Genomic DNA, 72,089 nt, shown 5'->3' with positions numbered 1-72,089 from the left:
ACTGTCAGAACATAAGTACTGATCCAACACTGTACCACATATTAAAAGCCTATTGCAGAGTTTTACTCAGACTAATTCAGAGCCCTGTTAGTTTTTAACTTAACATATTTCTAATTTTGTGTGTACAATATATTTTCAGCACTTGGTTTAACAATTTAAATAGCACCAATAATATTTTAATATTGCTATACATTTCTCCACACAATACAATATTCTTTGAATCATTCATCTTTGTTTTAGCCCATTTGATTATTCGCAACATTTCTCCTCAAATGTTCAAAGCCGACATTTTTAAATCCTCCATTCTATACATCATTTCTTCTATTCCTCTTTCTGCATGTTCTCACTGCACATAAAATCATTTTGCTTATTTAAACAACTCTGCCTATTACATTGGTTTGGCAGTGTCTTCTTTAAGATCCCTACACTTCCTGCTTTGACTTTAGTCAAATTCTGCTCTTGTCCTGAAAAGTTTACTGAATAAAAATAAGAGGTAATATGCAGGACTAATATGCTATTTGAACTGATTGTTTTGCTGATCTATTTCATCTTATAGCCCTGTTAGCTTCGGGAATGCCCTTAAGATTTACTTTCTCTTTTTACATGTTTCCAAATCCTTTAAATTCTTAGGCTGCTTTTTAACTGTTGCTTTTCACTCACTTTAATTAATTTCACAATTTCCCAGTATTTTTGATACATAAAGGCCCATTAATCTGATGATCTAGGCCAGCACTCTAATAGATACAAGTCTAACTCCAGTAAACCTTGATCAAGGCAAACATTAACACTAGAATCCCTGAAGCCAACGAAAAAAGCCGTAATCCCAGGCTACCTTATATTCTTTCGCACCTCCTGTTTAGCATCTTTTGTTTGGCAAATGTGTTGATCAACACAAGCAGCAATCAGCCTGCTATCCCATCCCCACCCACCCCTCATGCCGCTGCCAGCTCAAGTCGGATAAAAAGTTCTCCAAGCTGAAGTTTTGTTTATCTGGGTGTGAGGTGCCTACAGTTGTGTAGGATAAATAATATATCGTTATTTGGAACACATGCATTTCATGTGTATTCCACGTCTACAAAGACCTGGGAAAATGTAGGATGACAGGAAATGTAAGGCAAGAAATGTTGAACACATAGCTAAAACAGAAAGTTTTTTCTTGAGCTGGGAGAATTTTGCGACTGACTTCAGCCCCGTCGGTGGGGGATGGAATAGCAGGCTTCTTGCTGCTTGTGCTAATTGACACATTTGAAAAACAGAAGCCGCTGATGAAGAGGTGCGAAGGAATTTAAGATGGCCCGGGATTCTGACTTTTTTCTTAAGCTTTAGGGATTCTAGTGTTAAGGACTACTGGTAAAGATGTCTGTGGGACTGATATATATAGTACCACAGCATCTGCATATAATGATATTTTATGTTCAAGTCATTCTCTGATAATCTCTGTTACCTCTAATGCATTTCCAAAGTGAATGCTGAATGGCCAGTGGTTCAGTGGTGATGGATGAAACCCTTATTGAGTACCACATTCTAGTTTGAAGTAGTTTGAGATTGTGTTGTTAATACAGACAGAGGCTTCTGGACTAGTATGAAGTCATTTTATCCTTGCACATATGTTTGGGCCAAACCCAAATTTGTGCAATGCAGTGAATAGGTTGTCCCACTGAACTCTGTCAAAGGCTTTTTCTGTGTCCACATATAATAAAACCTCTGGTGTGTTAGATTTTATGGGTAAGTATATTACATTAAACAGACGCTGAAGGTTTGAAACTAAGTGTCTGCCTTTAATAAATCCAGTTTCATCTTGTGATATTACAGAAGAAAGCACTTTCTCAATCCTTCTAGCTAAAACCTTGTAGAATATATTGTCTTTAGCGTCTATAAATGTTGTTAATAAAAATGGAGCTTACTTAGTTGAAATTTGGTTTTATAAAATGTCATTGTGTAGCCTTCAGGACCTGAAGCATTGCCACTCTGGAATGATTTTACAGCAGCCAGTAGTTTATCCAGTGCCTCCGCACTAAGAGTGTTTTTTTTGTTTTTTTGTTTTTTTTGTATTGCATCAAAAAACTCCTTAGATTGTGTCTTGTCTTCTTTAAACTGAGTATAATATAAGGACTTGTAGTACTTACTAAGTGTGTGTGCTATATTTTTATGGTTAATGATTTTATCTCCTTCTGTGTTCGTATTTCTGTTATTTTGTTGTGAACTTCTCGTTTTTGGATATTTTGAGCTGAGATCTTATTAGCCTTCTACCTGTGCTCATAATAATGATGTCGCAATTTAGAATGAGATGTTCCATTTTTTTGATAAATATTTATGCATTGTGAGGGACAGCCCACATTCTTACCAGCCAAGATGCCCCTGAGGTGGAAGGACAAGGGGAGGCAGCTTACACAGGGTTTCGTCTTCCCCAGGACGCTAGATGGCAGTGAGTCCAGGCTCGTATCCCCGTATTTGTTGTATATGATTGTTTAATGATGCTTTTGTCCATTGCTTTATGTTTGGGTTTTGATTGCTATGGTCTGCGTCTTTTGAGACGTATGACGGCTGGAGGGAGGGGTGTGGTTTAGAGGCACGCTATATGGAGAGTTGGTTAAACAAGGTTAACAATAAACAGCATTCGAAACGTTATTCTGAGTGTGTCGCTACTTCAATCTAGAAAACACTACATTTGGCGAACGAGGATGGCTGAAAATGTTCCGTTTGTTTCACTGCCACCCCCTGAGCCTTTCTTGCCTCAGCCGGGCAAAGCGCCTGTTCCGTGGGACAGATGGAAGTCTTCATTTCAAACGTACCTGCTTGCAGTGGGTTTGGACGCAGTTGCTGGTGCTAGAAAAAGAGCCATTCTCCTGCATTGCCTCGGCTCAGAAGGACTCCGCGTCTTCCAGACTCTCGGCGACGCTGACACATACAAAGCTGCTATTGGGCTCCTTGACGGCCACTTTACAAAAAAGCAGAGCGTCCTTTTGAAACGGCTACAGTTCCGTCAGCGAACACAACTTTCTGGTGAGTCTATTTCGCAGTACGTGGCTGACTTAAAGGGTTTAGCCAAGTCTTGTAAATTTGACCTTCTTCGTGATGAAATGATTAGAGACCAACTGATTGAAAAAACTACTCTTCCTCTGGTGCGTGAGGATGATGACTTGACGCTCAGTAAAGCGTTGACTATTGCGTGCCAAATAGAATCAGCTTCTCAATGTGCACATAAAATAAGTGAAATACAGATGCCTTCTGCGAATCCCTTAACTGCTGTTCAGACAGTGAATGAGCCACAGGGCGCGGAGTGTAACTGTGCATCAGACTGTCAGTCACAAGCATCAGTACAGCAGATGAGAGTTCATACAGCTCAGTCTCGCCAGCGCTGTGGAAATTGTGGTTCTATTAGACATGTGTCTCATGCCATGGATTGCCCTGCACGAGGACAAATATGTAGGCGTTGTCGAAAACCCAATCATTTCACAAAATGGTGTAGGTCAGCACCAGACCCTGGAAATAGAAACTGTATACAGCAAAAACAATGCTCTGCTGAGTCTTCCCCTGCAGTTATTCATACAGTCTGTTCTTCTCTACCCGGGTTTCGTTCCTGTGCAGTGTACCTGGATGATGTTTGCATTCCTCTTCTGCTTGACACAGGAGCTAAAGTGTCACTTCTAAACACACATGCAATGGAGTACATGTGTTAGTGGAGGTATTGAACGGTGAAAATGGACAGAGAACATTCCGAAACTGAAGCTGTAGCAGACGATAAAGTTGAACAGGATGACACATAAGAACTTTTGCCGAAAAAAGGAGCCGTGTCTGTTGTCTGGAGATTTTGGTTTTAAAAGGTCGGATGTGGACCAAACAACTATTTACTGCAAATGCTGTGGAGCTAAAGATATCGCCAGAGGCGGCAACACGACCAATTTTTCTGCACCACCGTAGCCGCAAACATGCTGTGGAAATGTATGGAACTAAGACTGGCACCCTCCACATCCTCAAGTAAAACTAAAACAGCTAGAGGACACTCCAGTCAGACATTACTTGTAGACACATTTGCTAGAGGACTGCCTATGACAAAAAAAGCAAGCGGTGGATCGAGATAACCAATGGCATTACAATCCATATAACTAACGTGTCAGTGGACAGAGATTGATAACATTAACAGAAAGTGTAGTTGGTTTACAAAAAATATTTACTGTTTATTCCTTTTCTAAGACATGTTCAGTGCAATACAACTTTTGACAAGTACCTATGGATATTTTACTAAGTCTAAATGCCTCTTTGGATGGTTAAAAAGTATGTTGTCAAAATTATAGTTTAAGTTGTTTGCAAAATTTGTTCAATAAAAAGGTTCTACATTTTGACTGCAGCTGTCATGCAACGTGATTCCTTCTCTTCATTAGTGCCACCCCCTTGAAAACTATTACTTTATGGGGCCATGCAAACCTGTATTAATACTTGTGTGCACATTAAATTTTTTTTAAAATTTTTTTTATACAATGTACAATTCTCATGACAGTATAATAGGTTATTCTTATTCTTAAAATGTGGTTAACATCCACTCATGCATGGGGAAAAAAATACTGTTGAATACCGTGAAACTGGTATAATTTTGAAAAATACCGTGATATAGAATTTTGGTCATACCGCCCAGCCCTATGGCCACCTATACAACATTCTTATCGCACTTACCACTTCAGCCACCTAACTTTTCCCTCTACGGATATGGCAGTTCCAGAATTGATGTGGTGGGTATTGTGCGCTGCACTGTAACGTATGGCAAAAACACTGTGTCTGATTTTCCTTTCCATATCACAAGACAAGGTAGCAATATTTTGGACCTGGACTTGTTCACCAGTCTAGGGTTCACACTACTGGACAATGATGGATTAACTATTCTGAATGTGACATCAATGTGGCATCAGAAATGGCCTACCCTTAGGACATCTTAACATCATTTATGCACAAGCCCCTGCTTAATACAAGTGTCACTCCTGTTATTCAACCACTGCGCTGCACTGTGCCCCTAGCCCTGCGGGATGCTGTCACAACAGAACTACAACACCTCCTGACAGATGGCATTATAGAGCCAATCCATGCCTCCCCCTAGATATCGAATTTGGTCATAGCAAAAAAAAAGTCAGGAGGGCTGCGGTTATGTGTGGATTTAAGGGCAGTAAATCAGGCTATCATCCCTGATCGTTACCCCTTACCAACCATCGAAGAGCTCACCACTCACTTCCATGGCTCAAAGGTTTTTTCAAAGCTCGATCTTCGTCAAGGTTATCTTCAAGTTCCTCTGCATGAGGACAGCAGGGATATGACTGCATTCACCACCCACGTTGGAATTTTTCATTATACCAGAATGCCATTTGGCCTGTGCTCCACTCCCAGTTGTTTCCAAAAAATAATGTCCACTATCCTGGCAGGAATTCCAGGGGTGGTTGTTTACTTGGATGACGTTGTAGTCCATGGGCCAGATAATACTGTCTATGATGAACATCTGCAAGCAACCTTTGCAGCTCTTAGCCACCACAACCTTACCTTAAATGCAGATAAGTGCCTGTTTGCTGCACATGAAGTGTACTTTATTGGGTTCCGCTTGTCAACTCAAGGTTTATCACCCCTTCAGTCGAATGTGGAGGCCATTCAGTGTGTTCCAGCACCTACTTCAGCTTCACAGTTGGCCTCATTTCTGGGGATGACAGGGTACTACATGAGATTCATGCCACAATACGCTGCACTCACTACGCCCTTTCGGCAGCTGCTTAAAAAAGAGGCATCCTGGAGTTGGTCGGCGGACTGTGCAGAAGCCTTTTGCAAACTTAATGAGTTGCTTACTACTTCACCAGTCTTGGCACGTTTTAATGTGGACAGTCCAACTATTGTAACTTGTGATGCATCTGTTTAAGCAGTAGGTGCAGTTCTTTCATAGATACAAGATGAAGTGGAGACGCCTGTGGCTTTTGCTTCCCGTGCATTGAGCCCTGCTGAACAGAAATACTCAGTAGGGGAGAGGGAGGCACTCGCATGTGTATGGGCCTGTGAAAAGTGGCATACCTACCTGTACGGGCGTCCATTTACTTTAAGAACTGACCACCAGGCCCTAACATCTTTGATGTCCTCTGCTGGTTCAGGTCACAGGCTGCTGCGCATGCACCGCTGGGGTGAGCGTTTCCAGAGGTACAATTTTAAGTTACAGTTTACCCCAGGACGAGACAATGTAGGGGCTGGTTTGTTGTCACGTTCTGTTTTTCATCCCCCTACCACTATGCAAATTGATTATGAGGAGGATCTGATTCACTTGCTGCACTCTCCACTCCAAGATATGGTATCACTCCAGGAACTTACAAAAGAATCTGCATTGGATCCAGTTTTCACAGTCCTACGACAGTATGTTGCTAATGGCTGGCCATTGGAAGTGCCCCCTAACCTCCAGTCACATCTGATTTAAAGATGAGCTTTCGTGTTAGAATGAGACTTGTCTTGCTCGTGGACATCGCACGGTTGTGCCCAGCAGCCTCAGGGGTCGGGTCCTGGCCATGGCTCATCAGGGCCACTTCGGAATTGTGAAACTAAAGCAACGCTGAAGGGACCTAGTCTGGTGGCCTGGCATTGACCGTGACTGAGAGGAGCTGGTGCGCAACTGTGCACCATGCTTAATAAGTGGTAAGACTGGGCCCCCACCAATGCCTCCTCTCCAATTCTTAGCCTGGCCTGATCAGCCTTGGCAACACATTCAAGTTGATATCTGTGGTGAATTAAAAGGTGTGCCACATCACCAGTGCTTCTTGGCAGTAGCATACGACCTCCATGCAAAGTGGCCAGAGGTCACTCCCATGGGCTCAGTCACAGCGGAGTCCCTCATTGGTTTCCTGGACTCACTGTTTGCTCGCTGGGGTTTACCAAAATGCATTACAACGGATAATGGTCCGCAGTTCACATCTGCTGTGTTCCCTGATTTTGTCCAAAACTGGAGTATACGCCATATTAAAACATCCTTTTATCACCCCCAGGCTAATGGAGGGGTTGAACGCTTTAATCAAAGCCTAAAAAATGGCCTCAGGGCTCACCTGTCGCAGGGTTTCTCTTTTAATGAAGCACTGTCACAGACCCTGCTGCATTATAGAGCTGCTCAGCATGTTACGACTGGGGTTTCCCCAGCCAAACTTATGCTAGGCCGTGAGCTGGAACTACCCTTGCATAGACTTCGTCCCCCTACAACTTTTTCACTCACCAAGTCAGCTGAGTCAAACGTGCAAAAACGACAAGCAAAGTCGCAGCATGATTTCAACAGGAAGAGGAGAATACGGATTCCCAATTTCAAGGTGATGGACTGGGTTAGGGTCTGCCACCCATGTCGCTCTAGCAAGCTTCGCTCCTTCTGGTCATCACCCCTTCAGATTAAGAGCCAGCTTGGGCCTGCAATCTTTCAGTTAGTGGATGGGTCTCGGTGGCATGCCAACAGGCTGCGCAAGGTGCCAGCCCCTTCAGGATCTGATAACTTCATCAAGGGCAACCCTACATCAGATGACACAACTTGGATGTCCCAAGCCCCCCTTCTTCTTCCCCTGAATACGGATCCTCAACCCACTGCTAGCAGTGGAACTCCAATATCTCGAGCAGCAAGACTGCGTTCAAGGCCTGCCCGCTTCCAAGACTTTCTAACCTCTTTTCACACCTAATTCAATTGGAGGGAGAGGGGGGAAAATGTTGTATACAGTATGATTGTTTAATGAAGCTTTTGTCCATTGCTTTATGTTTGGGTGTTGATTGCTATGGTCTGCGTCTTTTGAGATGTATGACGGCCGGAGGGAGGGGTGTGGTTTCGAGGCACGCTGTATGGAGAGTTGGTTAAACAAGGTTAACAATAAACAGCATTCGAAACATTATTCTGAGTGTCATTACTTCAATCTAGAAAACACTACAGTATTGGGTGCCCACAAGGCATGCTGGGTATTATAGTCCCAGGGGACAGCCTTGTTGGGTCCCTTGGGTGCTCGTCAGGGGGTGCGTCAGATTTTGGGAATCCCTACTCCATAGGGCTCCAACCTGGAAATGTATCAGAGCTATAGTGTCATGTCAGTGGAAGCACTCTCAGGGATTGCATAAAAGGAGCTGCTTGCCTCACATGGACGACTTTGAGTCAGGCGGAAGATGAATGAAACTTGTTAGGAGGAGTGGAAGAGACAGTGGAAGAGTGATCAAGAGAGAGAAAGGAAGACAAAGAGCTGCTTTATTGTTCTTATTGCATATACTTGTGGCTGTGGTGATTCGAAAAATTTCCCACAATAAAAGGCTCTTTGTGCTTTTATCATTAATGTCTGTGCCTTTTTGTGTTGAGTGTTTGGAGAGCTGGAATGCCCCCTGGTGTAAACAGCAGTTAATGTGCATGATAGAGATGTTATCCAAAATGTATTTGCATCAATTCCCAATATGAGCACTCATATCAGACTGCTGTCACTGTCCTGCTCCACTGACAGACTGAGGAGATCGTTCCTCCCCCACACTATGCAACTCTTCAATTCCACGGGTGGGTAAATGTTAACACAATACAAGGTTATTGACTGTTATACCTGCCTTGCACTCTCCACCTTGCATTTTTTTACTTGCACTGCATTTTTATCACTCTTTAATTAATACTGTCTTTATCAGTATGCTGCTGCTGGAGTATGTGAATTTCCCCTTGGGGATTAATAAAGTATCTGTCTGTCTATCTGTCTATCTATCAATCTATCTACAGTATCTATCTATCATAAAACTTTAATGGCTAGAGACTTTGTGTTTTAAATGCAGGCGTGGATAGATCATCAACTATAGTCAGGATACCTCAAACATAACCACACCGTTTGTAATGGATCATAACTTATCAGACCCATTGACATTCTTAAATCCAAATTCAAGAGAATATTCTTTCATTTCTCCAGTACATCATAATTACTCAAGCATTAATTATTCCTGATCGATAATAATTTAATGCCCACTATCAAATCTTGTAAGTATGACGCTATTGTTATCTCTGATCATGCACCGCTAACCTTGGAGTTTAAATCACTATGCCCTACACACTCATTTCATAGCTGGCATCTACACACCCTGTTCTTAGCAGATGTGAACTTTACAGAATTCACCTCCAAACAAATTGATTATTTTTTAGAGGCAAATGCATCCTCAGAGGGTTCTACAGGAATATTCTGACAAACTCCAAAGGCATTTATTTCATATTTTTCCCATAAAAATAAATTGGGGACCAAGAAGGCATCAGAGTTAGTCAGCGAAATTTCCAGAATACATCAAGAATATGCCTGGTCCCAAAATGAGACACTTTACAGGAAAAGACAGGCACTATAATCAGAATTTAACCTCCTGACAACAAAGGTCACTGAAATTATAATCAAATCAATCGTCTACATTGAAAACATGTATACTATTCAAAATTTTTTAAAATATGGCAAGATCTAATACATGCAATTTTGGAATAAGTGTTTATGTTGAGGGAAAAGGACATTCTCCCTTCTTTGTTGGTTTCAATGTTTGTCCTTACTGTTAGTTGTCCTTTCTTTCTCTTGGGTGGAAGTTGCATTCTGTTTTGTTAAGTTTGACTTGATTGTATGCAGTGTTATTTTCTTTTTTGCATTTAAAAATAAATTTTAAAAAAATGAAAAAGTGCCCTGATTGTTTGATTCCTTAACTTTTGTTTCGTTTTTTTTGTAGAGAATGTAGAGATTTTTTATTATGTTGGGCTTCATGATGTCATGAAGTATAAATGTATTAATCAAGAAAAATATAACTTCAATAATACATACTATAATGCTGTACTGTGCTGTTGGAATCCAAAAACAGTAGCAAGTAAGAGATGTCTGTTTTTTCTTTTTATCTGCAGAAGGAGTCCATGATTTGGAGTGTTTCAAAATATTTTCCAAACATAAACGCATCTGTGAATGGAAACCTGGCATACATGTCTCCAACAGTACAAAATATACTTTAACAATTGAACAGTAAGTCTTCTTAAAAATCTAGATTTCTTCTAAAGGCACCATTATAGGAGGCATGGATATGTTTTTCACCAAAAAATGTTTTGATTACTGTTCTTTTAGTATTATTTTTCTGAATGTAATACATTTTTCTTACTGACTTACTATGTTTTTCTTAATTTTTGAATCACAAGGATTCCAAATATATTATCATTTTCTTAGTAAACCACTGTTTTAGCATAATTGTAATTATTTCTCATTTAAGTATTTACTGTGACACCATTTTGGTTTTAATTGGTGCCACCATTCCATGAGACTTTTGATTTGATGTAACGACGGATTGCTAAGGGGTATGTTGTGGACGTCATGCTGATGGTGTAACGATGTTTAAGTATGTGGATACTTTCTAAAAATATTGCGAGATTTTTTATACTGTTTTTCTGACAAATGATCTTATGCTATCTTTTTATTTGTGATTGGTGGTGATGGAATAAAAATGAAAAAATAACTATATAATTGAGAGTCTGATTTTTATATTGTAAAATCCTATTTCTTTTGATAGAGGTGTCTCCATTTTTTTCCACAAATTCTAGGAACCACCAAGAACCAGAAGCCTTTACCATTTTTTTATTTATAGACAAGTACTGTAATTACTGCAGTGCCAACTGTTCTTTTTAATGCTCAATTATTGCACTGCACTGTTTAGGTTGTCCTTGGCTCAAATTTTTGTCTCTTTCTTTTATATTCAGCTATATACTTTGTTGTTACAGTTTGCAGATTCTGAGTTAAATGTAGCACAATCTTCAACTCAAACCTTACTAAAGTTTGTGAATATATTAAAATCTATTATGAACAAAGAAATTGGTAATAAAAAATTACCAAAACCATTTAATCCAATTTAATGTTTTAAGTTAGCTTTAAGATAATTTTAAGTTAGGTTTTTTTTTTTTTATATATATATATATTTTGTCTCCCATCCACACCTGCTCAAAGTGGCCTATTCAGCAAATCACCTGGGATACTGAAGGAAACAAGAAGGACTTGAAAACTTTTATTGACGACAAAAGCCCAGTGGAGGATGTGCGACCAGCTGGCCTAGGTCATTCTGAATTTAATTATGCAGAAACTGATTACCATCAGAACTACTATTTAATTTGCTCATTTCGGTCTTCCAACTGTGGCCTACCAAAGGTTTATTTTTCTCCTATGAGCATCGTAGGAGTTGTTTGGTTTCCTCTCCTCCGTGTCAGCTGGTCAAACATTCACATTCAGGAATCAAGAACTTCATCTATATCCTAAATCAGCTGAAACTGCTATGGACTATTGTATTTGCTTTTGAATCTTTTCATTAACTTTAATAACATCATACTGTTTCTACTAAATGAGTTGCCTAGGTAAAATGTAGATACATATTATATATATTTATTTTTATATATATTAATTAGGTCTGGTTGTTCTTTTGTCAACCTTATTGTATAAATGTATAAATATTTTAATTAGAAAGCCTTTTTCAGATAAGAATGAAAGTTTGTTTTGCACTTTAGTGGTTAAAGTTTGCTTAACAATACCTTGTTGATTTTGTTTTTAGTATACTTACATTTATTAGGAATTAACATAGTATTAATTAATGATAATAATCCAAGTAAATGTGGTATATCTTTTTTTTGTTCATTAATCTGTTAAAAGCACCTTGAGTTGCATGTAAATATATGAGTGTATGATAAAGTGCTATATAAATAAAGTTATTATTATTATTATTTTCAATGTGAAATTCAAATTTGTCTGGCCTAGAACCATACAAGAAAAATGCTTTACTCTCATTTTAGAGTTCTAGATTCTGGGTATTGGAGAAATATTTTTCTCAGCAGGCTTCAAGAGGATAAAATGTAGCATGGGGGACACATTATAAATATATTTCTGAATACAGTATACACTATATGTTGTTCATGTGAATATAATTATTTTATTCTCTGTTTTAATTTAGGAAGGAGAGAAACTATTGTAAAAAATGGACAGACATTACAGGAACAACTTATAACCCTGAGATTTATTCAAAAAACAATTTTACTGCATGGGTGGTTGAAGTAAATGAACAGCCCAGTGTCTGCTCCAGAGATGTTTTTTTAAGAGGCCTTCTAGGTGAGAACAAAACAGTAATAATATACTGATATACCATCAAAATATAAAGTAACTTTTTAAATTTGATTTAATTGTTAACAAACACTGTAGGTGTTCAAGACAATTTTTTGATCTGCAGGTTCTTAAGATGTAATGCTCCAAGCCTCGTGAAGCATTTGGTCACTATTGTTCCAAAGAGTGCTCAGCAGAAGCAGCCCCTCTGCATTCCTCTTGAGCTCATGGCCAAAAATTCCTCACACATGGCTTACTTTCCTGTCCGCCAATTTCCCCTCTCATATCGTACCGGCCTCCAAACCATTGCTGCCTTTCTCTCCATTCCTTTAACCTCTACTCCTTATTGTTCTTTTCTTTTGCTTTTTCTGTTGTGCAGACTCCTTTTATAACCCTGAACGGGTGCAGGTGCTGTCCTCCACCTATTCTATGGTGTGAATGAGGCATCTGACTGACCTGTTCGCATTTGCACATGAATGAACGATCAGCCAAGAACCCCAGTTAACCCTGGAGTTGCATGTGCACACATACACGTACACCTACTCCTGTTCGGAGCCTGCATGCTCTGGTACTCTGTAATTCTATTTAAATGTTGCGCTCTGCCATAGACCTCTTATCACAGTGATACATCTCTGAAGGGTTCTCTGAAAAATAGGTAGGAAATTATTCAAAAGCCAACACTATAAACCCTGCAACAAGAGAGGTTACTTTGTACACATTATTCAATAATTAAGGATGGTACTTTAAATATTCAACACTCATTCATTATATAGTGACTGTTAAGCCATGTGGTGCCTCAATCATTTTGTTATCATTAATGACCAACCAGCTTCAGCATCCTGATAGCATATCCCTAACTACTCTACCCCAAAAGCCACAGACAGCCTAATACAGCTTGAAAGAACATAAAAATACAGCATTTCTTGATAAACAGCATATATTGTTTGCATATATTCTCACTTTAAATGCTAGCATAAGTTTTCAATAAAAAAAAAAGTTCCTGGGATGCGCTGATGAAAACTGTTTCAGTATTTGTTAGTGAAAAGCAGAGCAAAAGATTTCAATCAGCTGACCACATAAAATAATAAATGAATTAAAATCAAATATTTTTCTATATAATTAAATTATAAAAGCTACAGTCATACTTACAATTTTCATGAACTATGCAGACATTGGTTCTCCAGGTAGCTAAAAAACTTATCTAAACTCAATTGCATTGCAAAGTTTATGCACACTTGGAATATAAAGTACACCACAGACAGCAATTTGACACAGGGAATGAAGAACTCAAGAGATGGCACATTTTGGAGGGCGTCATCCGGGAGTTACGCGGCTTGGATTCAGTGCATCCATAGACACAAGTGGCATGTGTCTATGGATGAAGTATGCAAATACGAGAATAAACAGAGGACTTTATTTGGGCAAATGGAAGGACCGATGCAATATGGTGCTTGGCCATGAATGAGGTGCAGTTTTAAAAACAAAACAAAAAATTGATTTGAGATCCACTCTGCTCAAATGCTGTGTGGAAGATCAGCCCTGGCACAGACAGGCAGACACCAATAAGTCAAACACACATGTTTATTTACACACTATTTACAAATAAAGTCCCGCACACAACCCAGTGTTCCTTCACCAATCACCCCAGTCTGGGCCTCTCCAATGTCCAGCCTTTCTTCACCGCCTCCACTCCTCTCCTCCGAGCTTCGTCCACTTCCACCCGATTCCAGTTGACGACTGGAGGGAGGCGGTCCCTTTTATTCCCACCCAGACGTGCTAACATTGCACAGGAAAACATTGCAGTGCAATTTTGGGTAAGTTTATATATATGTATTTTTTAGACAACTGAAATAACTGGAATCAGACAACCAAACTAGGGTGGCATGCCCTTCACAGGGCACACTAATGCTTTTTATTTAAAATATTTACCATGTTGACTAAACAAAACCCATTTAACAGTTTTTGTCCCAATTTAAACAAATACTGTATCTAACACCATCATTTTGTCTGTTTTAATGTGCAATGTGTTTTTCAACAAATTAAGCAAAGATAACTATTTTGACGTATTGTTTTTGACAGTATCTGTGCTTTGATGTATACTTTCTCAAATATCAGTAATAATTGTATTGTTCTGCCATAGAATCATTTTAATTAGTGCCAAATTTTTGCACTTACAGTGGAACCTCGGTTCACGAATGTCTTGGTACATGTACAAATCGGTTTACGACCAAAAAGTTCTCCAAACTTTTGCCTGAGTTCACGACCACATACTCGGTATACGAACAAGCCAGTTTCCCTTTCGGTTTGTGCACGCCGATGATTTCCGCATGTGTTGCGTTGTTCTCGGTCAGACATGCGTGCACGCTTTCGCTGTGAACTCTTTGTGCTCTATTTCATTTCCCTTCCGGTTCATACGCGCTGATTACTGTATTTAAGCACGTGTTCAGCCTCTCCCTGTTCATTGTTCTCAGTCAGACGTGCGTGCTTTACCTGTGAACTCTTTGTGCTCTACAGTATTTCGTGTGCTATTGCAGTTAACCATGGCTTCTGAGCACTGTAACCTCCTCTCCACCCAGTTCCTCCTCACTTCATGCCAGAACTCGACTCATGCAAGGTTAGTTTTCTTGGTGGTTTATGGTTAGTTTTTGTATTACAGATTTTTCAAATGTTTATTTTTCGGTTCGTAGCGTGAATTGTTGCAATGTTACTTTTCTAGGTTGTTTATTAAGTTACGGATTTTTCAAATGTTCATTTTTTTTCCCTGCGATTGGGTTGTAAGGTTATAGCACGAACTGCTGCAATGTTACTTTCTTGGTTGCTTGTGGTAGGTTTTTAAATAAAGTTCGGATTTGTTCAAATGTTCCTTTTTTTTCCCCTGTGCTTAAAACTCATTAAAAAAAAGTGTTTATACAGCGATCGGGTCGTAAGGCTATAGCGTGAACTCTTGCAATGTTAGTTTTCTCTGTTGTTCAAGGTTTTCTCAGTGTTATTCAATGTTTTTACATTTAGTTTACTATTACGATGTGCATTCAGTGGTGTAATTAACTATATTTGTGCTTAAAAATCTTTAAAAAAATATATTTACATACAGTTTGTACCGTCCGGAACGGATTAATTGTATTTATATACAATCCTATGGGGGAAGTTGCTTCGGTTCACAACCAAATCGGTTTACAACCAGAGTTTTGGAACGAATTATGGTCATGAACCGATGTTCCACTGTATTATCAAATATTTACTCAACATATGATGAGATTGCAGCAGGTATGAACAGTATGACTTGCAGCTCTCTCTTTTGGTTGAACTTTTTTTTTTTTTGCTCAGTATGTTAATTTAGCATGTTTGCATACAGTTGTGGAAATTGCCGCTACAGCTGCCAAGATCTACTGGATATTGGTTTTTGGCTAAAACTCCCCATTACAGACGATTTTCATCGTACTCACAACATTCCCACTGACCTTGCAAGACCACTGGGATCGTCATGGATTGTTATTGGGTCCTGCAGACGGCATACAGAGAGGAAGGCTCAGGAAACAACCACATAAGCCTCCTATACTGAGTATGTGTCTCACCAACTCAAGATACTGTACATTTTTAAGAAAATGGATGAACAGGAAGCATTAATTGCTAGAAATCATTACAATCACGACTAGTATGTAATGATAACAACTGAAACCTGGCTTCACCCGACGATTAATCATAATCATAGACAGCCATTGTTCTCTTGACCTAGAGTTTATTTCAATTAAATGCCAACCATTCATTCTTCCAAGAGAGCTAGCAGTAGTGACTGAAGTCACTGCTGCCTAATTTCTTTCAACATGTGATGTGTCTGACAAGGGGAGAAAATACACATGATCATGTCTACTCCAATATTAAACACGCATATAGAGCCACACGCCTCCCCCAGTTGGGCCAGTCAGACCTCTCTCAGCTCCTCATTTCCGCATACACCCCTCTTAAGAGAGAAACAAAGCCACACATAAAGTCTGTTAAAACCTGGCCTGAAAAATCACTCTCTCGTTTATAGGACTGTTTTGCAAACACTGATTGGGACATATTTTGAACATCAAAACTTAACTGAACACACAGAGTCGGTTCTATCCTATATCAAGTACTGTGCTGATAATGTCACTGTAGAGAAGTGTATCTGTGTCTTCCCTAACCTGAAGCCCTGGATAACCAGCAAGGTTAGGTCCCTCCTCAAAGGCCATGACTCAGTGTTCAGGTCAGGTGACAGTGCTCTGTATAGTGCTGCTAGAACCAAGCTAAAGAGAGGAATAAAAAAAGTGAAGTGATCTATACAAGGAGGATAGAAGTCCACCTCTCACTTACAGGAGCATCAAGTGAGATGAATGCTCAAGTCAGTAAACCAGAGGAAGGCTGCTGGTCCTGATGGAGTACCTGGAAGGTGCTGAAAGAGTGTGCTGACCAGCTCTCACATGTTTTAACAAGCATCTTCAATCACTCCCCGAGACAAGAAGTCAGAAGTCAGCCACCATCATTCCTGTTCCCAAGAAATCAGCGACTGAGAGTCTCAATGACTATCGCTCAATAGAGGTTGTTTTCACACTACATCGAAGCCTGTGTCCTCCCACTTTTGGTCCACCGATGATGCCATAGCTTTCCACACTGTGCTGAGCCACTTGGAGGCCCAGGGGAGCTATGTGAGGATGCTTTTTATTGACTATAGCTCAGTGCTTAATAGTATTACAACAACATTTATTTATATAGCACATTTTATAGTGCTTATTCCAGATATTCTAGTTAGTAAACTGTCTAACCCAGATTTTACCCCCACTCTTCTGCACCTGGATAAACGACATTCTCAGCACTCGCCCAAAGACAGTAAAACTCAGCCCCCACTTTTCCTCAACGCATTCACTCAGCACAGGCTCCTCACAAGGCTGCGTGCTAGGTCTATTGCCGTTTGCTTTCTATACCCATGATTGCAGTCCAGCCCACCCAAATAATATCATCATCAAATTTGATGATGACACTACAGTGTTTGGACTCATCTTGGAGGGGACCGAATCTGCATACAGAGAGGAGATCCTGAAATCATCAGCTTGGAGCTCAACAAATAACCTGACATTGATCACCATGAAAACAAAGGAAATCATCTTTGACTTTAGGATAAACAGCACAGACCTCAAACCCCTCTACATCAACGGTGATTTGTGGAGAGAGTCCCAGCCTGGTTTTCATTTGTTTGACCTGTTGCCCTCTGGTAAGTGATAAAGATCAAACAAATCAAGGACAAACAGACTCAAGCCATATCTACTAAGTAATACTTTACTGTTACTTGTATAACTGTTTCATTGTTTTTTTTTTTCGTTGCATCTGAAAAGGAGTAGCTTCACTTAACTTCATGATACATGGTGTAACAACAATAAAGGCTTCTAAATCGAAATCTAAATACTGTGAAAGGCACCACAAAATGACACCACAAAAAGGATTGGGGCAGCCACCCCGTAAAATTGTCTGGAAAAGGCAAAAATGGCAAAACAGGTCTTTACAGGTTTAGTTCAAGACAGAATTGACTTGGTAGGCAAAACATGGTGGTTTTAAAGCCAGGCAGGGGAAGTGACGTCAATAGGACAGGAGCCAGAAGTGGTGTTATCAGGCCCGGAACCGGAAGTGGTGTCATCAGGCCCAGGTGGAATTTCCCACGTTTGGTCTGCAGGGAAACAGAGAAAGGATCAGTGCATTCTGCCATCCCCTGGTTCGGCATGGAATTACCCTCTTTTGAGATCTTTAGCTGCCTCCCATGCACGCCTGTGTGACAATATCTAGAAGAACATTTCAAGGAGCATTCCTGGAATGCAGTCTAAGTGTTATTCAGCTCTTTCCACACTATAAAATACATTGTTAAACTGATCATTAATGTGTAATTACAGTTTAATAACATAAATTAACAATTTCCACATCTATTACAAAGGTTCTTATGTTAGGTAAGTTGTCTGGAACAAGTAAGTACATTTTTGAATATATATTTCCATGGCTGAGATGTACTGTAAATAGACTTGCACCCTTCCTGAAGGAGTGAACCCCATAGATCACCTTTAAATTTCATGACATATGACACCCACTTATTTTTTCCTTACTTTACCAATATGTAAGTATTAAAATATTGTGGTAACATTTAAAAAATATGTTCATCATACAAATTAAAATGTAATCTCTAATGTTTCTGAGTTTTGAAAACTCTGAACCACCATTAAAAGATAAGCATTTTTAGAAAAAGGTGAAGTAAGACAACCCGTAAAAGAGGAACCATTCCACTGCAATAAAAAGATATACCCTTTTAAAGGAAAAAATTGCCTTGAGATTGACTTACTTATATTATATCTCAATATAATTCAATTTCATTATAGCACAAATAGAATGGAAAAAGATTAAATCAGTGGTGTTTCTGGCATGAAAATTCTTGTGGTGCTATATTAGAATTTTCCAATATGTGTTCAGACTTTTTAGACATTTACATGTAGGTACCCAACTAATAAAGTGTGTAATATTTTTGCTAATGACTTAAAAAACATGCAAGTTCACACACCTTTCATGTCACAAACAAATGATGCTGGTGCTTTGTCTGTCTTGATTTACATCAAATTATTGTGATACCCAATGAAGCTGTCATCTTTTGACAAAATACATCCACAAAGTGAGAGCCTTGCAACCACTTTTCAGCTGAGGATAATATATTGGGTGTGAACTGTCTAATGAAAAGACACCTCAAATTTAGAAAAAGTATTGAGGTGAACTACAATAAAGGAAAGGAAAGGATAAGCAGACTACACATACTGAACGACTCAAAGTGCATATTACACTTGGTAGTAGAGTGAACTACTGTTTAGCCAGAGGTTTGCTGGTCAGTGTGAGGCAAGCAAAATTAAAAAATAAAAAAATACCTGCCCTTTCCACACCAGAATTCTGTTCTTCTTTGAAACAGGCGCATCGTACTGCTGGCTTCTTTGGTGATTTTTCAGCTGTACTCCACTGGCCCTTAATGCAGAAATGGCACTTGACTTAATGCTTCAATATTAAAAACAGAGATTGATAACCTTAGTACATCAAAGTTTGTACATTTCTTATTCATCCTTACTAAATAATACTGTTATTAAATAAACCAATGGGATTTATTAGAAGGATACTTTTGGAATTTACAGTACCATTTAGGTAATTCAGCCTTACTTGTTAAGATAGGAAAAGTAAGAGCAGCTTTTTGCATCTGCAATATTGTCTAAAATTTGCATGAAAGATAAATGCAAGCTGTATATTGGAAATAAAAGCTTGTATTTCAATAATTCAGTGAATTTGGTTAATATCAAGAAGAGTGTGATGACCAGAGAACACTACAACCTGGAATAAAATTCAAAGTAGATTCATCTTCTATGAAAGAGTGTACTTTGGGCAAGTGTTTTTATATATTTTATTTCTTAATTAAAAAAAGTGTAGAGGAACAAAAACTCCTCATCAAAACAATGGACAAAATAAAACTTAGCTACTTCACTTGACTTTGTTATTATACATTCCAAATAACTGCTGCAAGTAGCACACTTTAAGCCCGCTTGAGATTTAACCAGAGGAACTTTAGGGTGATAGAGCTTTGCAAAATATAAACGATTAAATGAGTTGCAGTACAGTTGTAAGGTGAGTATATAAGTTGCCTTGGAGAACGGTTTCAGCCAAATAAAAAAAAAATAAAGTAAATGAATACATGGAAATTTAATACATAATATTTAAAATATACTTTATACTGGATATGTGTGCTTTTTAACAAAGCTACCTAACCCTCAACTCTTTTTCTCTCTGCCCCAAACCTCCCCTACCAAGTACTTCATTTTTTGCCGTCAGGTACTCAAGCAGTAAAATTGTCTGTAATTGCACAGGAGCAGCACAAACAATGACAGAGAGCGGATACGGTCACAGGTTATTCTGCCTGGGTTTTCTTTCAAGAATGCTTTCTCAAAATGAATACTGTGCTTGGATGGATTATTAGGAAAATATTTTTAATCATAAGTTGAATTGCTGACATTGAGGGTTTTACAACCAATGACTCCAGTTTAGTTCAAGCTGAATTATTTTCTGTTCGTAAATACTTTCTTTTAGATATATACTTTTAATGTTCACTTTTATTTATTTCCTAAGCTGGCTCAGTACAGTTCAATGGTAGAAGGATGCTTTCAAGTGTTTGGCATGAAGGTATTAAGTGTATTAGTGGATCTAAAAATGGAAATAAACTGACATCAGAGAAACAAATAAACTGTGATAAAAATAGTAAAACACAGTATTAAGTTCCAGAATCAACTGATACATTTTGTGTATATGTATTTTTAACTTTGCACTTTTTTTTACTAATCACTCAAATGTATTGTTCATATCATGTTTTGTATGTAGCTTTTTATGTCTGTTAAAGACCATTAATAAGGCATTGTTATCTTGTCACAGTTAAGATTAAAACTATTGTTTTTGTTTCCTTGAATGTTTTTAAGTTTCTTTTCTTTTTCAGTAAGATGTTCACCTGAACAAATAAAGTATGAACGACAAAAAGAAGATTTTACTGTATCTTGGAAAAACAGAAACATAACACACTATCAGTTGCAGTATAAGGAATTAAACAAGGAATCCTGGATATTAGTAAGGAAATATTTTAACCATTTATCCTTTTCTCCCTCTTAATCCCATTCTGAGTTAATGGAAATAAAACATTTACATTTTGGGTTAGAATAAATTTACTTTTTATAATTACAAGTGCCTGCGGTGGGTTGGCAACCTGCCCGGGATTGGTTCCAGCCTTGTGCCCTATGTTGGCCTGGATTGGCTCGGGCAGACCCCCGTGACCCTGTGTTCGGATTCAGCGGGTTGGAAAATGGATGGATGGATAATTACAAGGACACTACTTAAACAAACACAGTGTGTGTATGCGCATGAGAGATGATCTAGCACGTAAAGGGCAGCACTTACAAGACCCACTCTTCTGCTTAAATCCATTAGCCTGTGCATGTGGCTGTCAGTGAGCCTTGTGAATGTAGATGGCTTTGGTTCTGACCCAGTGTGAGTGGTGTGATAGTGAGGTTGCAGACATGAAAGAGAAAAGATCATTACAGCTACATGGACGAAAACAATCTCCAGTAGACCTTGTGTAAAGGAGCAAGGAAGAGACACAGTATTTCACAGTGTATTAGGCTACTAGCATCAGTCATGATAAAATGTCAGTTGAATAATGCCTTAAAAAAAATCTCACAAAATGAAGATGTAGTCATGCAGTACAACAATTGAAAGACAGTATTAAAAGACATCTCAACTGCAAAATACTGAATGCTAAAAGTAGAAACATAAGTAGATATTCATACGTTTCCAACTTTTTGTTCAGTGGGCAAAGTGCTAAATTATGTTATACATAAGTAATCAGTAAGATTCATCATAGTGATGATGACTTCTCTAAAAGAGGGAGATATGAAAATTTATTCATCTATTACACTGAGGCACATACCGAGAACACCTAACAAGTCCTCTCATTTTGGAGATGTTCTGACTCAGTAATTTAGCCTTCACAATTCATCCCTTGTCAGAGTCATTCAAATCTGTAAGCTTGTCCATGTTTCTTGCTTCACCTTGCGGTTTAATGTGTTGCACCTCTTGATTATTGTCAATTATATTTTAAAGAATTATTTCATTAAATTTCAATCCAGACTTCTGCTAGTCTAGCAAACCTAGCAGTTACCTGTATATAATCACACACTTTACCAAACTTTAATCACAAACTGCTGCTAGCACATGAAATGTAATAAAAATAAAATATACATCATTTTCTTGGTTTAGTTATCAAAGTGTTTTTTAAACAAATGAGATCTTTATAGCTGTACCCCAATCAAATTTAAAGCTAAACAGATTTAGAACTTATAGGAGCACTTTTTATCTAGGTTCAATATATACTTCAAGCACTGTGGTGCACCATGTAGTGCCGCACCTTGCAGCACTTGGACATTGGTTAATTTCTCTGCTGGTGTGCCTTCTTTGTAGGATGTTGATGCTTTGCATATGTTGATGAAAATATCTTTTTAGATTGATTAGTAAATGTAAATTGGCCTAGCATTAACCTGCCCTGTGTTTACTGGTACCCCAGTATTTTAGTTTGCTTTCTGGCCATTGACGCTGAGAGAGATTGTGGCTCTCCTTCTCAGCTATCATTAGGCAAAAGCTGAAAATTCATGTATGATTAATACAGTAGCGTACATCGTTCTGTACTGATGGTAAAAGTACAATGGATGCGTCACTACATTATTTGTATTTGTATTTACCTGCAGGTAAATTCAATAGAGGATAATAGCATTAAAGTTGCAGTGCCAAATGAAACAGTTTTCTATGAGGCTCAAATTAAATGCATTCCAAATAATGTATGCAGTGATTGTAAATGGAGTGAATTTCTTTTCATTCCTCCAGGTAAGCCCATTTAAAACCTGTCATCTACTGTTTTAATACTGTACTTGTCGGTTAATATTTTTGTTTCTTAATGTTGTGTAAAAACATGTTTTCCCACTTTACTCTATATGACCTCATTATTGAAAACGGAACTGTAGTAAATTGTTTTCTTTCTCTTTCCAAATGTGACATAAAAATATGTGTTACTTATAGAGTTTGCATTATTCTTGTAAATAATTAATGAAGACAAATAAAATGGACACTTCTTTTGCATTATTGTTTTCTTGTTTTGGGCACTTTTTAATTTATTTTTTATTGTTTTTAAAGTCATTTGCTTTCATTTTTTATTTTTAAAGTGTTCCTGCTTGATGAAATACTTTGAGCAACAAGAGTTTAAAACCACTGGCTGTATATCTTTCTAAAATCTTATTTTAAAAAATGACCAAAATTAACTTGTAAATACAATAAAAATGTGTAAGAAAATAAGGGATTGTTGCTTATTTTTATATTGTTGTCCGCATATTGATTTGGCAAAATTTTACACAGGATGCCCTTCCTGACGTAACCCTCCCCATTTATCCGGGCTTGGGACCAGCACAAAGAAACACACTGGTTTGTGCATCCCCTGTGGCTGGGTTAAGAGATTGTTGCTTATATGCTTTCTTATTTTGTTTATTATGTATACACTTTTAAAGCTAATTGCTTTGCTCTAACTAGGATTATTTATGTAATTGTTTAACAGAGCCAAAAATTGTGGAATTATTTACTGCTCCATTTAGTGAAGGAAACAGAATGTTACATATGAAATGGGAGGTAAGACTATATGCTAATGTGAAAAGTTCTACTGAAGAAATATACTTAGGTGGTGAGATTCATTCCTGAATTTAAAATTAATAATTCATTTGTACTACTATAGTTGAAATTTATGTCATACATACAGAATGTTTTAGAAAATATATTGCTACTCCTTTCTTTTCTATTTCCCCTGGCACTGTTAAAAAACACAAAGCCTGTCTTAGTTCTTTCTATATATAATACGAGCTGTATATACCCGGCGTTGCCAAGGGCAGAAGTAACCTAATCGGTCAAACACTTACATATATACCAAAGTAAACCTAATCGGTCAAACAGTTACATATATAAAAAAACCGAACCTAATCGGACAAACAGCTTCATATATACAGAAGCGAACCTAATCGGACAAACAGCTAATCTATATACATAAGCAAACCTAATTGGTCAAACAGTTACATAAATACAAAAGCAAACCTAATCGATCAAACAGCTTCATATATACAGAAGCGAACCTAATTGGTCAAACAGTTATGCATGTGCAGAATGATTTTACAAACATTATGCGTGTTAACAATCATTAAAAAGAAAAGATTGAGGAACTGTTCTTCTATATGTGATGAAGCCACTAATAAGACAGATTTTTTTCAGGACCCAGCTGTTTCATAACTAAACTACTGCCACCCCAAAGTAATGCCTAATAGTGGTTTTTGGGGTAGCTGTGGAATAAAAAGGGTGTTTTTTAGTCAGTAAGAATCTGACAGTACCCTTCAGTATGGGCTGAAGGGTGCCTATGTAAGGTTTTACATCCTTCCCGTATGGAAAAAAAAACATACTAAACTTTTTTTTCATCATTACAGATAATCTCAGTCAAATCGAAGTACGCATTCTCAATTTATTTTTATCTAATTTTTACTTTTTCACAAAGCCATCCCATGCCAATTTGTATGAATAAACTTTTGCTAGAGAGTTAGCAAAAGTTTATTCATGCACATATTTTAATACGGATAATCTATCTCTAATCAAGGTTCTCATTTTCATTGTAATTTAAAATAATAATAGATACTCATTTTTTTCTTCTGTTTTAGAAAAACCAATCTATGCCACCTACGTCTTCGTCAAGTCAGCTTCATCCAGCTTCATCACATATAGAAGAAGAGTTCCTCAATGTTTTCTTTTTAATGATTGTTAACACGCATAATCTTTGTAAAATTATTCTGCACATGCATAACTGTTTGACCAATTAGGTTCGCTTCTGTATATATGAAGCTGTTTGATCGATTAGGTTTGCTTTTGTATTTATGTAACTGTTTGACCAATTAGGTTTGCTTATGTATATAGATTAGCTGTTTGTCCGATTAGGTTCGCTTCTGTATATATGAAGCTGTTTAACCGATTAGGTTCGCTTTTTTTATATATGTAAGTGTTTGACCGATTAGGTTACTTCTGCCCCGGGCAACGGCGGGTATATACAGCTCGTATATATATATATATATATATATATATATATATATATAGCAAAATACCCGCGCTTCGCAGCGGAGAAGTAGTGTGTTAAAGAGGTTATGAAAAAAAAAAGGAAACATTTTAAAAATAACGTAACATGATTGTCAATGTAATTGTGTTGTCATTGTTATAACTGTTGCTGTCTTATATATATATATATATATATATATATATATATATATATATATATATATATATATATATAATATACACACACACATAAACATTTATATACATATACATATATATACATATCTACATATACACATGTACATATATATACACACACATACATAAACACACACATAAGACTTACTGAGTGAAACGGGCTTTAATTGACAATCATGTTACGTTATTTTTAAAATGTTTCCTTTTTTTTTCATAACCTCTTTAACACACTACTTCTCCGCTGCGAAGCGCGGGTATTTTGCTAGTATATATATATATATATATATACAGTGGTGTGAAAAACTATTTGCCCCCTTCCTGATTTCTTATTCTTTTGCATGTTTGTCACACAAAATGTTTCTGATCATCAAACACATTTAACCATTAGTCAAATATAACACAAGTAAACACAAAATGCAGTTTGTAAATGGTGGTTTTTATTATTTAGGGAGAAAAAAAAATCCAAACCTACATGGCCCTGTGTGAAAAAGTAATTGCCCCCTGAACCTAATAACTGGTTGGGCCACCCTTAGCAGCAATAACTACAATCAAGCATTTGCGATAACTTGCAATGAGTCTTTTACAGCGCTCTAGAGGAATTTTGGCCCACTCATCTTTGCAAAATTGTTGTAATTCAGCTTTATTTGAGGGTTTTCTAGCATGAACCGCCTTTTCAAGGTCATGCCATAGCATCTCAATTGGATTCAGGTCAGGACTTTGACTAGGCCACTCCAAAGTCTTCATTTTGTTTTTCTTCAGCCATTCAGAGGTGGATTTGCTGGTGTGTTTTGGGTCATTGTCCTGTTGCAGCACCCAAGATCGCTTCAGCTTGAGTTGACGAACAGATGGCCGGACATTCTCCTTCAGGATTTTTTGGTAGACAGTAGAATTCATGGTTCCATCTATCACAGCAAGCCTTCCAGGTCCTGAAGCAGCAAAACAACCCCAGACCATCACACTACCACCACCATATTTTACTGTTGGTATGATGTTCTTTTTCTGAAATGCTGTGTTCCTTTTACGCCAGATGTAACAGGACATTTGCCTTCCAAAAAGTTCAACTTTTGTCTCATCAGTCCACAAGGTATTTTCCCAAAAGTCTTGGCAATCATTGAGATGTTTCTTAGCAAAATTGAGACGAGCCCTAATGTTCTTTTTGCTTAACAGTGGTTTGCGTCTTGGAAATCTGCCATGCAGGTCGTTTTTGCCCAGTCTCTGTCTTATGGTGGAGTCGTGAACACTGACCTTAATTGAGGCAAGTGAGGCCTGCAGTTCTTTAGACGTTGTCCTGGGGTCTTTTGTGACCTCTCGGATGAATCGTCTCTGCGCTCTTGGGGTAATTTTGGTCGGCCGGCCACTCCTGGGAAGGTTCACCACTGTTCCATGTTTTTGCCATTTGTGGATAATGGCTCTCACTGTAGTTTACTGGAGTCCCAAAGCTTTAGAAATGGCTTTATAACCTTTACCAGACTGATAGATCTCAATTACTTCTGTTCTCATTTGTTCCTGAATTTCTTTGGATATTGGCATGATGTCTAGCTTTTGAGATGCTTTTGGTCTACTTCTCTGTGTCAGGCAGCTCCTATTTAAGTGATTTCTTGATTGAAACAGGTGTGGCAGTAATCAGGCCTGGGGGTGGCTACGGAAATTGAACTCAGGTGTGATACACCACAGTTAGGTTATTTTTTAACAAGGGGGCAATTACTTTTTCACACAGGGCCATGTAGGTTTGGATTTTTTTTCTCCCTAAATAATAAAAACCATCATTTAAAAACTGCATTTTGTGTTTACTTGTGTTATATTTGACTAATGGTTAAATGTGTTTGATGATCAGAAACATTTTGTGTGACAAACATGCAAAAGAATAAGAAATCAGGAAGGGGGCAAATAGTTTTTCACACCACTGTATATATATATATATACATATACACACATACATGCAGTTTTAATAACACAGAAATCAATATAAACATTAACATCATTATCATATGAGAATATGAAGTAATATATAAGAAGCACATTTCATATAAATATAAATTATTAAACAGTAAAATCTTCTTCTGTAATTTGCTACCGTGGCAATTTGTGTGTCTGTCCAGGATTTTAAATGACCTGTAGCTCGCAAACCGTTGCACCTATACACTTGAAATGTGGTACACATATAGTACGTCACGTCTACTATCCGCTTTATGGGTGATGATTGTTTTAGTCTTTTTATCTTTATTTTATTTTATTGTACAATCAAGTCCTATCTGCGCACACCAGGACGGCCGTGGGCAGATGCGTATGGTGTATTCACTCGATGTTATCGTGCATTGCGCTGTCAGTGGTATTTTGATAAAAGAATTTGAACAACATATAAGAAGCGTATAAATTATTAAACAGTAAAACATTAACATTTAAGAAGTAAAGTTACATTAAGTACTACTGCTGTGCCTTCGGGTATACCTCATTTTTTGTTTGCCCATTACATGCTTAAATGTATACATTTTTTGGTGCACCTACCCGAGAACACGCGACATATAACCGAGCGTGGGAGAAGCATGGATTTTAAACACGCGTTGAGTTGATGTGCTGGTCTCCCTCGTGAAATAACTGGTAATGTTTGACTAAAATCTACAGCGAGTAAAACGACATTAGCTCCTATTTTTTTTTTTACGATCTCTGAGATGTTGCTTTTTTCGGTTCAAGGCTTCATAAGCTCTTTTATGTTGTATGGTGTACTTATCCCAAACCATCATCTTTGAATGTTGCAAGACTTTCGCCTTGTATGTAGATCGGGGTAATTACATTCATTGCATTCCTAGTCTGAATCACAATGTGATTGTATGGGTGGTTACCTGGCACTGTAGGGTTGCCACCCGTCCTTTAAAATACGGAATCGTGCCGCGTTTGAGAATGAAATTGCGCGTCCCGTTTTGAATCAATACTGGACGGGATTTATCCCGTATTTTTTTTATCATTTTTTTTTTAAAGCAGCGTCTCATGCAAATCATCCCACACGCATTTTATGAAGATGCCTCCTTTCCTACTTTTGATTGGGTAATACTTGATGTCATCGTTAGTTTGATTGGTGTTTTTAACTGTCCAGTGAGTAGGGCGTGTCTTTCAACCGTAAGCAGATTTTTTGCACTGGTATCACTGACCTCGACGACGGCGACGTTATACGTCAAAAATAAATTACGATAAATGACGATTTTAGCGATACTTTATTACGACGGCGGCTACATAGACACGATCAAATAAAAACAAAAAAATCAAATAATCATTCTACATTTTCAAAACGTCGAAAAAACGACGGAATGAAAAAAAGGCCCACCCGACGACCCACCCATTCCATTTTTATATATATAGATTATTATTCACCTTAATAAAAACATAAGTGTCTGTCTGGTTGATGCGTCTCTGTCATTTCAACAGATGGTGCATTACAAACATTAACACTGCTTTGATAAATCTCATACCAAATGGCATATAACAGAGATGGTGCACTGCAAAAATTAACATTGAGGTCTGCATTGATTACATTGATTAAACCTGTCTTAAACCTGTCTTAAACCTGATGTGTACCACAGCTAAGTTACTTATTATTTGGCTAACAACTTTATTCAAGATGACTTACAGAGTTTGGTTACATTTTCGTTTTCTTTTGTTTTTTCCAATTAGAGCACAGGCAGGTGAAGTGATTTGCTCATAGTCACCCAGTGGCAGTAATGGGATTTAAACCCAAAACCTCAGGGTTTTTTGGTCCAAAGCTTTAACCACTACACCACTGTCTCACTTTTTAAACCTTCTGCAGCCAAAATCTGCTGAGATAGTCAGAGCCCACTGTACCATCACCAGCATGCTAAAGTCAGAACGTTATGTTTTGAGTGAGTTATTTTCATTACAAGAGCTACAATTTTATATGTTGACTGATTTGTAATTCATTATTATAAGTTTGTACATTTTTTATAATAATCTTCATATGGTGTATTTCTATCACAATATAGCATGTATATACTGTATGTTTATGTATTCAACAATGTTGTTTCTGTTACCCAGTTCTTGTATATTTCAGATGGCCCATGATCAACATATTAATGGCTACAATATCAGTATAACAAGAGGCACTGAACATGCTAACTACAGTACTCGGCACAGAGAATTCTTCCTGATTATTTCTGGATCCGCTTACACCATTAGCATTACAGCTTTTAATAATAAAGGAAGATCACCAGCAACTACTGTGATTGTTCAAGAGCTTGAAAATATAGGTAACTGTTTTGATTCTGTCAAAGACAAATTAATGAAGCCTATTCTGAATGGGAAGAATACCTTTATTAACACATGTGTCAAGTCTCTGCGGTACCATGAAGGCAATGACTGAGTTTCAGTTGTTGATTACACTTCTTCAACACAGTTAAAAGACAGGAGTATGTGATTAGTGGGCATTTCTCATGTCCTTGCAAGTTATTGATAAATGGACCCCTGGAGTCAGAGTGTCTTCTACTGTGGCTTACACTGGTGTCTTATCTCTTATCTTATACATGGAACAGCAGTGCCAGCACAGCAGGACTGGGTCATCAATCAAAAGGCTTTAATTAAAACAAGGGCAGAAGCTAACAGTAAAAAGGATATAATAATCATTATATAATCAGATGGTTAAAATCATTTTAACAGTAAAAGTCAACTAACAATTCACTTTTTGTGCATTATGTTTATCCATTATACAGAAATAGTAGGTACAACTATTAAAAATGCTAAAACTTTTTAAAAATTGAATTAACAAAAGTGTGGCTATTATGCGGTTGTCACCATTTGTTTTACAGATTGAACTTAATATACAGAAAGATATCTGATGTGACAATCCTATGTGAACCACAAATGTCAAAGATGCCTAAATGGGTCCCGTTACATTTAGGTGAAATAAGCAAATTTTTTTATTTTATCCAAAGAAAGGCCTGAATATACAGTAGTACTCCAGTCAGACTGTTTATCACTCAGTTGAATTCCCGTTGTACACAAATGGCCAATGACTAATGTGCCGCAAAGGTTAGTTTCCATAACTTTGATTGCCCTGGTATTCACATGCTGAAGAGCTACATTTAAATACTCAGATAATCAATAAATGGCCTGTTGAAAATGACAAAATCAGTGTTTCACTTTCAATAGCAAATATTAAATAGTAAATATTTAAGAGGAATGAAAAATTGCTCAATTGCTGTCTATACTTGTGTTTGGACTGATAAGAACAGATAATACTCATTCTACACAAGCATTCATACTGAATGGCAGATATTCTAATTTTCATTGTTTATTCCCTTAATGATCTCTTGCTTTTAATTACAATATGTGAAGTGAGTGACACATTGCCTGCCTTTCGGAAATAAATAAATAAACCATTTTATATGCATACCTTCTATTTGGGCTTGAATTTTAGAGAAGCATTATGGCTGCTAGAGGGTGAAGAATGTCAATATTTTTAAACTGTGGACTGTATATTTCCTAAGATGCCTGCACAGCTACAGTATGTGCTTTTACATTGGTTTTTAGGTACTGCTTTTATGCTGTATGCTGATGTAGGCAAAGCACAGATAATAGAGCACCTTTTGCAATAGTTCTTTCAAAAAGAATTTTTATATTCTGGAATATATCATTTCATATTTCTGCCATCTTGTCAGTTTTTATGTTATTTTGTAAAAGAGAACTTTATATCTTAACAAATACCAAATATAACTTGCAGTTTATTCTGGTGAGATGAATATAACAGCCAAGGACCCAAGCCAGTTTCAGATTTCTTGGAATTCAAGTGAGACGAAATGTTACGCTTTTGACTGGGGACCAGTTAAAGGAGATAGAACATCAAATTCCTGGTTCACTAACACACCTTCATTACAGTTAAATGGTAAGTTTTTATACGTTATTTCTGATTTTATTTTATATCTTTGTTATTGATAAAGTTATTCTGCTTTATAAGATGTAACACAAGACAGCTGAAAAGGCAGTAACTCTATCTAGTAAGATATTCTTTCTTGTAAAAACTTCACACATTTATAAGCCATAGCATGTCCGATTCAAAATACTTAAATAAGAACATATCCAGGAAGCATAACATGAAACAGGCCTTTAAAGTACACAGGACAGAATTGTTGTGGCACATCTATTTTTTTTTAGGAAAGTTAAAAAGTGAATACAGTAATCCCTCACTTATCGCGGGAGATAGGTTCCAAGGCCGACCGCGATAACTGAATTTCCGCGAAGTAGGGACACTATATTTATTTAATTATTTAACGTGTATTTGGACGTTTTTAAACCCTCCCTGTATTGTTTACAACCCACCATTTACTCTATTAAAAACAGGAACAACTGCTAAGCAATATGAAATCGGTAGATAAGTTTACACTTACTGTATAGCGAAGTACACGTAGCAGCTTTTAGGCGGTCATGACGTCGTCGACCTTGTTGCAAAGATTCCTAAAGCAGATTCCATCCAGACTACTGCCTTATCACGTCCACTTGCAACTCATTTTGCACCCTGGTTAAAGGACACTGCGGCTGTAGATCTTATATGCTTTTCCTCCTTTTTAAATAAAGAGAATCGATGTCCTGCAGCGGTGTAGCTGCTCCCTTCCTTCAACATATCCAAAACGTTTACCTTTTCTGCAATCATTTGCATCTTCTGTTGGTGCTTGGACACGGCTCCTGAAGCATTAGCACGTTAATGATGAATGAGTGAGATGAGACTTCCTGGTTAATGCAACACTCGTCGCTGAGCCAATCAGCAGCACACAGGAACTTAACTGCGTGCTTTGATTGGGTAGCTTCTCAGCAATCCGCCAATAGCATCTCTTGTATGAAATCAACTGGGCAAACCAAGTGAGGAAGCAAGTAAACAGACCCATTGTCCGCAGAAACCCGCGAAGCAGCGAAAAATCCGCGTTATGTATTTAGAGATGCTTACATATAAAATCCGCGAAGTCGTGAATCCGCGAAAAGTGAACCGCGAAGTAGCGAGGGATTACTGTATTTTGAAATCAAGATTTGAAGATGGTTTTTTACATTTTCTCCCCTTGTTTATATTATAATTTTAAATTTTCAAATAATGCCAGCATCACACTATTGGACTTGACATGAGTTTCACTCATACAGCTTGTCAAATGTAATGACTACAGTTGCTGAACGCCATTGCCCCTGAAGGTGTTGAATTATACTAACTGGGAGTCAAAAGAAATGAGTGACTTTATAAAGGGGGCTTAGGTTCAATCCTGGGGAGCCACAGTGGGTGCAGGTTTTTGTTTCAACTCAGTTGTTTAATTAGAGGCCAATTATTGCTGCTGAAGCAAATAAGTGTTTTTATGCTTCTGAATTCCTGACTTTCATCTGCTTCTTTTGCTCTTAAACAGCTTAAAAACCTGTGTGTAGTTCCACCACCTGGCACAGGCGCAGTCTGATTTTGAAAATGTCTCAGGTCATTCTTACAGTTCAACCCACACAAGTCCATGCAAGCATATTTACCTCTCATGTGAAACGGTAGTATTACACTTTAATGTCTTTAATTAGTAAACACGTCCTGCAATTTATAAAAGAGTTGTACAGGATATGTATGAGGGAAGTGTGACAGTGGTGAGGTCTGCAGTAGGAGTGACGGAGGCTTTCAAGGTGGAGGTGGGATTACATCAGGGATCGGCTCTGAGCCTTTCTCATTTGCAATGGTGATGGACAGGTTGACAAGCGAGATTAGACAGGAGTCCTCGTGAACTATGATGTTTGCTGATGACATTGTGATCTGTAACAATAGTAGGGAGCAGGTTGAGGAGACCCTGGAGAGGTAGAGATATACTGTGGAGAGGAGAGGAATGAAGGTCGGTAGGAACAAGACAGAATACATGTTTGTAAATGAGAAGGAGGTCAGTGGAATAGTGAAGATGCAGGGAATAGAGTTCGGAAGGTGGATGAGTTTAAATACTTGGGATCAACAGTACGGAGTAATGAGGATTGTAGAAGAACGGTGAAAAAGAGAGTGCAGGCAGGGTGGAATGGGTGGAGAAGAGTGTCAGGAGTGATTTGTGACAGACGGATATCATCAAGAGTGAAAGGGTAGGTCTACAGGACGGTAGTGAGACCAGCTATGTTATATGGGTTAGAGACGGTGGCACTGACAAGAAAGCAGGAGACAGAGCTGGAGGTATCAGAGTTAAAGATGCTAAGATTACAGTGATGGTGTGACAGAACAAGATGCAGGGGTCAGAAAGATATGGAAGAAGATGATCCTCTGTGGCAACCCCTAACGGGAGCAGCCGAAAGAAGAAGAAGAAGTGTTTGTTTACAAGCCTACTGAGTGTGTCTTGAGGACAGTAATTAAGTTGATCAATAAAAGCTAAAAACATTAAGGCTTGCTAAGGTAAGTTTAAAAAGATAAAGAAACCAATCTCGCTTCATAAGGATTTACACTGTGCAGACAACCTGCCTAAAGTATGCAAACTTTTACATTTTCTACCCCATTAACCAGCTGCCAATTAACAACGGGATGCACATGACACAGGGTTCACTATCTAACCTGGCTTCATTTACACCTGTGTGTTCATCATGAAGGATCTGCTTTAGCAAAAGTTTGGAAAGAAATGGAAACAAAAATGTGAAAACGTGAGAATTATAAATCTGCTTTGCACCACAAATAATTTAGATAATATCCCCAAAAAGAAAGAGAGTACAATAAAATAATAACCTGACATGGCAGAATGAAAGCAATAATCAGTCATTAAATGTCTGTCATTGGAAAAGATTAGCTTCTATTTTGGAGAAATTGGGTTGAAAGAAAATCGTGTACGCCACTACAGCCCCCAGGACCCAACATGAGCACCCCTGGTTTACACAATTCTCTTCATGATTGAAAGTCTCCTATTGCACCCTAAAAGCACCACAAGATCACCTTATTTTAGCCGCCAGTCAACGTGAACTGTCATGGTTAGCCTTGTAACTGAACAAGTGCTTACCAGGAGTTCAGCCTCAGATTTGGTCCACCTGTTTTCTGCCTTTAAAAAAATAAACAGACATTTGTTCCAGCCTCAATCCTGCATTTGCACAGTCCAATGAGCACCTCAGACAACTGTCCTGCCTCCCTTCCTGTTCCCCCTCTGAACAACAGATTATCAGCATAATACCAGATGACTTGTCCATCATAGGCTGCATTAATAATGGAAACGAGTAAGAGTGCTGGACGGTTTTAGAGGACTTTGTCTTATAGTGTAGGGACAACAACTTGAAACTCAACATCAACAAGTCTAAAGAACTGGTGGAGAAGGAGCTCCTGAGACCAGTCACCTTTCAGGGGGAGGACATGGAAGTGGTGCAGATCTACTAGTACCTAGGGGTCCATATAAACAACAAACTGCACTGGTCTGACAACACAATGGCGCTGTATAAGAAGGCCCAGAGCAGATTGCACTTGCTAAGGAGACTCAGTTCTTTTGATGTGTGCAGCAAGCTACTGGAAATGTTATACCAGTCCATAGTGGCCATTGTGGTGGTCTAGGCTGTGGTCTCCAGGGGAAACAACTTGAGCTCAAAAGAAGCACAATGTGTGAATAAACTTATCAGGAAAACCTGCACCATCACAGGATGAACCCTGGACACACCAGAAGATGTTGTGGAAAAGAGGAAGATGGCAAAATCGTTCACCATTATGAAAAATCCCCTCCATCCCCCCCAGGAGGGGCTCTCTTGGAGCACTTTTAGCCGTAGGCTCATTCCACCACAGTGTGTGAAGAAGCACATCTGGGGGGCTTTTCTGTCCACTTCTACCTGGCATTTAAATGCTTCCTCCCAGGGCACTTGTTACGTTTATATTGAAATACCATTTTGAAATATATGAACAATATGCTTTTATTTATTTACTTACTTATTTATCTATTTATTTTTACATATCATTGATTGATTGGCTGTATTATTTCTCCTGTGAGTCTGTATCCTTGTTTTTATGTTTCTGTTGCTGTATGCATGTGAATTTCTCCTTGGGGTTAATAACATTTATCTTATCTAATCTAATAACACTTCTTTTCTTGTAAGCTGGTTTTGTCCTCCAGCAGTTGTAGACATTATATTCTGTACACTTCCAGTGTGTGCTCATTGGCTGAAAACTGTCACACAAGATTTTTTGCAGCGAGTTTCAAATGGCTATGACTGTGTTGCATTGGCAGTCACACTACCCTGCTGATGTCACAGGTGCAAGCTGCAACTGCTCACGACTGTCCATGACTTTTTAAAGCCAGGCTCACAACACATAACTTTTAAATTCCAAAATCAGTAAGCTGCTCACATTACAAAACATTCTTTCTTAGGTTCAGCTGCTTTGTCATCGTAATGGTGTATGCTCCAGCAAAGATTATCTGATTCCAAAGATCTGTTGTCTCACCAAAACACACACAGTTGATTTCTCTATGATGGAGCCATCAAAGCAGCTTGAAGTCATTACTTTAGAAAGACGTTCTGCCAACTTCTGCATTTCTTAGGTCGCTGGAGAGAGGCATTCCTCAACGTCACTTTGAAGTTGTTTCTAGTTTCCTCCTGTACTCCTTTTGACCAGTGATCATCGCTGTTTTCACCTGCTTATCACCGGTCTGCTTACACTACAAGGTCTTGTGATGATAAATTTGAAAAAGAAAAAAAGTTTCTATGACTGGAAGATTGAGGCTAAAATCGTGTGGCATGAGCCTGGCATAAGATTATACTAAAAACCAAAGTTCTAACTGAAAATCATTGGAAAAGTCATGTAGTGTGACCCCAGCTTAAACTTACATTTTAATTTAACACTGAAAAAAAAAATATTTAAAAACCACTAATATATGTTTTCACTCAATTTGAGCATATGTAAAAATAATGATTATGTACATAAAGTGAAAATAACTGCACTTTAGAAAACAAAATTAATAAAACAAGTACAATTATACAATTTTAAAACAAGTATCCATATTTAGTTTGTTTTTATGCCATATGTTGTTTTGGTGCTTTCAGTCAGTACTTTTTTTTTTTTAAACTTGCCTTTTGTGCATTTGTTTAATTTTGTAACAGTTAAACGTTTCTAAACTTGATTTTCACTTTTTTGTTTTATATTGCTTTGCGCCCTCCTCCACCATAGCCTATCATCTATGGGCGAGGAGCAAAAGCTTTAGGTTCATCAAAAATTTTGCTCTCCAGTTTTTGATAGATCTTGACATTTTAGGATGCCCCAATACAGAAAATATTGATATCCCGATGATAGGTGTGTATCTGTCTGTGTGTGTCTGTGTGTCACAGTTTCTTGAGGAAGGTGTAGAGCTAAGCCTGTTATGAGATGATGACGACGAGATGATTAGTTTCTGAGCCAAACTGCGCAAGAGACAGAGGCACTCTAGAGGAACCCTCAAGTACTGCATTATGAATTCTTCTCATCAATTGCTGTTGTAATTACAGTACATATTTTATGATCAGAAAGATCAGCATCAGAGCGGTAAATAATTACTGAAATGTTATCGAATAGTTTGGGTAATGTGGTTCCAAGGGCGCAAAGCCTACTGATGCTCACATCCAAATTTCTTTAACTTTAGATTGATTTAAAGTGAACTCTGTTGATTTAAAGTATAATTTCAGAGATTGTAGTGTTATAAATTGTCTACACCTTATTACTTTGATAATGTCTTACTAATTGAAGGCTTTTCTGAGTCATTTCTAGGAAGGCTGCTTTGTTGTGAAGTTCTTTGTGTTAAACTTTTTATATACAGCAAGTTTTAGTAATTTATGTAAGACTCTGCAATGCTAAGCATAAGATCAGTAAATTCATTTCTGAGTAGGTCCCTTCATCTTACTGTTCTCTAAAAGTATATATTCATTAATATTGAAAGTGTGCAGAATTTTGAACTCTTTCCACTTTGGAAAAAAATGCTGCAAAAATGAAATTGTGTTCTTTGTGATGTAGGTGAATTTGAAGCCTATAAAAGATATCGTATCATAATGTATTTAAGATATAAAAATCCACCTTGCAACCTGAAAGACTTCAATGGCACTGAAAGAACATTTGCTGTTAAGGATGCTTATATCACCGAAGGAAGTAAGTTATATATTGGGTGCATATATAGTTTATTTTTTGTTTCAAATATCAAAAATACTGCAGTTGCTTATAATTGTTTTTATATTGCAGCACCTCTATATGGCCCGTCCAACATTTCTGCCAGTGACATTAAAAGCACATCAGCATTGCTTACCTGGTCAGAAATTCCAGAGGAGAGTTTGCAAGGGTTTCTCCAGGGTTATGCCATCCATTACTCTAGCAATAGTACTATGGACTCGTCCCAAGGTGAATTTAAGCTGTTTTCTGTAAAGGAATTTCAACAATGCAATGTAATGCTAAACATAAGATGATACAGCCAGTAAGTTCATTTCTGAGTACCGGTAGGTCCCTTCAGTTAAAAGCAAAGTGTTGTTTGTATTAAGAAGACAGACACACTTGTGAGTTCCCATTAGCAGTGATTTGTTATACTGTAACGACACACTAAATTCTATTGAACTTTGATCAAAAAGTACAAAACCAATGGGTTGAAACTTCTTCAGCTATTCTACTTCTTTTATCAGTACCAAAGACACTTTTTTCTGTACTGTGCATATAATGTCTTCTGCATATAAGCTCTTGTCTTATTAGAAATTCTTGTTTCATTAGATGATGTGTGCTATACGAGTGTCCATTCAGGAACATCAGCATTAATATAGGTGACACCAAACAAGTAATGTTTTGTGCATGCAGTAGGATTATTTTCAATTTACCTTCAATATTTTTTTTTGTTTTTATAAATATTTTAGGCATCAATTTAACTAGATAGCATCTTGTTTGTTATTTCCTCATCACTATTATTGAATAATTTATAAATAACTAATATTCATCTCAATAAAAGAGGAATAAATTCTGTAATGAACCTGCCTCTCATGATGAGTTGAGAAAAGAAATATAGTGAAGAATGAGTATCCTCTTGTGCAATAACAACTATGATAACATTCTCATTTATCTATTTTCTCCAGGACAGAGTTTACAATATTACTTAATTTATTACAGTAATAGAGTAGTGTCATTTTGGGAAACGGTACACAGTATTCTATATCCTGACAATATGCTAGATCAGGGGTCCTGGATGTCCGCAGTGGCTGCAAGTTTTTGCTTTAACCAGATTTTTAATTAGAACCCATTTATTTACGACTAAAGCACTATGATTTTATGAGCTTAGTTTTAGTTAACTCGTTTGTTATGATTCAGAACCATTAATTGCCTTTTGTAGTTTTAAACAGCTGCATCAATCAGCCATCAGTTAATAGTGAGGTGGAAATGACAAAGGAACGACCAGCTAACGCTAAGCCTGTATACATGAATGATGAAGTATCTGTGTTAATAAAGTGTTTTTAAATAAATGAGAGAGTAAGGAAGGACCAAGAGGTGTAAATCTTTTCTGAACCAGAAAACATATGGATATTGTGCTCAGAAAATGTAAAGTCTACAAAATAAAGGTTTGTCTTAGAAAAATAAAAACAGTAACAGCCCATATAATTAAATACCAAGTTTCATTATCTGCTAGGCCCGAGTACTAAGTAAGAAACTGGTTAGAATGAAAACCTGCACCCCCCCGCGGACCTCCAGAACCAGAGTTGAGTACCCCTGTGCTAGAAATCCATTTTCTGAGCCAGTTGAATCAATTGCAGGATGATAAAAATCCAGTTACTTTACAAAATATTTGAAATACTACTTGATTGTATTAAATTCCAGTTTTATTTTTATGTTAATCGTCTTCTTTTCTCAGCTGTTTATGTGAATTCATCTACATTGAGCTGGACTTTAACTGATCTCAGAAGCAACACGCTTTACACAGTGCAAATTTCTGCCTTCACAAGTGCTGGAGAAGGAAAACAAAGTGAAGACTATGTGTTTGTAACTCTGAAAGAAGGTAATGTACATCTTATTTGTAATACAACTGTTATTTTTGAAAGATCGAAAACAATCTGTTAGTATAATGCAACAAAAATTGTATTTCCATTTTTATGAACATTGTTGGAGTGGTTCGCAAACCTGCTGAAAGTAAAAATCTAGACACTAATTCATTTTAATACCTTTATGACAGATCAAATATAAATTAAAAAAGTTCAGATTGTTTAATGAGCAACGTCAAGAATGATTAAAAGAAAGATAAATAAGAAATAATTTCCACAGGATGAATTTTTGTATACACCATTTTAAGATGTACTGTGCAACTGTTGGGAACAGGGGGTTAACATTTTAAATGAAATGTGCTGATAAATCGATAGTTATGTAATGTTTACCTTACTAAATATGTAGTAGTGACTTTTAAAACCATGTGCCTTTGTTAGTAATGTCCGTGCACCAAAACAGGACTATATGCATGATAAATGTTGAATTATCCTTCCACAAAGAGAAATGAGCAAATAGAAGTGAGTCTTAACATGAGCTGCATAAAATTATTAAATATAACATTATACATGACAAATTATATCTATCATGCTGGCAAACGTTTAGTTCAAACTAGCTAGGAGGAAAAATTGTCTTTTCCGTAAAGCTCTCTGCAGTTGATAAATACGAATGAGCTCCCATGTAATTCAATGTTCTGTATATGTAATGGGCTGTCAGGATTTAAGAGTACTAATATTTTGTATGCTGAATGGTTTTGCTTAAATCTTGATGGTCTTAATGAAATAAAATTATGCAAATACAAATACCTGTATTTTCTTATGGAGTTATTAATTGTGCTCCTCTGCCTTAGTATATTAAGTGAAAATATTCTGCACGTAGCATATTTAATTAAATGAAATATTAAATTCTGCCTTTCTTCCTGCTTGTGTTTGTAGTCTCTGCAAGGATCTATTTTACAATGAGTGGAATACCTGTTCTTCTGATTACATTTATTGTAATATATTGTCAAGGTTTTGAAAAGTAAGTAGTATTAGTAAAAACATTTTAAATGCACAATTTTTTATATTGTTAAATTCACATTTAAAGTACGCTTGTCATGATTTTCACGTTAGACAGCCATTATTAGGCTTTGCTGGAGAAAAGACTAAATGAACGCTGCAGATTCTGTCATTAAAAAAGAAACAAAACACGGGGAGCACCGTACTGTCACACAAGGCAATAAACTGAAGTCCATTATGTGGCCTGTAAACATTCAGGCAGCTATTAAAGGTATTCACTGCTTTCAAACAATGCAAATTATACACAATATTTTTAATTTAATTCAAAAATGAATCATTTCCAAAATACCCATCCTCTTTGAAATGAGACCTTAGTATTTACTGTATTACACACAGTGGCTGCATACCTGATGAAGGCTGAACAACTTAAATGTTGCATCTTTAACTTTCTTTCCATTTCAGCATGGAAGTAAACCTATAACTTTTTTTGCCTTTGCAGATGCACGCTGAGGCAGCCCCACACTAAATTCCACTTTTCATATATACACACATACATACACACTATGGTGCAGTCTGTTATGTTCAGAAGTCAGCCATCTGCGTATTGTTTGAAACAATTTTGAATTAACTCGAGCGGTCTCTGAGAAGTTACATGGGTAGCACAGCTTCTGACTGATGGCTACTGTAAGAACTACACAGGTGAAGAGCTAATCTTGTGCTTTATGAAAGAGTTGTTTTGGCAACTCTTTTTCCCAGAAGACACATTGAAGACTCTGGGTCCTAGCTAAGGAGATGACTGTGAGCTGATGAGATAACAGTTGATGTTTTTGTTCTCAACTCTAAGCCCAGTGTTTATCATAAGAATAGCACTGTGCATCATCCTGGGACCACCGTCCTTTCCATAATGCATGGTCGTGACACAATCATTCTGCTGTATAAAGGTAACTGTGTGCATTACACACCATGGAAAACTTGTGAAGACAGTGAAGTACAGTGAATTTTAAGAGGGAAACCTGCTGTAATCTGCAAGAAACCTGACACTTGGATAGAAAGAGAGAGAGAGAGAGAGAGAGAGAGAGACAGAGATAGATAGATAGATAGATAGATAGATAGATAGATAGATAGATAGATAGATAGATAGATAGATAGATAGATAGATAGATAGATAGATAGATAGATGTTTGAATGAACTCTATTTGTCTTTTTACAGAAGCTCTGTAAATAAATAAATAGAAGGTTGATCCCCCAGAAGCACAAGGACTTGAAACATTAAGTCATGGACTTATATTCATTTATATATTATACTAGCAAAATACCCGCGCTTCGCAGCGGAGAAGTAGTGTGTTAAAGAGGTTATGAAAAAGTAAAGGAAACATTTTAAAAATAACGTAACATGATTGTCAATGTAATTGTGTTGTCATTGTTATGAGTGTTGCTGTCATATATATATACATATACACATATACACACACATATACACACATATACAGATATATTATATATAGCAAAATACCCGCGCTTCGCAGCGGAGAAGTAGTGTGTTAAAGAGGTTATGAAAAAGTAAAGGAAACATTTTAAAAATAACGTAACATGATTGTCAATGTAATTGTGTTGTCATTGTTATGAGTGTTGCTGTCATATATATATACATATACACATATACACACACATATACACACATATACAGATATATTATATATACATATACACATATATTTTTTATATATATATTTTTTATATATATATATATATATATATATATACACACACATACATACATACATACATACATATACACACATAGATGCACTTACAATAACATAGAAATCAATATAAACAACATTAACATCATTATCATATGAGAATATGAAGTAATATATAAGAAGCACATTTCATATAAATATAAACTATTAAACAGTAAAATCTTCTTCTATAATTTGCTACCGTGGCTTTTCGTTGGTCTGTCCAGGATTTGAAATCACCTGTAGCTTGCAAACCGTTTCACGTATTGACTTGAAATCTGGTACACATATAATACGTCACGTCTGCTATCCGCTTTATGGGTGATGATTGTATTACTCTTTTTATGTTTATTTTATTTTAGAATCAACTCCTATCTGCGCACACCAGGGCGGCCGTGGGCAGATGCGTATGGTGTATTCACTCCATGTTATCGTGCATTGCGCTGTCACTGGTATTTTGATAAAAGAATTTGAACAATATATAAGAAGCGTATAAATTATTAAACAGTAAAACATTAACATTTAAGAAGTAAAGTAACATTAAGTACTACTGCAGTGCCTTCGGGTATACCTCATTTTTTGTTTGCCCATTACATGCTTAAATGTATACATTTTTTGGTGTACCTACCCGAGAACACGCGACATATGACCGAGCGTGGGAGAAGCATGGATTTTAAACATGCGTTGAGTTCATCTGCTGGTCTCCCTCGTGGAATAACTGGTAATGTTTGACTAAAATCTACAGCGAGTAAAACGACATTACCTCCTTTTTTTTTTTACGATCTCTGAGATCTTGCTTTTTTCGGTTCAAGGCTTCATAAGCTCTTTTATGTTCCATGGTGTACTTAATAAGTACTAATTATCCCAAACCATCATCTTTGAATGTTGCAAGACTTTCGCCTTGTATGTAGATCGGGGTAATTACATTCATTGCATTCCTAGTCTGAATCACAATCTGATTGTATGGGTGGTTACCTGGCACTGTAGGGTTGCCACCCGTCCTTTAAAATACGGAATCGTGCCGCGTTTGAGAATTAAATTGCGCGTCCCGTTTTGAATCAATACTGGACGGGATTTATCCCGTATTTTTTTTATCATTTTTTTTTTAAAGCAGCGTGTCATGCAAATCATCCCACACGCATTTTATGAAGATGCCTCCTTTCCTACTTTTGATTGGGTAATACTTGATGTCATCGTTAGTTTGATTGGTCTTTTTAACTGTCCAGTGAGGAGGGCGTGTCTTTTAAGTACAGTCTGCAAAGTGTTGGCACTGAGATGTGGCGTCAGCGCCATAGTTGAAGCCCCTAACGTTGCGGTCAGCAAGTCGGCTAACATCCGCCATGTGCCGTCTTTCAGTTGCGAGAAGCAGATCATAGAATGGTTGAAACTGTTGCCCCTAACGTTGCGCCACGGCATGTGGTTCGTTTATACCTTGTGTCTTCTCATTAAACTTTTATCTCGCGAATATGTTATTGCAATCCGCAGCGGGAGCGTTTCTATAAACTTAATTTAAACTTACGTTTTACACCGTGCTTTGTTTCCCTTATGAACATGCTTGTATGCTTAACTCGCTCCGTTCTCAATTGTTTAATTAATTTTTTGCTCTTCGCTGTTTGCGGCTGTTCCTCCATTTCCCCCCACTTCGTTCTTTTATCTCGCGAATATGTTATTGCAATCCTTAACGGGAGCGTTTCAATAAACTGATTGAAAATAGTTTTGTATTTACCTTTTTAGTAAAAGGCGAGCTTTTAAGCCTGAGAAATCAACCCGTAAATGCACACGTTTAATTGCACATGTGTTAATATGTATGCTTACACAGTATTAAAAGACAGTCAAAAATTAACGTCATTTACCTTCGTTCCCGCGTGTGACTCGTGCTGTAAATGTCTTCCTTGTTTTTAGTTCACGTGATTACGTAGGAGGCGTGATGACGCGATACGTGACTCCGCCTCCTCCATTACAGTGTATGGACAAAAAATATGTTCCAGTTATGACCATTACGCTTTGAATTTCGAAATGAAACCTGCCTAACTTTTGTAAGTAAGCTGTAAGGAATGAGCCTGCCAAATTTCAGCCTTCCACCTACACAGGAAGTTGGAGAATTAGTGATGAGTGAGTCAGTCAGTCAGTGAGTGAGTGAGTGAGTGAGTCAGTGAGGGCTTTGCCTTTTATTAGTATAGATTATATTTTCATTTATATATTCTTATATTCATTTTGTATTCAAAAAGAAATGGCCAAGTGTGGTTTAGTTTGATGGAAATTTGTTCCGTCACAGCATAAAATACGAAAAAAGAACAGTTATTTCATTCTTCATAATTCATGTTTTGCCATGGTGTTTCCACCAAATGTTGAAAATACTCAAAGAGAAGAGCAGAACAGATATGGGTACAGTTGGTAATTAATGGTAAAGAGTAGCAACAGATTTGGTGTCCCATGTACCCACTACTAAACCAGGTTTTAAATAATCAAAGCAATTTAAAAACATGATCAGAATTAAAAGTATAATCAGGAAAATTTATTCACTCCCATGAAGAAACCTGAAAACAAGGTGATGTCAAAGAAAGACATTGAAAAGCAGGAATTAGTCCTTGCAGTGATTACGTGTGCCGTATATACTGTAGCTTAGAAGTTCCAATTGTCTGGAGTGCTTAAAAAGTGGTAAAAAAAAACGAAACCTCAGATAATAAATATTGTACACTTTGATTGGAAATAAAATATGAAATATACTAGTCATTTAGCCCGTTACAATAATGGGCGCTAGAACAGTAGTGCATAAACATTAGTAGGAACAGTCTATATTAAATGGCAAGGGACTTTGACCTCATTCTTTTTGTTGGTCGTATTTTTCTTTCTTTTAGCCTTTCTTTTGTTGATGTTTACTTGCTGAGCTGACCGTTCTTCATGGGCTGCCGCCGTGTATTGTGTGTCTTTAATTTTCTATGACAGTAATACTGTCTTGTACGGCTCTGTTCAATAAGGGCGCGCACAAAAAGGCGAGCTTCAAAAGGGCGACCTCAATTGAACGCGGTGAATAAAGGCGTTCGTAGATAATTTAGTTCAAATGGCTCTGGAATATGTGAAGAGCAACAAAGGTGCAGATCTTTATTTACGCACGCCTTTATTCGCTGCGGCCAATTGAGGTCGCCCTTTTGAGGCTCGCCTTTTTGTGCGCGCCCTTATTGAAGGATGCCATCTTGTACGTCCGTAATATACCTTTAATTTTCTCTGGCGGTAATACAGGCGTGCGCGTCGGTAATATGCCTTTAATCTCCTCTTGACAGTAATACTGACTCGTATGTGGCTGTAATATGCGTCACTGTATTGTGTACCTTTCGTTTCCTCTTGCAGTAATACTGGTTTGTATTTCCGTAAAACGCCTCTAACTTTATCTGACAGTAATATCGCGCGTCGCACCGTGCCCCGCGCATGCGCACTTCATCAGAAGACACCCACACACGGACACCTGGACGCACAAAGGGATTTTATATATATAGATAGCCAGTTAACAAATTATGTTGTTTTTTTATTTAGAAAGCTAAAGGATATATTTTAAAACTCAAAAGTGGTGACAATTTGATTTCAATGTTTTGTTTTGTTTTTTTACCCTTTGCATCTGTTTACTGTAATACAAGCAGTCTGGATACTTGCAAAATAGTTTAGTAGTACATTTCTGATTTATAAAATAATAATTTTACATTTTTATGCTGTACTTTTGCATGTGTGTTTTATAGTCATAATTTAATGTAACACCTGCAATATGCAAATATATAAGCTATATAATGAAAAATATATTTAAAAGGATAATGACAGTTCTGTTCTTTAATATTTAAGAGTGAAAAAAGCCTTTTGGCCACAAATCCCCTCTCCAGAGAACAGCAGCGCTATCCAAGAAATTGATAAGACCAATCCTGCCGTAAGTAACAGTCAACAAAAGAATGCCTTTTTAAAATACAATCACAAATTATAATAATCTGCAGTAAAACAATTTATTGTATAGGCATTATTGTTTAAATAAATATAAATTTCAAAGAAAATACTGTTGAATTTACGTAAGCAATGTTGCCACTTGTGACCTTGTTAACCAAATATTTTCCTGGAATTTTGCCACACAGCCAGTTTAGATGAACAATTATTTCCCAGCACCCCAAGATGCTTTGCAGGGCCAGCGTGACATCACACAGCTCTAGCAGCCATGCACAGAACATTCATTCCTGTATACTGTAAATGTACTGCACCTCATATTTTATATTGTTGCCCAACCCGGTTTCATACTTGCATGACGTCTCTACTCCAGTTGGATTTGCACCCTGCATGTATCCAAAAAAAACAAAACCAACAAAAAAGTTTTTTTCATTTGAGATCTACATTAGCTGACCATAATGAAAATGTTATGAAAATACTTCATTGTTGTGCATTGATTCATTATATGTTGTATCTTCACTGCTGAGCTAAGTATGTTAAGCTCCTCTCTGTGTTGCACAGATCAGGCACAGCCCCCCAAATATGTAACACTGATTCCTTGCATCACAGGTTCTCTTGGTGTTAAGGTACACATGAGTACCCATATATTATCTGCCAATACACTGAATCTCAAACAGGGAGCGCAAGCCAATCTTCAAGACCCGGTTAGTAGAACAAATGCAAGCATAATTGGCCATGCTGCACAGCGCCATGTCAAAACAAACCTTAGACGCCCAACACACAAGATCCTGTGAAATAATAAAAATAATGAAAGACTTGTTACTATTTGCAAGGTGTTTCTGTCTTTATGATGAAAGAAAAAAGTGTAAAGGATCTGCACAGATACTGTAGACTAGACACAGCTGGCACACCATTTTTGTGCTCAATTCCTTTATTAACTGGAGGTTATCGGTGCACTGTCCAATCTTGTAACATAACTTGTTTTGTAAGAGCAAAACTTGGATGTCATGTTTTCTAAATAATTGCAAAACCTTTTTGGAAACAAAATTGTGTTATTATAAACCTAGAACACAGCAGGTAATAAGTAATATTTGTGTTTGCTTTTCTGCATGAACAGAGGTTGGTGGAAAGTAGCCTTTTGCCAGTGACTGAATTGGAGTTGGACACCTCTGATTCTGGGAGCATCCATATCATTGAAGAAACATCTGAAATTACCCGAATATATGAGGCTGCAAAGAATAATCAATCAGTTGATCAGGAAGTTCTGGTCCAAGATGCTGAAGCTCTAATTGTTACTGATCAGGTAGAGCCAGACCACATGAATGCATTTTCCAAAATGGCAGGCCCTTCATTCAAAACTGCAAGTGATTACACCACAATGGAATTATTTCGCCAAGCAATGCCTCATTTTTCTAAAGTCGATCAGGAGACACAAGACAAAGAAGAGCACACAGCTTGTGATATGAGGCAAGACTACGTGAAGCAAAAGCACTGCTACATGAATCATGCTGACTCATGAACCCTATTATGGACATGCGGCGCCAGTCTAACGATCCTCTTGATGGTAGAAAGGACCGTCACTCAATGGCCTCAAGCAAACTATCTGAAGTTATTAAGAGTCGGAAACCATTTGGGGCATCTTCTACACACCAGGAAACAGAAATGAATGGAGTCCGCTGAGATACAAGCTGTGATTTGTTCAGCTGGAATGTTAATAAGCTGATGTGATATTTGACATAAACCAGACAAGTCAAAGTCAAGGCCTGCAGGCCACATCCAGACCACGATGTAATTATATACCACCCACAAGATAGTTGTATATGTCTTTATTAATGGCCCGTCAGTAAATGGAACTCCCACTGCTCATACTACACTCCCACTACTCATACTACAAATCCCACAATGCACTGCAACCCCCAAGCTGCTCTAATGAAACAGTGATCAGTGGTCAGCGGGTGAATGCATCGATTAACACTTTTACAATCACATTTAAACTAGCACCCAAATGAAAAGTGGACATGGAAAACAGGGATTTTCAAAGCAGCTGGGAGGCAGAGTACCAGTTTTTAGACATCGGAGGTAAACCTGTATGCCTCGTTTATGGAGCTAATGTGGCTGTAATTAAGGAATATAACATAAGATGGCACTTTGAGACAAAACATCAGGACAAGTACAAAAACCTGGACACACAGCAGAAGCTACAGAAGGCAGAAGAGTTTAAAAAGAGTCTGTTGTCGCAACAGGCTATGTTCACAAAAGCAAACATTACCAAGTGAAGCGGACGTGAAAGCTAGTTTTATAGTGGCAAAAGAGAGCCAAATCGGCCCTTTATGGGGGAGAGTTTTTGAAGCACTGTATGATTAAAGTGTGCGGTCTTTGTGTCCAGACAAAATGCAGGTATTTTCAAATGTAAGCCTTAGCAGAAATACTGCTGCTGATCGGATATGTGAGCGTGCCACTGATTTACAAACACAGTTTATGGAACAGGGAAAAGACTTTATTGCATATTCCCTTGCTGTGGATGAGAACTCCGATAAGACTGACACTGCACAGCTGGCAATTTTCATTCATGGAGTAGATTCCAGTTCATGCATTACAGAGTATTAAACCAATTCATGGCACAACCACAGGATAAGACATGTTTGAAGAAGTATCTAAATGTGTAAATGACATGAAACTGTCCTGGAACAAACTTATGGCACTGATGATGGATGGAGCACCTGCAATGTGTGGGGAAAAGAGTGGATAGGTGCGAAGGATGCGAGAGAAGATGCAGAGGGAGAATGGCACAGCTGAGCTCACAAGATATCACTGCATCATACACCAGGAGACACTATACTGAAAAATCCTGAAGATGGAACACGTCATGAGCACTGTAACACAGGCAGTTAACTTTATAAGAGCCAAAGGCTTAAATCACCGCCAGTTTCAGGCTGTTCTGGAGGAAATACATTCTGAATTTTGTGACATGCCTTATTACTCAGAGGTGCGCTGGCTGAGTCGAGTAAAAGTGCTTAACAGATTTTCGAGCTGCATGAGGAAATCTATCAGTTCAAGCAAAGTAAAGGAAAAGACTCCATAGGGCTCCAGGATGAAAAGTGGCTGTGTGAGCTGGCCTTTCTGTGCGAGATAACAAAGCATCTGAAAGCAATAAACCTCCGGCTTCAGGGATGGGACTGTGTGATTATGGACACATATGATGCAGTGAAAGCTTTCCAGGTCAACCTCCAACTGTGAGAGACACCAATGCAGAGCGGGAACTTAAGTCACTTTCCATGTTGTCAAAAAAATCACAAACCAGGTCTTCACTGCTGTGTTTCTAATTGCGCGTTTTGCTGATAAACTAAGCACACTTTGCATGGAGTTCACACGGCGCTTTGCTGATTTTAAAGCACAGAAATATAATTTTGAACTGCGCAGAAATCCATTTGCAGTTGACATGGAGAAAGCACCTGTAAACATCCAGATGGAGCTGATAGAACTCCAGTGTAACGGGACACTGAAGGCAGAGTATGACTTTGTGGGGCCGCACAAGTCCCCCAGCTGCATCCCTGACACGATGCCACAACTCCACCTAGATGCTGCTCGAGTGCTCTCCATGTTTGGCAGTACATACTTGTGTGAGCAGCTTTTCTCAGTGATGAAGATGAACAAAAACACACAAAGAAGTCATCTCACTGATGAACACCTTTCCACAGTTCAGAGCCTAACCCCAAAAATGAATAAACTTTTAGCCAAGAAAAGATGCCAAGCATCTGGCTCAGATAAAATGACATAAGAGAGAAAACTAAATGGCAAAGCTCAAAAGTTTTTTGTTATTTGTTTTTGCCGTTTTTTTCTGAAATTACAACAGTTTTTTATTTCAAAGATTTGCACATTTTCACCAACTTGTTCACATTTTAAATACTCTCATTTTACTTGATGTTACTGTTGAAGACAATACAGTGGAACCTCGGTTTGTGAGTAACTTGGTTTACGAGTGTTTTGCAAGACGAGCAAAAATTTTTAATAAATTTTGACTTGATAAACGAGTGAGGTCTTGCAGTACGAGTAGTTTGTCTGCTGAGTGTCATGTGATCACAACTGAGCTGATGGTTCTTCTCTCTCTCGCTGCGGGATTGTGGGCAATCGTCTCCTATTCTCCGTCTGAGTCGGCGTGCCTCACTCATATAGTCAACATCCGTACGAGCGAATACTGTTTACTACAGCATTAGCATTGTGACTGTGTGTGTGCGTGCTTGTGTGTGTGCATGCGCGCGTGCGCATGTGTGTGTGCTGTGACGTGCGAGTCTCTGTCTTGCACCCTAAAACACGAAGCTGAGTCTCAGTACTTTAGCGACACCAGCTTTATTCAGCTTGAAACAGCAACAGCGCGGTTACTTATTGTAGCGGGATCTGCCGCTCTCCTATACACAGACACAGCAGTCAGGCAGGGCCCTGCACATTTATAATGTTCCTTGTTCCTTGTATCACCCATCGACGGCAGGCGCTTATTTATAGCATGTCCGCGATCTTTTCGGATTCGCTTTTACGGCAAACTGCTACTGCGCTGGGAGACTGCGATTGCTTTGGGACGCTCTTCCGTGTGTCTTCCAGTTGGGTGGAATCCCACAAGAGTTTAGAAACTCACACCAGCTTTTCAAAGGTAAAGCGCAGGTTAATGTGTTTTATGTATTTTTACTTTATATTTTGTATTAATCATTTTTATATGAATAGTTTTGGGTTGTGGAACAAATCATCTGAGTTTCCATTATTTCATATGGGGAAATTCACTTTGATATACGAGTGCTTTGGACTACGAGCACGTTTCCGGAACGAATTATGCTCGCAAACCGAGGTTCCACTGTAATTATTTTAAATTCTAATTTGTTATTTATTTTTTTGAGGAAAAAGTTGTAAAAAGCAGTCTGTCTGTTAAAATTCATATTTCTGATAAAAACATTGTCAGTTTTAGACTGTTCAATAAATGTTTATTCTGTCTGGCCCGCAACTGGAACTATGTTTTAAAATTTGGCCCCTCCTGTGATCGAGTTTGACACCCCTGACGTAAACGAACTTAAATCTTACCTTGTATAACATGCTGAAAACTGTTTTTTTCTGTTACTTTATATACAGAACATGAAATCAAGGGTTTCCTTTTTTTCAAGAACAAAAAAGATAATTGTATTTATAAACAAGTATGTATATATTATTGAGTTTTTTTTTACCTGAAAATGTCTGTATTTTCCTAGTTTACTTTATTAATATAAATACATAAATAGTAAGTATCACAAATGCAAAAAATATCTTCTGCATAAACACACTCTGAAATAGCAAATCTGGAAAACTGAGATTTCATTGAAATTGCCTTTCGTATCTTTACAACTGGCCGGCCAAAAACATCAGATGATTAGAACTTCAAACACAAATCCTTCCATTTTCTTGGCCTTCTGCTTGATTTACTTTCAGTTTTCAGCATGTAGATCATAGCCTATTATTTATGATACAGCTTTGTCTTCGTGTCTGTTTTTATTTTGCAGCAACATGACCATTAGCAGAATTGGCGTATTCATTTTTCAGAGCTGTATGGCTAGGAAGTCTATTTCTAGAAACTGGCAGAGTTCCTGAGTAGACAGATCATCTTCAGCGCACTTCATACTCAGAATCACAGCTTCACTGGTATGCGCCTCTCATCGTCCTGTCCCATTCCAGGGCGCTTTACTTAAAAATGCTAACAGATGAAATTAAAAATGGGCGTTTGTTAAAGTCTCGAGTGTGCATGCACTCTGTAGCTCACACATGTAGCTTCACAGGCCCACTGCCGAGTCGCACAAACAGGAAACTTGAGCTGCTTTGCCCTCCACTTGTGGCGTCCATTTCATTGTGACATTTTTTTTCTTCACTGTTGAATACTTTTTTTCTCAAGGCTTCTCTGTCACTGAAATTTACAACCTTTTAACAAAGTTCAGCACCTGATTACAGGACATACAGAAAGTGACTTTAGTCACATTCATCTGTAAACACAGAAGCACAACATTTATCAAATGGTGGTTCTGCTCTTTTAATGTAAAAATGTGCCTTTAAAGTTTAAAGTTAGGAACTCGGCATATTTGTAATTCATCTTATGCTCTAAATTATTAAAATGTAGGGGATATTACTTGTATTTAGTGTGTGCTGTTCTGCTTCTTACTGTCCTTCTCCATTTTGTGTTCAAGCACATTTCCATTATTTTGGCCTCAGATCAAACTCTGCCATGTTAAAGCAGTTGCAGTAGATCTTCATCTGTATCCATCCTGCGGCTTCACAGGGCCACTGCAATGCTGCCTCTTAGCTGAGCACTGATGGAGTTAAATAAACAAACTGACCCTGTCTGGTCCACCCAAAATATTAATCAACTTCAACTAAAAATCTCACTTGAGGTCTTAATGCATAAGAGTTCGGCCTAGAGTCTGACAACTTCAGGCCCCACATCGATTACAAACAGAAAGGGAAGCAGAATACATGGCACCAGGAAAATGTGTTGTGCCAGATATGAAGACATTAAGTACAAAAATGACACATTTAGAGAGTTCACTTTACTAAGTAAGTCACACCAGTTGCTGTCACTATGCTAATATATGTTTCTACTAGCTGTATTAACTGGCTTCACCCGGGATATTTTGTAAGACAATGGATGTCAATGACAGTGCCGCCAGTAAATCGGAGGAATCAGAAGGACTAGGTAACTCGCTAAGTGCTTTTCTGTATATGTATTTGATGGGTTTTTTTTTTTTTTTTTTACAAAAGGCTTTATATTATTGGCAGGCAGTGTGGTATAGTGGTTAAGGCTTTGGACCTCAGACCCTGAGGTTATGGGTTCAAATCCCACTACTGACACTGTGCGACCTTAAGCAACTCACTTCGCCTGACTGAGCTCCAATTGGGAAAACAAAAGAACTGGAACCAATTGTTGTAAGTTGGCCTTTAGATAAAGGCATCAGTCAAATAATAAGAAGTACTAATACTTCTGGAGTGGCTTATTCTTAAACATGCTATACATGAGGAAAATGATCCTTCATTAAATCAGTTCCTTACATTTCAGGGTGACGGACATTGCATTCTTTTGTATTGAAACAGGTTATCAGTAAGAAAAATGTGAAATTAGAGCACATTATTATCATCATTATTAGATGTTTACGAATTTTATTTGTTTTATGTCATTCACTCATTGTTCATCAGTCATATGTGGTCCCCCTTTAAAGTTTGTAGATGCAAATACATTGACAAAGAATTTTGGAGAGCAGGGATGTGGGGCATCTCCATTCAAAGTTAGCTGGCCTGGACGTAAATAGAAGCTATTTGGAATTTTCACCTTGAGTTTAACTTAATGCTGTTCTTCCAGGGTAGTCTTGGATCCAATGACACCACTACCTCTACTTCTCTGCCCTTCAGATATTTTTGCTTCTAGTGAAGCAACACATACACTCACAGCCACAGCACCTGGCCCCCTCACTGGAGCTTCGTAGCACTTTCTAACCATTGAGCTTTGCATCTTCCTTGACCTTTGATTAAATTTGTCTTTCCATTTCACACTCGACTGTACAGGCCAGATGTGATCATGTCTCTTTCTCCTGTCCAGGACACTGCTGCTTTTTCAGTCATCTGTCCACCCTATTGGTTAGTGTACTGTTGGCTTGGCCTGTTAATCACATTCTGCAATGGCTGTTTGCATAAAACCCCCTGTCAGCACAGTGCAAAGCAGGTTAATAAATATCAACAACTAAGAAAACACGCATTTTCTTTTTACTATAATGTCACCAAATTTCAATCAAATCCATTAAATCATTTTTAAGACTTTGGGGTATTTAGTTTTTCTGTTGCAGGGGAAGTTTTACCCCTAAATACTGATATTTATCAAAATGTCCTTTCTTAGCCTTAGCTGGTGCTTACTACCCCAGATGTACCGTCCTGCCAAATTTCAGTTTTTTAACTAAATAGGAAACAGTGTTTGAGTTAATGAGTGAATGAGTGAGTAAGCCAACATTCCACTATAAATATGGTATGTTCTATAATATAGTATAAAATTAATATAATCAAGACCTTGAAGTGGAATATGAATGGCTGGCTGTGTAGTAGACTCAGAAAATCCAATCATTTTCCAGTATACAGTCCAGTTCAGTTATAGGGGCCAGAGCCTGTCTCAGCAGCATTGGGCACAAGGCAGACAGGAACCAACTGTGAACAGGGTGCCAGTTCAGCCACACTGGGCACCACCAGACATAACCAGTGCCACTCATAACACAAGTCAACAAACAGCATAACATGCACTTCTTTGGAACGTGGGAGGAAAACTGGTGCACACGGAGAAAAATCCTTGCAGACATGATGAGAACGTGCAGACACCACATAGACATTAAAGATGCTGGGATGAGAGCTGTGCCACAATGCCTCCTTAAACTTTGTATGTGTATGACTACACAAATACTGTATATACTATATGGATATTATTTACTGTATATATTTTTCCTGCAAAGGGCTGAGAAGCTCTGGAGGTTCACAAGACCCTCTGATGACTGCTGCCATAAAAGCGTTCAAAGACCGTGCAACCGTTACTGCAACCGACTAATATGAGATTCTTATTAGAATTTTGAACCAAATCACGTATGTTTATGTTGCGATTATTACTCCGCCACATCGTATCAGCATTATTTAATAGGCTTTGGACTCCGTAGTGTAAATTTCACCACTTTTGCTTTCCCTCATGAAATAGAAAAAGCAAACATCAGGGTCACCATTTATACCTACTCTTCCCTTCCAGCAAGAACAATACATATAAATACATTTTTAGAGTAAAAGAGGCTTAAATTTCAAATACCCAGACCTCCACAGGGCACACTAACACTTTTTAAATACAATATTTTCCATGTTGACTAAACAAAACCCATCTAACAGTTTTTGTCCCAATTTAAACAGACAGATACTGTATCTAACACCACCATTTTGTCTGTTTTAATATGCAATGTGTTTTCCAACACCTTAAGCAAAGATGACTACTTTGGCGTATTGTTTTTGACAGCATCTCTGCCTCACTGTATACGTTCTCAAATATCAGTAACAATTGCATTGTTCCGCCATAGAATCATTTTAGTTAGTGTCAAATTTTTGCACTTATCAAATATTTACTGAACATGAGATGCCTAGAAGAACACGTCAAGAAGCATTCCTGGAATACAGTTTGAGTGTTTGATGATCATCGTTATTCAGCTCTTTCGACATTATAAAACACGCTGTTAAAGTGAACATTATTAATAATAAATCATAGGAAGTGAAACACTGAGACATTGATGATGGCCTTAAAGAGACACCAGGATAACAACCAGACGTGCAAGAACAGATCTTTAAAAAATCACAATCGGTGGGCCCTGTTTGTTCTTAAGTAGACTTAATGTGTACTTTAATGTTTGGAAGCGTCGCCCAAGTGCACTTGCAGGTTTACTTTTGGAAGTTGAACTCCTGGTCTGTTTGTCAAGACACTGATAGCAAAAAAGCATTTTGGCAAATCTGACTTACCGTTAGCAAGCTGAGCTCCTGCAGATGACCCTTTCTTGTTTAGTAAGCTACTCCATGATGTCTGCTGTCATCTTCTATCTCCAGGGGCACGTCAGCTTCTACCTAAATTTGACGTTGCTGTTACTACTCACCAGTGCTCATTGTTAATGTCAGGTAAGTTTCCTCCTGTACCCATCTTGGTTTATTCCTGGCGATTTTCATCATGTGTACTTTTCAATTAAGTGTTATTTTTGGGGAGGGGGCATTTATTCCCCCTGGGTTTCAGTTTGCATGGTTTGCTTGATAATCCTGTATTGTTCAGGGCTAAAAGATGGCTGCAGCGTGGTGACATCACTGAAGTGGGTCACAAGGTAGGTGCACGTGGTCCAATGCTCTTATGGTCACATGGTCTCAGCAGCCATTTTGCTCGACTGTTAAAGCTCCGCTGCACAACGGTAAGAGTGTCTGTTGTTTTGCTGATAGCGTTTGTCGTTTTTTATTTGTAGTTTTTGGTATTCTGCTTACGTCTTAACTGTGAAACGTCCAATTCCACAGTAGAGGACGCAAGGACTCCTGGGGCAGCTAACTCCTTCAGACCAGCGTTTCTCAACCTGTGGGTCACTGGACGCCCTAGACGGATTGTCTGCTTATTATTAAAAAAATAATCATTAAATCATCCATTGCTTTAATGTTTTACGGGGCTACTAACTGCAGGTTTCAGTTCTGGGATGTTTTACACCTGCATACTGGGATCTGAAACGACCGACAAGTCCAGCTTTGAGCAGATGACAGGCTTTTATACACAACATATAAATGATTTAGCTCAACGTGCTTTACAGGATGTTAAAAAAGTAGTTACATGCAAAGAAAAACAAATACAAATTAGATAAGAATAATAATATACAAAATAAATAATGCACACTTACATGAGATAGATAAATAATTAAGAGAAGTATAGTCTGCTGAGGTCAGTTGGCCAGGGTGGACAGAAGAAATATATAAAAAAAAAAAAAACAAACTCCAGTTAAGCTGGAGACAAAACCAAATATGTTGGGGTTCAAGGCCAAAAGACCACCCAGCCCCTAACATAATTGTTCTTTATTGTTTTTTTAAGGCTTCGTTTTAGAGAATTCAGCATAGTGGGCCTTATGACACAGGTTGGGGTATCCGCTGCCAATCAGACATGGCAGGACTCGGATCAGGTGGCAGGGGTGCAGAACAACACCACAGCAGACCCAGAAAAGAAAACGCAGCAAAGTAAACATAATGAAGGTTACAGGCTCTTTGAGGAGGGCGATAATTCTGTACATGCACTGCACCACGCGCTTCGTTAGGAAACATGGACGACTTGCTCAAGTGCCCAGAAGCATCGGCGACTCTGCGCTCTTCTAATTCCAAAAGCAGAACAAAGCGGGAATGTTAAAAGAATAACAGCCATTGTGTGTTATTTGCTGTGTTGGCACAAAGCCTTCCAGAATATGAAGACGTTTGAAAACAATCTGAGCTACTTACAGAGGCAAACCGTACGACTCTTTAAATAAAAATACTAAAATCTTGTGGCTTCACAGAAAACATTCCAGTGCACTCCATGTATTGTGTCGTTGCTGACTGAACAGTTCAATGGACGTGCGCAGAAAAACTGTAGACGAGTGAGCCGACAGCAAACTAAAACCCGTTCCTGCCCGCACTTACCTCACATTTCAACAAACTTCAGACAAGGCCAGGTTACCCGTTAAAACAACAAATGGACACTAAATTTGATTCAGTATTGAACATCCCTGTGTATCTCGTTTATTATGTACACTATAATGTTCACATGTTGAATACGTATTTATTGTTTGTTAATTCAGGGGAGAAATTGGCAGCTAGCCTGAATTAGAATTCCTTCTGATAAAGGGTCGGCACTGACGAAAAACAAACCAACTGAGAGCAAAGGCCAAAAAGGCTGAGAACTCCATATTGACGCCCCTATTTATTTTTTAATAACTCCTGATTCCATTCAACACTTCAGTCTTTGAATCTCTGCAATGCTCCCCTCTCTGCACTGGGCGTTTCAGGACTGGGTGTGTGACTCGGTCCTACGGATATTCAGACATTCGTTCACACTGCAGGGAAAAGCGACTTTAATTACGACTTGCGGCTCTAGTCTGATTTCTTTGTTTGACTGCTCAAAGGATTTTTTTGTAAGTGATCCAGATCAGAAATGGCTGAGGAAACAGATATCTGAATGTGCCCCTCGTGCACAAAACGAATGAAAACAACTTCTTGTTACAAACACAGCCTGACAGACCGTCGTGAAGAACATCTGCAGATCCTTCAGCTTATGACGCGGTGCATGAAGCCCACTTAGCATCTGCTCTGACATCTCCTTTTGTTGTCACGTGTGACGTCGATGTAATTTTATGATCAAACTGCACGTACAACATGGCGTCACACCAGTCATGTTCACTCCTGTCACTTTAGAACGAGATGCCCCACCGGGTACTTCCTGGCTTGCCATGCCCTGGAGAATTCTGTATGTTTAGCACTTCTAAATCACAAGGTGGGCACCTTGAGGTGGGCTGGGGCCCTGCCCTGTTCATGGCGGACTTTGACCTCGTTAGTCAGATGCATTTCTTCCAGGATAGCACACTGAACCACTGCACAGTTTCTTTGTGTTACAGATGTTGATAATAATACATATTTTAAATAATTCTGGAGGAGAATCCTGGATCTAGTAATATTTCTGCTCTCCGTTTCCAATCAAGCACTGCAATCCAGAAGAAAAACAGCAATGGTGGCCCAAAACGCCCAGCGTAATTGTGGAATTAGATTACAGAATATTGGAAAGCTGCATTTTCTGAAGTGCCATTTGTGTCTGTTTGGCTGTAACTCGTAGTTGTAGTCGTGTCGTCAGGTGTGCAGATTACCGTGAATCACTTGCACGTCCAGCCAGCAGGCAGCACGTCACCACACTGATAAACAGGAATATGTCAGGCAAGCTGTCCTCGACTCTGAATTGACTTACAAAGCAAACAACACGGAATAAAAATGGCAGGCGGTGCTGCACGATACCACATAAATGACACCTGAAAGCGGAGACATCACCCCCAAAGGTCTAATGCAGTCGGCCGCTCTGATGTGTCGCCCTTTAGGGTTAGGGTGGCTAGTGGTCCATGGACAAAGCCCCACAGTTCTTCAGAGCACAGGAGAAGTAAGGATGAGGTGCAAAAACCAAGAGGGCAGGGTGGTCTGGATGAAGAGGCACTACAATAAAGAGAAGCCAAACCTAAAAGCAAAGGGTCTTTCCGTGACAACACGCCATGACCTACATGGTGGCCACTCGAGCACGGCCCCTCTGAAACTGTCATTTGTATACAAAGGGCCTTTACCAAAGGGCTGGGGGTTTTTTCTCAGGTGCAATACAAGCATTTATTGCAAAAACAGCAAGACATCCGGTAAATTACAAAAGAACAAGCAGAGGTGTCCCAAGTGCGAGGTGCAGACGTCCAGGGGCAGTCATTGCCTGGGTGGTCTACATGTGCTCCCTTCATGTCCGTGTTTCTCCCCAAGGCTTCCTCTACCTGAAAATCTGCAGGTGAGGCCCACTGAGGAGTCCATCTGGGGGTCTTTCTGATTTGTGCACCCAGAACCCTGAGATTGGATTGGTAAATCCGAACACGGAATGAGCGGGAGTGGAGTGGGCACAAATGGATCACAAAACGCTTTGTATGCATACACCTCCATGACGCACTTTATAGGACAGGGGTCCCCAACTCTGGTCCTGGAGGGCCGCAGCGGCTGCAGGTTTTCATTCTTAATTTGTGATCTGTTTCTGCTCCTAATTAACTTCTTTTGAATTAATTTTATTTGACTTGTTCTTGAAGACTCGGACCCCTTAATTGTTTTTTTCTTTAATTATCAGCCAAACAATAAGGAGATAGAAAATGAACCAAAACATAACCAGCAAACTGTGACCATCACACAATATCTTAATACATAATTCGCCAGCCTCCTCACTCACGTCCGTCCGTCCGAAGCCGAATGCGCAGTCGCCTTCTGTGCACGTCAGAAAAACCTTACGAGACCGACATCGTGGCAGGCGGCAGATTTACAGCCGCAAAAATTCAAAGAGAAAGGCGACTTCGATTAACCCTTTGCGGTCGTTAGGCCAGAAAACTGGCCTTAGTAAAAAGTGCGCTATAGGTCGTCAGGCCGCCGCTCGTGGCCCTGCAAGTTTCTGACCGATTTGCACAGTCGCCTGGTCGAGAAAAGTGGCCTGTGTTATTCCTACGTGCTTGAAAAAAATAACTGCTGTAATTATTGGCGTTTTTTCTATAATTAATTACGACTAATGTAGCGTGACGTTGAAAATTAAATATGACTACAAAGGGTTAAAGGTCTAGAGGCCTGAAAGGCGATTTCCACTACAGCTCGAGACCTAATTCCGCATTCATTCAATACACCTATATCAGGTTTGTGGTGCTTATACTTATTACTATTCCACTCGTGCCCGTTTCATCTTACGTGGGCTCTTTGTCTAGTCTGAAAATAGAGAAAGGTCTCTTAGAAAACAGAAAATCAACAATTTCAGAAATGTCTGCTGTTGCACAATGAGAGCAGCAACAAGCCATGCAATTAAAGAACGGGTTTAATAAACAACGAGAATCAGAGCCTCACTAAGAAACTGCTTGGAGTTTGAAGCCCTGACTTAGTTGGTCTTCTGTCCACTCACTCACTTCACATTTCATTTCTGTTTAAGGAAAGAATTCCTTAAAAAAAGAATGATGAACACATTTCAGGGAATAAATCTCAAAAAACAAGTCAATTAAAATTAATTCAAAAGACGTTAATCAGCAGCAAAAACAGGACACTAAGAATGAAAAACCTGCAGCCACTGAGCTGGGGCCCCCTGCTGTAGGAGATGATCAGTATAAGACACAAAGGAATTGGGGTCTCCCGGCTTCAGCTCTCCTAAACTCCTTGTTGTTTTCTCCAGTTTCTTTCCCTAAATGTGTGTGACACACTTCGATGACTTGTCATACGCGGGGACCGTCCTGTCCAGAACAGCGTCCAGTTTGCTGTGACCTACGCTAGCAGAGACGGACACCAAAAATAATGGGACGGATGGGAGTCCAAACTTGATTTAATAACAAATTACACAGCAAAGGGAAAGAACTTTGAACAAGACGCCGCCCGTGTGTAAGCAGCTAAGCCTCCACTGTGGGAATGCCAAAGTACGAAACCTAAAAGCAAAAATAAAAGAAGTCGGCCTCAAGTGTGTGCTAACCTTAGACATCACCTCACCCAAACTCAGCTAAGTGAACGGACGAAATGCGTCTTTACGTCAGATGAAAACTCATGAAGTGTATTTGAAAAAAATCAAAAGCACCAGCTATAAGTGCAGAACAACTGGACGTCCACCCATCCATCCTCAGATCTGCTTTCTCTAGTTCACAGTTTCCATTTGTGTTCAGTAACATTTCACATGAGGCGACTAACATTTACAAACTTAAACATAACATGCGGCAGGTGGGCTTCATAATTAAGGGGCTGCAGGCAGGCGTCCAGGGGCTCGGCCATGAAACCACACCGTCTAGTGAAGGACTTGGTGTTTCCTCCATTTATCTGTTCTGGTGTTCTATGCAGTAGACATTTGTACCGAATGTTACAAGGACCCTGCTGTTCACTCTGTGAAACGCCATGAGCATTGGAAAGGCACTATATAAATAAAATATTACTATTATTATTAAAGACTTCAGCACAGTTTAACTTTGAGAGTGTAGACTCTTGGCTACATACTCTGGAAATCAACAAGATAAACTAATTCAGAACTCAGGACAGACTGACGGAACAACCGCAGCGCCCGACTCACAGCTACGGGCAGGACCCCCAGAATGTTCAATACTCGTGTATTTCAGTCCTGATCAGCTCAACCTGAAACCTGCCTTAGGTGACTGTGCAGGCCTCCCTTGGCACAAATGAGCAAACCTTTGAGAGGTTCGACTGACTACTTAACTGAGGAAGCCCCCCCTGATCCTACCAAACACCCCTTTGGTCCTCCATAAAGGACACTCAGAGCTGAGCTACAAGGGGCTCATTTGTGGAGACGCGCCTGCCTTCTCCGGACTGATTCACTTGCCAATAGCTGCAGACAGCTGGACAGTCTAGGAATTGGATGGGGTCGGGGGGTGGCGGGGGGGTTTAATGGGGGCAGCAAAAAGGGGTCTAAGAAAATCAAGAAGAAAGTGACAGCCTTAAGATGGCTGAAAATCTCGATGTGTAGGAACCAGGACAGAACAGAGGGTTGAGGTTGCGATGGAAGAGGGACGCATGGTGAGGATGGGCCCAGCAGAGAAAAGGTAGACCACTTAGAGGTGGAACGCCTGGTGTGTCTGTGGCAGTAGATGGTGGCATCTGCCAAAGGCAAAGTATGATGTGTTCCACCTGGAAGCAAGTCCTGCAGGAGTTCATCAGCCATTAAAGCTGAGAGGACATGGACTGGTCAACCCATTAAGAAAACACCCACCTCGTTTATCAAAATGTGTGAAATGATCCTAAGTTAAGGTATATTTTTGTCCTAAAGGTTCCTATGAATGATTTATGGAACTCCAGACGCACAAATGAATGCTCCTTGCAAACAAGCAAGAAGACTAATGGTATGTCAGGGTGTAAATCATGCTGTGTCGGGTAGAAGTCCATGGAGGTTATGCTTAAGCTATACAGCGCACTAGGGAGGTCTCCATATTAGAGCAAAGACATAGCAGCACTAGAGAAGGTCCAGAGAAGGACAAGTAGGCCGATTGCAGGACTGAGAGGTGGGAGTTACGAGGAGAGACTGGAGGAGTTGGACTCTTCCAGTTTAAACAAACAGAGAATAGGAGGTGATATGACTGAAGTGCTCAGAATTAGGAAAGGAATTGAGATACAACTGGAAACTTGTTAAGGGCAGACTTCGCACAAATGTTGCAAAGCTTTTCTTCACACAGTGAACCACAGACACGTGGAATAAATCACCAAGTGCTGTGGCGGAGAACAGCAGTTCAGGGACCTTCAAATCTTGACTTGACGTTGTTCTGGAGAAGTGAGGTGAGCTTGTTGGGATGACTGAAGTTCTTAATCAGTGGTCTGGTGGGCCATAGTGGATGCAGGATTTTTTCCCCCAAACTCAACAGCTTAATTTAAAAAAAAAACAAAAAAAACCAAAACGATCCTATGGCTCATTAGTCTTCTTATATTGTGGGTTTTTATCCATTCCAAGGACACCAGCCAGATGATTTGGAGCCTGAAGCAGATGCGGAACTCTCACTCCTTTGCTTTTTTCTCTTCAGTTTCCTTCCAGTTTTATTAAACCCGATAGCCCATGATGAGGTGTAAATGGAAACAAGTTAGATGGTGAACCGTTGGCTCCTTTGTCATTGGCATCTTATTACTAATAAGGAGCAATTCAAAGCTGTTAATCTTAACAAACGAGACAACTGAACTGTTGTTTGAGCAAGAAGTTCATCGACTGCAATAATTCACTCCTTGTTAGGAAACTGGGACGGAACAAAAACTGTACGGCCCTCCATGATGAACCCTGCAGACCCCGATTCTAAATCCTTCTCACTCTTGCGTGTTGGGATAATTTACAATTTCCCTTCCCAAACAATGTCCTCAAATGCAATAGAAGTAGGAAGAATCAATCACCCGCGATCCACTCGGTTAAAATGGCAAGTGAACAGAAAGAGAATTGTGTCTCCACATTACAGCGGCTCTGATGCCATAAGCAGAGGCTGACGGATGGCGCAGTGGTAGTGCTGCTGCTTTGCTTTGCTGCTAGTGAGTGGCGGAGTGGTGGCTCTGAGGCTAAGGATCTGTGCTGGTATCCCGAAGGTTGCCGGTTAAAATCCCTGTCAGTGCCAAAAGAGATCCTACTCTGCTGGGCCCTTGAGCAAGGCCCTTAACCTGTAATTGCTCCAGGGGGCGCTGTACAATGGCTGACCCTGCGCTCTGACCCCAAGGGGTATGCGAAAAAAACTAACAAACACTGTTGTAAGTCGCTCTGGATAAGAGCGTCTGCTAAATGATGTAAATGTAAATGTAGTGACAGATAGGGGGCGCTGTCGTCCCCTTGAACCCTCGGACACCACGCCAGATAAAAGTCCAATACTTATTTATTTTATAATAATAATGTGCACAAAGCACCCTCCACTCCACAATTCTTAATAAATCAATAACAATAATCACAATCAATAATCCTCCACACCTCCCAGCAGCTCCTTCACCCTTCCTCCCAACTGGGCTCACTGCTGGGATTTCCCACAGTCCTTTTAAAGTGCTTGACCCAGAAGTGTTTCTGATCCCTCAGTCCATGTGATTCTTAACACTTCCGGGTTAGGTGAAAACTCCGTTTCCTCATCCCGGAAGTACGTCATTTCCTCTGTCCCTGTGACTAAGACGTACTTCCGGGTTATAGGACAAATAGCAGTCCCTGGGCCTCCCTGCAGCGACCCCTGGTGGACCCCATGGTATCCAGCAGGGCTGTGCATTAAAACTCCAATGTCCATGAGGCCCTGCTGGAATTCGGAGCATCTCCATGTTGCAGGGAGGGCTCCATCTGACGGCCTGGGGGTATTGGCCGGGATGAATGGCCAGCCATATCCCACAGGAGATTGTGAGTTCGCTTCCCGGGTCCTTCCTGTGTGGAGAGCGCTTTGAGTAGCGAGAAAAACGCTATATAAATGCAAAGAATTATTATTATTATTAAATGTTTTGTTTGGCACCCTGAGTGCTGTGGTGAATCCACAAAAGCAAAGTCGGGCCAACCGTGCTTGATCAACCAAAATCAGACAAGCAAAGTTCAAGAGGAAGTAGGCTGAGCTTCTCCTGACGTGATCTCCAGTGGAATGGCATGAGTGCGTGGCTCTTGGTACCCGATAACAGCTTATGAGCTTCTCATCACCTCGAGTGAAGTCTAACCGATCAATAAAAACAAAGATGACACCATCGATGAAGTCCTCCAGCAGGGTGGCTGAGCCACGACTCCTTACTCCTCCATGCACATAGAGGACACGCTGCCGACATTAGCGGTTAACATGCTGGGGTTTAAGTGATTTATGAAATAATGAGACACAAAGAGTGGGAATTTCATTACCGACCACAGCAAAATCAACAGCAGTCTTCTCTGTTGTCCGTCTGCTGGCCTCTGTCAGCATGTCAGTGACCTTCTCATTTTGGTTGTCCAAAGTTGATATTTTCAAGTTGATATTTATTGAGCCTCATGTATTTTTTTTCCTTGATGTCTCATATTACCAGGAATAAGCTAAAAACAAAACAAAACGACCCAGTGGTCACTCTGGTTGAGCCCCAGAGAACCAGTGCAGAGAGGGGACAAACTTCCAGAAGACTACCACCACTAATCTGGCCTTTACGGCCCAGTGGCCAGACGACACATGAAAACCCGTTTGGAAGTTATGGAACGTCTCCTAAAGGACTCTAAAACTGGAAGAAACAGGAGTCACCGGTCTGAAAAAACCAAGAGTGGACTGTTTGACGTCAAAAATCGTGGACACCTTGCAACGCTCATGCCCTGTTCAATACCATTCCAACGGTGAAGTATCACACTGTGGGCTTGTTTTTCAGGGATGGGGAAACTAGTCAGGACTGAGGAAAAGCTAAATGGAGCAAAGTACAGAGATATTCTTAATGAAAACGTGCAGAGTGCTCTGGACCTCAGACTGGGCTGACGTTTCACCTTCTAACAGGACAATGACACTAAGCACAAGGCAAAGACAGCACGGAAGTGGCTTAGGGACAACTCTGGGAATGGCATTGGGTGGCCCAGCCTGAGACCAGAAAACAGGTGCCCACCGATGGTCTCCATCACACCCAGCAGAGCCCAAGAGGATCTGTAGAGAAGAATGGCAGAAAATCCCCAAATCCAAGAGGGTGAGCTTGTCATGTCAGACCCAAGAAGTCTCCAATCGCTGCCTAAGGGGCTTCAGGGCTGAGTAAAGCGTCTGAATACTTGCATCAATGTGATATTTCCTTTGGTTTTTTTATTTTTAATAAATTAGCAAACATTTCTAAAATCCTGTTTTCAGTTGGTCATTCTGTGTGATGTTTGAGGAGGGGAAAAATGAACTGAAATGATTTTAGCACCAGGCTGCAGCAAAGGATCTGCACTGGCAATCGGAAGGTTGCTGGTTCAAATCCCATAAATGCCAATAGGGACTCTGCTCTGTTGGGCCCTTGAGCAAGGCCCTTAACCTGCAATTGCTGAGCGCTTTGAGTAGTGAGACAAGCGCTATATAAATGCAAAGAATTATTATTATTATTAAAACAAAATGTGAAAAATGAGAAGGGGTCTGAATATTCCCAGTGTTGATCAAATCCGTTTGTACGATTGTTTCACGAATGAGGCACACAGTCTTTTGAAAATGCCAAGGGCTGCTGTCTCTGCCAGAAAGTGGCCACGGGACACTGGTGGGTTTTAAGCCACCTCAAGTCACAAGATCACTGGTCCCAAGTCAGGATGTGAGAGGAAGGAGAGAAGGAGGTGGGCAGATGGGTGAGTGAACGGCCCCCCCCCCCCCCAAGTAGAGTAATGCTTCAGTGCAGCCTGAGTTAGGGATCAGGACAGAAAGGTGACATCTGATCCAAAGGATCAGTCAAATGGAGGAAACCGTTAATGACAAGATAGCCTTGATAAGAGCCCGATGACGCTCAACTGCACATTTCCAGCTTCCTGCTAGTGCATACGTACCACATGTATGACACGTCAAAGGATGCCCCCACAAATCGTCAAGAGGGTTAGATTTCCCCTGAATGCTGATGTGCTGTTATTGTGTATGCTGTGCTGTACAACATGGCAGTGATAAGAGAAGAGCAGAAGACAATGAGAAATTGATGGAACGGAGTCGTGGCGAAGAGAAACCAGGACGTTAGGATGCACAAATGAACAAAGACCACCAAGCTGTCACTTCATCAGTGCACTTAACTGCATTTGTATTTTGGCCTTGTGTTTGTTACTTGAAGTGCCCCTTCGGTTTTAATTGTCATTGACGTGTGTATCCATCCAATTCACACGGACTCCTTCACATAGTTGCAGAAGGAAATAAAAAATGATCTGGGAAGGCCCTTTGAAGGTGCCATGCATCTAAAGACAGAGGCTGCCATTCCAGAGCCATACTGTACTTTGTGGTCCGCTCTTCAGTGCGATGCCAATTCCTGGAGCTGTGAGCCAACTTAACATATACAGTGGGTACGGAAAGTATTCAGACCCCCTTCAATTTTTCACTCTTTGTCATATTGCAGCCATTTGCTAAAATCATTTAAATTAATTTTTTCCCTCATTAATGTACACACAGCACAGTGCCTGGTTGTCTCCACACATACCGCTTAGAATTAAGGCCAAAAAATTCTATCTTGGTCTCATCAGACCAGAGAATCTTATTTCTCACCATCTCAGAGTCCTTCAGGTGTTTTTTAGCAAACTCCATGCGGGCTGTCATGTGTCTTGCACTGAGGTATGTGTGGAGACAACCAGGCACTGCTCATCACTTGTCCAATATAGTCCCCACAGTGAAGCATGGCGGTGGCAGCATCATGCTGTGGGGGTGTTTTTCAGCGACAGGGACAGGACGACTGGTTGCAATCGAGGGAAAGATGAATGCGGCCAAGTACAGGGATATCCTGGACAAAAACCTTCTCCAGAGTGCTAAGGACCTCAGACTGGGCCGAAGGTTTACCTTCCAACAAGACAATGACCCTAAGCACACAGCTAAAATAACGAAGGAGTGGCTTCACAACAACTCTGTGACTGTTCTTGAATGGCCCAGCCAGAGCCCTGACTTAAACCCAATTGAGCATCTCTGGAGGGACCTAAAAATGGCTGTCCACCAACGTTTACCATCCAACCTGACAGAACTGGAGAGGATCTGCAAGGAGGAATGGCAGAGGATCCCCAAATCCAGGTGTGAAAAACTTGTTGCATCTTTCCCAAGAAGACTCATGGCTGTATTAGCTCAAAAGGGTGCTTCTACTAATACTGAGCAAAGGGTCTGAATACTTAGGACCATGTGATATTTCAGTTTTTCTTTTTTAATAAATCTGCAACAATTTCAAAAATTCTTTTTTTTGTCTGTCAATATGGGGTGCTGTGTGTACATTAATGAGGGAAAAAAATAATTTAAATGATTTTAGCAAATGGCTGCAATATGACAAAGAGTGAAAAATTGAAGGGGGTCTGAATACTTTCCGTACCCACTGTATGTGATGTGAATGAGTGGGTGACCGGATGATAAAAGCGTCCCGAGGGAATGAGCCAGTGTGACGTTAAAGTGTGTGAGGCGTTCAGGTCTAACCTCCCAGTATCTTTCACGAGCAGCACTGTTTGTCCAATGTCTGGCGTTCTCCAGCATGTTATGCTGCATGCAACGCAGTTTCGAGGCTCCCACACAGGACACGTGATAGCAGGTGCATTTCAAGAAATTCTTGGCTCTTGGGCCATTCCAAAAAGATCTGCGCACGTTGTGTTCTGCGACAATGCCAAACCTATGATAAAAGGCATTGATGACGCTGGAGTCCCAAGCATTTCCGTGTTGCTGTTGCACTCTGGCTGGCATTGGCAGAGGGCGTTTTTGCATAGCGAAGTGATGCAGATGCTCCAACAGTCAGACGTAAAACAGTTGGGCATTTTAAGCTTTCTGCCTTGGCGGACTCCTGTTTAGAGGACACTGAGCATCACCACTCTGACTGATCAAAGGTGTGCCCATTTAATAGGCTGGCAGAGGCACTTCACTTCAAGACGTGCCACGATTTGCTTCTTCTAGGTCACATACTCAAACCAAGTTAAACTGCAAATGCCAACTATGACTTACTTAGATTTAGAGAAATAATGAAGTTCATTATTTAAACTACACTACATATGTTTTTAATTAGTTAGAAACATTTTGTGACCTTCTACACTTTTTGGTATTGAAGAGTTTGTTTTGTGCACGATAAACGCCTGGTTGTTACCGTGTTTTAATCAATGACATGAAATGGTCACGGGTCACTTAATATACGCACCGATTCTGGTGGATCAAATTACAAGTGAATGTGCTTTTTATTGACGTGAAAAGTGTGTTTCTTTGTAAAACGTGATATCCCCGATGCATGTGTTTTCTTAACGTGATGGAACAGAAATCCGTGTTGTGTCTCCTCAGCTTCATAATATGAAGCATTAATACAGTTTACCAAAATACCAAATTATTTGTGTAGAGTTTTATTTATTTTAACACGGCAAACAAAAACTGAACATAAAACTTATATATTGGTTATGTGTGCCTGTATCAATACTGACGACTCTGCAATTTAAATAAATTATTTTACTAGAGCAATGCTATTTTTGCTTTTGTCTAAGACAGATCACATATTTCTGTCCCAACTCATTATTCTCAAGTTCTACATACTCACTATTAAATATTTGTTCAATGGAATAGATCTCATTCGCACCTATACTAAATATATATCTTTATATATAATACGCTACCGTGGCCGTTCATTTGTCTGTCCAGGATTTTAAATCACCTGTAGCTCGCAAACTGTTTCACCTACTGACCTGAAATTTGGTACACATATACTACGTGACATCTACTGTCCGCTTTTGGGTGATGATTGACCTCCAAGGTTATTCCTCTTTTTATTTTTATTTTATTTTATTGTAGAATTAGTTCTCGGCAGCGGCCAGCAGGGCGGCCGTGTGGTGCATGCGTACGGGCGCCGTTCTCATCCCTACCACCTTCGTTGTCACTTCCCCTCCCTCTTCATATCTTAAATCATTCCTGAGGCAGATTGAAGACTTAAGTGCCAGCTTAAGTGAAAAATGAAAGAAAACATACTAAGTAATTGCAACACAGTGACTTAAATCAGTTTTAAAAAGAAAAGATCCTGACGAAAGAAGAGAAGAAGCGGGCCGCTATGGTGGAGAAAAGAAGAGCTGCTCAGGAAGCAGCAGGAGCTTCAACCTCTGAGCGAATGAATGCTAAACGTACAGAGAAAGAAAGAGGATGAAAACTAGGAATACTCAAGTCAAGTGTATTCACTGCACGTTATCGTGCGGTGTGCCGTTACTGGTATATATATATATTATATATACATTGTGGCAGACGGCCGGGACGCTCCTTCAACACTGCATCCGGGGGAGCAGCCATGGGATGCACGCTTGGTGGAAAACTTGGTGGCAGCCCCGCTGGGTTGCATCGGGACCAGTGACATGCAACACCGGAGCGCATCCTGGTTGGGCTCCGTGGCCACCGCCAAGATGGAGCTGCAAGGCTTCCTGAGCCCATATGGGTGGCAACGCAGCCACACCCAGAAGTGCAAACTAATTTAGGTTAATTACCACCTGAAGCACTTCCGGGTGGGCTATAAAGGGAGCCTGCAGTCACTACTCAGGGCACCAGAGTCGGGAGGAGGAGGACAAAGCTGCCCTGGGAGGAGTGGAGGAAAAGAAGAGTGTGATTTTCTTTTGTGTGTTTTTGGGACTGTGTTAGGGCCAGTGGGACACAGGGAAGACTTGTCCCATGGCTGAAGAAAAAATAAAACTTTTTGGTTATTTTGCCCATGCCTCTGGTGTCAGTCTGTGTCGGGTCAGTGCCAATATAGCACCTTATCACAACATTTATATAAAAATATATATTATACAGTGGTGTGAAAAACTATTTGCCCCCTTCCTGATTTCTTATTCTTTTGCATGTTTATCACACAAAATGTTTCTGATCATCAAACACATTTAACCATTAGTCAAATATAACACAAGTAAACACAAAATGCGGTTTGTAAATGGTGGTTTTTATTATTTAGGGAGAAAAAAAAATCCAAACCTACATGGCCCTGTGTGAAAAAGTAATTGCCCCCTGAACCTAATAACTGGTTGGGCCACCCTTAGCAGCAATAACTGCAATCAAGCGTTTGCGATAACTTGCAATGAGTCTTTTACAGCGCTCTGGAGGAATTTTGGCCCACTCATCTTTGCAAAATTGTTGTAATTCAGCTTTATTTGAGGGTTTTCTAGCATGGACCGCCTTTTTAAGGTCATGCCATAGCATCTCAATTGGATTCAGGTCAGGACTTTGACTAGGCCACTCCAAAGTCTTCATTTTGTTTTTCTTCAGCCATTCAGAGGTGGATTTGCTGGTGTGTTTTGGGTCATTGTCCTGTTGCAGCACCCAAGATCGCTTCAGCTTGAGTTGACGAACAGATGGCCGGACATTCTCCTTCAGGATTTTTTGGTAGACAGTAGAATTCATGGTTCCATCTATCACAGCAAGCCTTCCAGGTCCTGAAGCAGCAAAACAACCCCAGACCATCACACTACCACCACCATATTTTACTGTTGGTATGATGTTCTTTTTCTGAAATGCTGTGTTCCTTTTACGCCAGATGTAACGGGACATTTGCCTTCCAAAAAGTTCAACTTTTGACTCATCAGTCCACAAGGTATTTTCCCAAAAGTCTTGGCAATCATTGAGATGTTTCTTAGCAAAACTGAGACGAGCCCTAATGTTCTTTTTGCTTAACAGTGGTTTGCGTCTTGGAAATCTGCCATGCAGGCCGTTTTTGCCCAGTCTCTTTCTTATGGTGGAGTCGTGAACACTGACCTTAATTGAGGCAAGTGAGGCCTGCAGTTCTTTAGACGTTGTCCTGGGGTCTTTTGTGACCTCTCGGATGAGTCGTCTCTGCGCTCTTGGGGTAATTTTGGTCGGCCGGCCACTCCTGGGAAGGTTCACCACTGTTCCATGTTTTTGCCATTTGTGGATAATGGCTCTCACTGTTGTTCGCTGGAGTCCCAAAGCTTTAGAAATGGCTTTATAACCTTTACCAGACTGATAGATCTCAATTACTTCTGTTCTCATTTGTTCCTGAATTTCTTTGGATCTTGACATGATGTCTAGCTTTTGAGGTGCTTTTGGTCTACTCCTCTGTGTCAGGCAGCTCCTATTTAAGTGATTTCTTGATTGAAACAGGTGTGGCAGTAATCAGGCCTGGGGGTGGCTACGGAAATTGAACTCAGGTGTGATACACCACAGTTAGGTTATTTTTTAACATGGGGGCAATTACTTTTTCACACAGGGCCATGTAGGTTTGGATTTTTTTTCTCCCTAAATAATAAAAACCATCATTTAAAAACTGCATTTTGTGTTTACTTGTGTTATATTTGACTAATGGTTAAATGTGTTTGATGATCAGAAACATTGTGTGACAAACATGCAAAAGAATAAGAAATCAGGAAGGTTTAGTTTTTCACACCACTGTATATATATATATATACTAGCTGATTACCCAGTGGCTTCGCTCACTGAGTGCAACGGAAAAAAACTAAAATGTAGTATTTATAAAATAAGTTTGTTAATTACCAATGTTATTTTTGAACAAGAGCATTTACAATAAATAGAAATTATATAAATATTAATTATTAAGTAGTAAAACATTTTGATAAATGAATTTGAAGAAGATATAAGAAGCGTATAAATTATTAAACAGTCAAACATTAACATGTAAGAAGTAAAGATACATGAGTACTACTGCAGTGGTTTCGGGCAAACTACCTACTTGACAACCTTGCACTATGTGCCTGTGATTTAAGCGAAAAATTATTGTGAGAAATGTGGACGCTGCCTTTCCACGCTTAACGGGCAGAAGGTCCAAACAATTCTAATTGTCTTATACTTAACATGAAGAGGTCGGTACATCTTTTTAGATGTAAACCCTCCATTTTCTTAAAAGAATTCACTACAAAGCAACCTTGAATGTTGCGGGGTTTTAGTGACCCGAATTCGTCGTAAGGGACAGTAAGTAGCCGTGCACCACAATTTACCAAGACAGTCCCACTTCAATAGTGCCGATTACACTTATTCGAAAAGATTTCCACTGTCCCAGGAGCCGACAGGACACTTGAAGTGTGACAAACAGTGCGAGAAGAGGACGCTGCCTGAAACTGCGAAGCTGTTGACCCGGAGGAAAAGGCTGACATTCCGCGCCTCCCAGCGTCCACTTTGTTCTTACAACCCCTCGCCGCTGA

The 72,089-nt window shown here is 39.2% G+C and overlaps 1 protein-coding gene across 1 annotated transcript; it reads left to right on the top strand.

Annotated features, from left to right (window-relative positions):
- The first annotated feature begins 15,685 nt into the window (after positions 1–15,685).
- Positions 15,686–48,632, top strand: LOC114654737 (interleukin-6 receptor subunit beta). Its single transcript, XM_051929477.1, has 13 exons — positions 15,686–15,735; positions 17,039–17,313; positions 20,596–20,723; positions 22,394–22,529; positions 23,251–23,321; positions 29,035–29,230; positions 30,700–30,861; positions 36,907–37,038; positions 37,129–37,284; positions 38,771–38,914; positions 39,831–39,915; positions 45,467–45,548; positions 46,674–48,632. Exons 1-13 carry the CDS (start codon positions 15,686–15,688, stop codon positions 47,073–47,075), a joined length of 2,019 nt encoding a protein of 672 aa, XP_051785437.1. The 3' UTR covers positions 47,076–48,632.
- The last annotated feature ends 23,457 nt before the right edge of the window (positions 48,633–72,089 follow it).

This window comes from Erpetoichthys calabaricus, chromosome 7 (assembly GCF_900747795.2).
Source record: "Erpetoichthys calabaricus chromosome 7, fErpCal1.3, whole genome shotgun sequence".
Taxonomy (NCBI): domain Eukaryota; kingdom Metazoa; phylum Chordata; class Cladistia; order Polypteriformes; family Polypteridae; genus Erpetoichthys; species Erpetoichthys calabaricus.
Note: the sequence above shows the minus strand (reverse complement) of the source record. Positions and strands in the feature narration are given on the sequence as shown.

Coding starts and splice junctions, on each gene's coding strand:
- LOC114654737 (XM_051929477.1), top strand. CDS start 15,686: ATGGATGAACAGGAAGCATTAATTGCTAGAAATCATTACAATCACGAC. Junction 29,231..30,699: donor TCAAGAGCTTGAAAATATAG/GTAACTGTTTTG, acceptor TATAACTTGCAG/TTTATTCTGGTGAGATGAAT. Junction 39,916..45,466: donor TATTGTCAAGGTTTTGAAAA/GTAAGTAGTATT, acceptor TTAATATTTAAG/AGTGAAAAAAGCCTTTTGGC.